This window comes from Dipodomys merriami, unplaced genomic scaffold, assembly GCF_024711535.1.
Source record: "Dipodomys merriami isolate MVZ:Mamm:240054 unplaced genomic scaffold, mDipMer1.0.p SCAF_175, whole genome shotgun sequence".
NCBI lineage: Eukaryota > Metazoa > Chordata > Mammalia > Rodentia > Heteromyidae > Dipodomys > Dipodomys merriami.
The window spans coordinates 1,707,490-1,761,514 of record NW_027203104.1 but is presented as its reverse complement, the minus strand read 5'-3'; the positions used below and the strand labels follow the sequence as shown (position 1 = coordinate 1,761,514).

Here is a 54,025-nt window from a genome sequence, read left to right as displayed (position 1 = left end):
CTTGTTCCTGAGTTAAGAGGAAATGGCTTTAGTTTTTCACCATTGAGTATAATGCTGGCTGTTGGTTTGTCATATACAGCCTTTATTGTATTGAGGAATGTCTCATGGATTCCTAATTTTTCCAAAACCTTCATCATAAAGGGGTGTTGGATCTTGTCGAATGCTTTTTCTGCATCTATTGAGATAACCATGTGGTTCTTATTCTTGCTCCTTTTGATGTACTGAATAATATTAATTGATTTGCGTATATTGAACCAGTTTTGCATCCCTGAAATGAATCCTGTTTGATTGTGGTGTGTGACTTTTTTGGATTATTTTTTTGTTGATGTCGATTGGCCAAAATTTTGTTGAGAAGTTTTGCAACAATATTCATCAAAGAAATCAGTCTCTAGTTCTCTTTCTTTGAAGAGTCCCTGCCTGGTTTTGGGATGAGGGTTATGATGGCTTCATAGAATGTGTTGGGTAGTGAGCTTTCTCTTTCAATTTCATTGAAGAGTTGGAGGAGTATTGGTGTGAGCTCTGCTTTGAAGGCCTTGTAAAATTTGTGGAATGATATTTTTGTGTGTGCTTGGCTTACAGTGCTTGGACGCTGTCCTTGAGCTTTTTGTTTTTTGGTCAAGACTAGTGCTCTACTCGTTAAGTCATAGCTCAACATTCACCTTTTTTGATTGTTTTGTATCCTTTCATAATCAACTGGAGATATAAGTGTTCTAGGCTTTTCTAATAGGGATAATTTGGAACTATTATCCTCAGATCCTAGCCTCCGGAGTAGTTAGGATGACTGGCATGAGTCACCAGCAACTGGCTGACTGAACATTTGTAAAAAATATCTTGGATATGTTATTTTACACACACACACACACACACACACACACACACACACACACACACACAAACAGACACAGGTACATATGATAGTGTCCTGAAGGATTGCAGTTACATGAGCAAGGTAATGAGTCCATTTCTTAATGAGCATTTGTTACCCCCTCATTTGTTTTTCCCCTACCATCCCTTTACTCCTCACCTCCCCAAGGCTTCCTGCCCACCAAAATTGTAAAGTTCCTTTTCAACATAGTTCCTTGTACATGAGATTGTTACAATGTGTCATCCTGTATCCTTATTTCAGCATTTTGTTACTTCCCTTCCCCTCCTCAATTAGAAAAAGCTATATACAAGTTGCAAGAAACCGGAATCCAAGAGAGTGACAACAAGGTTTATGCTATGGCAGAAGAACATACAAAGAAACAAAAAATATCATATAATACATTATAAGCCCATCAAAAACAACAGCAAGAAAAATAAAATTTCTTCTTTCCCTTCTTGGGCTTCATTTTGCTTAGCATCAGCTTATATGGTCATATGTACATAGCTTTTGACCTCTTCTCCTTGTCCTAGACATGGACTAGTTATTGCAGATAAGGGAAACTACTTTTTCCCTTACATTTAATTAGTGTATATTTGTTGAACAAAGGAGGTTCATTGTGTATTTCCATTATGTATGTGAATGGACACTCATTCTATTCCTTTAACAACCAGTGGGGTGGGAAGGCCACACCCCCTGGTGATGCCATTGCCCAAGGGTCTGGGCCACTGAAAGGGGCAGGGTGTCCATCATGGTTGTGAGTGGGTGGTTTGGGGGAGGAGGGTGAGTGGCAGATGAAAATGTTGGAGGCCGGAAGGGGACAGTGCCTATATATAGCCTGCATATTCCCATGAGGAGGGGTGGAGATTGAGATGGCATAGAAAAGGACAGTAAGAGGAGCCTATTGCAGCAGATCAGGGCCTGATCAGGCAGCAGATCTGAGGCTCCAGGCCTCTGGAGAGGCCAGTGGCAAGGCATAAGACCTGCAAAGAGGCCTGAGTTGAGTGGAGAGGCCTGCAGAGAAGGAAGAAGGAAGCAAAAGGAAAAGCCTTCCCCTTTAGAGCTTGGCAGCTTTGGAGCATTGGAGCTTTGGAGATTTTCAGACTGACTAATAGGAGGTTTGCAGTCCAACTAGTAAAGGTAGGACCTGCCCATTGGAGGCTTGGAGGTTGAGGCTGCTCTTGGTTCTGGGTACCCAGCCATGCACAAGATAGTCGCAGGCCTCCTTTCTGGTGTAAGTAGTGTAAATAACGTTCCTTTGTCACCTTTAACTGTGCTTTGATAGATTGTCATGACATTCCCTTCCTCATCCCCTTTCTGAAAACAATATGAACACATTCCATTGTTACATTTGCACAAACATATATAAGGATTGTTTCATCATTCGGGCCTCTTTATCCTATCTTCCCTGCTCCTACTGCTACTCCTATCCTCATCAGAAACTATTATGTTAGTGTTACTTGTTTATTCTTTTTAATTTTTACTATAATGGTGATGTACAAACGCATCACAGTTCAATAGTCATGCATTGAGAACATTACTTTTTGAACTGTGTAATTTTTTGTTTTTTATGTTTTTGTTAGTTGCGCAAATTTGTTTCACCTAGGGACAGAGCCCACCCCAACAAAGTTGTTAATAAAGAAGCAACATGATTGAGAATATTCCTACACTGACCAGTCAGGGCCGCAGCACAGTCTTGTGAGCTGAAACTGGGACCTGGAGCAGCCAGATTCTTTGTTTTTAAAGGCAAAATCCATGAGGTCGAACCTGGTCACTTGCAGGTGACCAATGGGATTGTAACACACGAAGGATTGTACAGTCCTACCAGACCACAAACAGGTGGCCAACAGCCGGAGTTTACCATAAGCATGTGCAAAACACAGGGTTACCTTAAGCACCTGGTGTCAGTAGTTGGAGCCAGATTACAATGTATCTGTGTCAAGGGTGAGTCTTTAAGTCAACATTCAATGGTCGGTGAGGTTGTTAAAGGGAGGGGTACCAGATGCATTTTTTTAATTCTGGGAATTAGGTCCATCAAGGCTAAAATCCCTAAAACAAAGGCAAAGCTCAAAATGGAATCATACCAGCAGGGGCCTCATCTCAGGGTCCACTTCAATATTACAATGTTGGTTTAAGAATGTGATTGTACAATATGCATATGCATATCCCTTAGGACCCCATTCCATTCCTTTATAGAAGACAAAAAACATAATATTTACCTGTATTAACCTAATTTATTTCGAATAACAAGTCGCTATATAGTTACATTCTTTTAGCAGTAAATGCTGTATTTTGTCGTTTGTAGCTGAATAAGGGCCCAATGAATATGCATATTACATTTTCTTTTTATTTATCCTGAAGGTGTTTATGTTGCTGTTTATCCAGCGATAACTAGGAATACAAATCTGGTAGGCAGAAAGAGGGCTACACCATGTGGGCATACACAAAGCTTATTGAAATAGCACATGCTTGTATACAGTATACAGGCAGGAAAGTAAATCTTCACACAAGGGCAAGAAAGTCAATCTTAAACAGTTTAAGCAGAATACAGATGATGAGAATTTACTTTAAGTCAGTTAGCAGAAAGAATTAATCCTTGACAACAAAGGTGAGGTAACTCTAGTGATCAAAGATTACTGAGAGTAAGCAAGGCACAGATGACCTACGTTAGACACACAAAGGGAGTCTAGAGGCCTTGTTCTATGGGATGAATAGGCGGGGCAAAACCTTCACTTTAGACTTGATGCTTGGCGTGGGACTTTTGCCCTGACTTGGAAGGGGCGTTCCCCTTTTCTGTGCCCAAGGGAATGCATGGGGGCATATTGCATCCTCATGGCACCCAGGACCTCAGATGGGGGTCACAAACGTTCATGCTTTCAAGAGTTGTTAATACAATATCTCTTGATCAATGTCACTCAGGTCGACATACTCATTCATCCCTCCCCTACTTATCCTTTGGCTTTTCTTAATTTTGTAAGGTATACATTGGATTTCAGACTGCATTTTCCTCTTCTTTTCTTGTCTTTCTCTTTAACCCAACTGCATGTTTTTCAAGTACCCACCTCCTGGTACAAATTTTGCAAATCTGATTCCCACCAACTTTTGTACCTACTCTACTTAATTTTTGTCAGTTAGTCCTTCTGCCTACTAAGAGGAGAAGTATCATAATACCCTAATACAAAGATGGAAGTTGAGTTGTAGTTCTTTGCATTATAGTGATTGATACAAGCTGAGATATCTTTTTTTTTTTTTTTGGGTCCGGTCATGGGGCCTGAACTCTGGGCCTGGGCACTGTCCCTCAGCTCTTCAGCTCAAGGCTAGCGCTCTACCACTTGAGCCACAGCACCACTTCCAGCTTTTTTCTTTTTGCTTATGTGGTGCTGAGGAATCGAACCCAGGGCCTCAGGCATGCAAGGCAAGCGCTCTACCACTGAGCCACCTTCCCAGCCCTAAGCTGAGATATCTTAATCCTTAATTATGTAATTTTTTAAACTGTGGTACAGAGGTCAGGCACATATTCCTGAATTCAAGAAATAAGAACCCACTCATTTAATCATGGAAAAAACAGACCCCTTTTACTTGGGATTTCATTAAATATTCCAGAGTTTCAATCATTTCCACATTCTTTAACATCTTCACAGACTACCCTGTCTTTAGCTGACCGTGTAGATTACGGTATACTGAGGCAAGTTGACTGTTTTTGTAATTCACTAACACTGAGACTCAGGCATAGTTAAAAAACCCTTTGGACCTCTCATATCCCTTCTATACAATGGCAGAAATAAATCCCTGCCTCTGTAATGTGGAGATTGATAGTTCTGACATGATAGCATTGTTAGCAGAAGGGAAGGATATCATATAGAAACTGCCTAGATCTTGGTATATGTAAGCCACATTTTCTTTGTCTATTCATCAACGGTAGTTCTTCCAGACTGCTTCCAGTTTGGCTCTTGGGTAAAGGGGTACAATTAAGATGGGTGTAAATATAACCCTGTTCTCTCCTGACAAATTCCTTCAGTGTTCCAGAAGGATGGTGGAGAAGCTGGAGGCTAATAAAGCTCTCCTATAGAAAGCAGTTTCAATGTTCCAGTGAACAGTCCTAAGTCAGAGAATCACACCAAGTGTGCCATGACATTACAGAGAGTTAGTCCAGAGAGGGAAAATACAGGCAAGGAGACAGATCTGAGAACTGGCAAGCATCCGTGGCTGTGGCTGTGTTGGCGGCAGCAGTGGTGGTCGTAGCCGCCATACTTGCAACATAGAGAGTCTGGGACAAAGGTGTCAGACCCTGCAGATGAGCCGATTCTACTCAACACCAGCAAGAACTGACAAGGAGCACACATCTACATCCTGCAATTTGCAGACCAGAGATGACCCAGGAACCAAGACTCCAGTGTGAGTAGAAGCCTGACATTCTCACTCCTTTTCAGGGAGCAGAGGAGGGAAGGCCACCCCTCCCCATCCACTACTGAAGATCTCCATCTTTGATACTGACAAAGGCCTGGCTGAGCATCTAGCTCCAACTCAGGCCTTGGAAGAAAACTAGAATCATTTAGCAGGTCACTGGAGCATAAAATGACCTGCCAGCCCATTTTAGGAAATGTCACCGAGCCTGGGCTGGCTGCTATCTCCAGGAGTGGCTTTCTTCACTGGGTAAACAGAGAAAGAGGCTGCCCCTCCCTACAGCAGCCTTGACAATCAATTGAAATTCAGTAACCATAAACCCTGACAATGGCTCTAGCTTGGGCTCTGTGAGTGTCTCAGAAGCTAGCCCCTGAAGGAAACGTTACTGTTTGCTGAAAGGCCTCAACTCTACCCAGAACCTAGCCTCATCACAGCTTCTCCAAACTAGAGGCAACAGCCATCTCCTTCTTTTGTGATACTCAAAGCAGATCCCCCTCCCATTGAAATAGCCTGGGAGGAGGATCACAACTCTTGGGTAAAGCAGAGCATTTTTCTGCCTGCTCAGACAAACCAACGAATCCACAGCAAAATCAAACACCACGAGCAGGCCAGAGACTCTAATAAGAGCCTGGTTACAGACACAAGGGAGACACAGGATGTTCCCATCCCCTCTAAAAATATCAAAGAAGTCTTTTTCTGTACCTTGAATAAAATTTTTTTCTAAAATATTTTTTAATTTTTCATTTTTAACTTTAGAAAAATTGTTTTCTATTAACTATTTTTCTTCCCCTTATAATTTTTATTTTAGGGGTACGTGTGTGAGCTTTTATCTTTTTTGTTTTTTTCAGTTTTTTTGTTTAGCTTTAGTAAACTTTTGATCTTTTTTTGTCTTTCTCATTCATTTCACCTTTTCTTTTCTTTTGTTCTTCTTTGCGTGACTTAATTGCTGTTCTGCTCGTCCTCACATACACCCAGAGTCCATTATTAGATCTTATTCCCCATTGTGTACACACTTAATCCAGAAATTTATTACTCAATTCAAAACTTCTAAGACTTAAATTCCTGAATAGCAGTACTACCTCTTTATACCTATATAACATTTTAAGCATTTTTATTTTTATGTTTTTCACGTCTCCTTTATATCCCTCCCCTTCTCTCATTCTATCCACATTCTTCTCTGAATATTTCGTTTTCAAATTTGCATAACTTTTAAGTGTTGCAGTTTTTAATTTCTAATTTTTGCTTTTCTATTTTTTCTTGTCTTTTTTTCTTTCCCTTTCTTTTTTCTCTGTCTACTTTCATTCTATTCAACCTATTTCCTGCTTTGAGATTAGGAGTTAGTTAACTCTCCCTCTGCCTTTCCACATCCCTCAATTCCTATTTTATCCACAGCTCTCCTTAAACCTAATAATTTCTGATTTGCCAAATTCTTTTTTCGGGTTTGTAGCCCACTAATACATAATTGTTTAATGTTGAATAGATATATCTGATGAACTAGATTGTATCTGCAGACTATTGACTGTGCAACTACAGTCTTTGGTTGATGCTTGCCTTAAGATAGTGTTCTAGCATAAAACGTGTTACTTTCATCCCTAATGGGCAGAGCAAGCTGGAAAAAAAGAAGAATAATGGCAAGTCCAGGTACCTCAACTCCCACTCATGATAATCAAGGAACAGATCAGATAATGAATAATCCAGAGGAGAGTTCCCCAATAGCTCTACAAACACCTCTGGTAAACATGGAAATAAAAAGATTGAAAACTTGCAAAGGACTCTCTATGATCATGATAGGAAGAGAGAGGAGGCAAACCAAAGTTTCATATAGGAAAAATTTTGATACAGGATTTGCGTGAGCAGCTTCAGAGCACTCAAAGAGAAAGAAAGAAATTCGGTGAGAAAGCTGATCAGTCAAAGAGAAAGTCAGTAATGGAGTGAGCAGACTGAGAACACTCAAAGAGAGCTACAGGAATTGCATGAACATGAGGAAACTAATCAAAGAGAAATAGAGGAATTGAGAGAGCAGGATGAGAATACACAAAGATCACTAAAGGCATTCATGGAATCCATTAACAGAGAGCTGAAAGAAGTCAGGGACACCACAAAGGGAATGCTGAATGTAACCCAACAGTAGGATTGGGAGTCCAAGGAAACCATAACCAATCAACTAAGTGACTTGAGAATAAACACTGAACACCTAATTAAGGAAGTAAAGAAGTTCATACAACATTTAAAACAAAGCTCCAACAAAGAATTTGAAGCCAGCCATCAAAGCTGACCAATTAGAAGGAAAATAAATAAAAAACAAAGTAGAAAGTCTTGACAGTAGGTTACACCATGCAGAAGTTTGAATCTAGGGGATTGAAGACAGCCTAGATATTATAGAGAAAGAACATACAACAATCCAAGACAAATCCAAGAAATAAGATAGATCTATTCAACACTTGGAAGACACCATCAGAAGGCCTAATCTGAGGATAATGGGTGTAGAAGAGCACCTAGAAACAGAAGTTAATGGTCTAGGAAAATTGTTTCACAGGATCCTAGGAGAGGACTTCTCAAACACGCAAAAATATGGGCCTATTCAGATACAAGAAGCTTTTACAAGTTAAAATAGACCAGATCAGGATAGAACATCCCACCATCACTTTATATTTCTCACAGAATCAATTCAGACCAAGGAAAAGATCCTTAAAGCTATCAAGGAGAAAAGATCAATCACCTATAAAGGGAAACAAATTAGAATCACCTCAGATTTCTCAACAGAGACAATTAAGCAAGAAGAGCCTGGAATGATGAATGCCATGCCCTAAAGACAAACAACTATCAGCCAAGAATACTGTACCCAGCTAAGTTCTCCTCATCACCGAAGGTCAAATTAAAACCTTCCATTAAATATGTATTTTAATGTTTTCGTTTCTTTCATGCATGTGTTTCTAATGCATTTATAAGATTATTTCTTTGTTGCTTTGTATGTCCCTCCCCCACAGTGTAACCCCCGCTTTCACTATATTTGATGTCAGTATAACATGTGGAGGAGATGGGGACAAACAAGTCGTTTAAGGATTCAGGTGGACCTTTTGCAACAATGAGAAGTACAAAATGTCATGTCAAAACCAGCTTTACAATTTTGGTGTGGGGGGGGGAGGGGGGTATAATTGGGGGGATGGAGGGGGGTAAAATTGGGTGGGGGGAGGGGGGAGGCGGGGAAGGGAAGTGAAGGGTAAACAAAGGAGGAGGCTGCAATGCTTGGTAAGAAATGTATGCATTATCCTGCCCATGTAATTGTAGCCCCTCTGTACAGTATGTTCTCAAATAAAATAAAATACAATTAAAAACAAAAAACAAAAAAAAAACTTCCATACGAAAGAAAAATTGAAACAATATAACTTCACCAAATGAGCCCTACAAAAGATTCTTAAAGATGTCCTACACATAGAAAACCAACAAGAACACAATAAAGGACACGAAACCGCATACAAAATGACAATCCAAGAACCATAGGAAGAATCCAGTTGCTGCAGCCTCCAACAAGGTGGATTAAATGGCAGGAACTCCCAAATACCTCTCAGTCCTCTCTCTCTACATAAACGGACTTAACTCTCCAATTAAGGGACATAGACTGTCTAGGTGGATTAAAAAGTCGGATCCTTCTATCTGCTTCCTTCAGGAGTCATATCTTGCCCATAAAAACAAACACATTTTCGATGTGAAAGGCTTGAACAAAATCTACCAAACACATGTCCCCCATAAACAGGTGGAGTTGTAATCCTAATATGAGATAAAATAGACTTCAAATTAAAAGTTGTGACATGAGATAAAGAAAGTCGCTACATACTAATTAAGGGATCTCTCCTTCAGGAGGATATTACAATTCCAAATATCTATTTGTCAAACAACGATGCACCCAAATTTATCCAAGATACACTACTATCCCTCAAATCCCACATAGATACAAAGGCATTAATTGTTGTGAACTTTAACACAACACTTTCCCCACTAGACAGATCAACTCAGCAAAACTCAACAGAAATCACAGATCGAAACAACTGCCTAGATCAACTAGATTTAACAGACATCTACCGAATATTTCACTCAGCAGCATCAGAATAACGCTTTTCTCAGCAGCACATGGTTCATTTTCCAAAATAGACCACATTTTAGGCCAGAAAGCAAACTTGTCCAAATTCAGAAACATTGAATTTATACCTTGCATTCTCTCAGACCACAAGGGAATAAAATTAGAACTCAACACCAAAAGCCACCAAAGAAAGTCCTGTAACACATGGAGGCTGAACAACACACTGCTGAATCACCAGCGGGTCATGGAAGATATTAGAAAGAAATTCAAATGTTCATAATATTCAACAAAAAGGAACAAACAAATTACCAGCTCCTCTAGGACAGAGCAAAGGCAGTACTCAGATGCAAGATTATAGATCTGAGTTCCTACATCAACAAATTGGAGAGATCTGAAACCAGCAATTTAATGAGACATCTGATCCTACTTGAAAAAGAGCAGAAAGATAAACCCCGATGAAGGAGATATAAAGAAATAATTAAAATTAGATCCGAATTAAATGAATTAGAATCCAAAAAGAAGTATAGAACGAATCAACAAAACAAAGAGTTGGTTCTTCGAAAAAATTAACAAAATTGATAGACCCTTAGCAAATCTTCTCAGAAAAAGAAGAGAACACACCCAAATAAATCAACTCAGAGATGATAATAGGAACATCACCAAAGAATAAACCAAGATTCAGAACATTATAAGGGAATACTCCTGATAAATACCTACATGCTGAAACTAAACCAAGATGAGTTATACCATCTTAACAGGCCCATATCAAGCATTGAAAAAGAAATAGAAATAAGTGTCCTCCCATCTAAGAAAAGGCCAGGACCAGATGGTTTTACAGCAGAATTCTACAAGGTCTTTAAAGGAGATCTCACACCAATACTCCTCCAACTCTTCAATGAAATTGAAAGAGAAAGTTCACTACCGAACTCATTCTATGAAGCCATCATAACCCTCATCCCCAAACCAGGCAGGGACTCATCAAAGAAAGAGAACTATAGACCCTTTTCTTTGATGAACATTGATGGAAAATATCTCAAAAAATTTTGGCCAATCGACTTCAAAAATTCATCCAAAAAATCATACAACACTTGAAAAAGGAAATCAAAACACAGCTTAGAAAGTGGCAAAAACTCCCATGTTCTTGGATTGGAAAGACCAAGATTGGGAAAATGGCAATACTTCCTAAGGCTATCTACAAATTCAATGCGATACCTATCAAAATTCCAGCCTCATTCTTCAAGGAAATAGGAGAGGGAATCCTGAAATTCATATGGAACAATAAAAGACTCTGAATAGCAAAAATGATCCTCAACAGAAAGAACAGTGCTGGAGGAATTTGGTATTGACCAAATTTCAACCACTACAATAAAGCCATAGTAATCACAACAGCTTGTTCCTAGCACAAGAACAGACCTCAGGACCAATGGAATAGAATTGAAAACCCAGAAATGAACTACAGACTTATGGCCATCTAATCTTTAATAAGGGAGTGACAAAATTAGAACTGAAGAAAGACAGCCTCTTCAGTAAATAGTGCTGGCAAAATTGGTTAACTAGTTGTAAAAAACTAATGCTAGATCCTTATATATCACCCTGCACCAGAATCAACTCCAAATGGATCAAAGACCTCGGCGTCAAAGCAGACAATGTGAAAATATTACAGGATGGAATAGGGGAAACCCTAGGTCTCCTTGGCACAAGCCCAAATTTTATTGAGACCCAGAAACACAACAAATCAAAGAAAGATTAGACAAATGGGATTGCATGCAATTGCAGCATTTGTGCATGGCAAAGGACATAGCTAGCAAGATCAATAGAAAGCCTAAAGATTGGGAGAAGACCTTCACTAGCCAAACAATGCACAAGGGTCTCTTATGTAATATATACCTGGAACTCAAAAAATTAAATCCCCCAACAACAAATCTTCAAAGAAACAACTGCCCAATAAATAAGTGGGCTGAAGATTTAAAGAGAAACTTCTCTCAAGAGGAAAGAAGGATGGCCAATAGACACATGACGAAATGCTGGGAAGGTGGCTCAGTGGTAGGATGCTTGCCTTGCAAGGCTGAGGCCCTGGGTTCAATTCCTCAGCACCACATAAGCAAAAAGAATGAACCCTTAGATATGTATTTTAATGTTTTTTTCTTTCATGCATGTTTTTCTAACGCATTTATAAGATTATCTCTTTGTTGCTTTGTATGTCCCTGCCCCACAGTATAACCCCTGCTTTCATTATATTTGATGTCAGTATAACTTGTGGAGGAGATGGGGAAAAACCAGTTGTTTAAGGATACAGGTGGACCTGTTGCAACAATGAGAAGTACAAGTTGTCATGTCCAAAACGAGCTTTACAACGTCGGTGGAGGGGGGGGGGAAGAGGGGGAAAGAGACGGATTGGGATTGGGGGGAAGGGGGCGGCTGGGAAGGGATGTGAAGGGTAAACAAAGGAGGAGGCTGCAATGCTTGGTAAGAAATGTACGCATTATCCTGCCCATGTAATTGTAACCCCTCTGTATAGTATGTTCACAAATAAAATTAAATTAAATTTTAAAAAAACTAAAGTACTTTATGTTTATATGTATGCACGTATTTTTTTATATGAATATATAAACATATATACAAACATGCATATATATATACACACTTGCACACTCATGTATATATTATATGGTATATATTAATATATTATATATTGCATGTATTCAAATGAGGCAGAGCCTTACTATTTAGGCTATGTTGCTCTCAAGGAAGAAAACCCTTTCTTCCTTTATTTGGTTTTGAATTATAAGCCTACCGAAACACACCTAGCTTACTAACTTTATTTCAGATGAATACACTGCTGTGCTCAAATCAAATGAGTTTCTCATTATTAAGGATGGATAATCTTTAGAGGAACTAATAATGAACTAACTTCACAGCCTTATCATATTAACTTATTCTTCTCTTTCTAAGAGGATTCTTTAAAAGTGTGCATAATTACAAAATGAAGTTCCATTACCACAATGGTATTGATTTCTGTACATCAGTCAAACATGCAAATGTTAGCATTTGATCTCATTGCCTAGGTGCTTTTCCTGAGTTTCTTTGTTTAAGGCTAGTCCTCTAGCACTTGAGCCACATATCTATTACTTATGACCTTTATGGTGGTTAATTGGAGATACGACTCTGCTGTTCATTTTGCCCAGGCAAGCCTCAAAGTTTGGTCTTCATATTTCAGAATTGCAGGTATGAGTGGCCTGAGCCCAGCATCTTTACATATTGTTATTTACATGCCTTCACTTATTTCTGATGCTGAATAAGGTTTGTTTGCTTTTTCTGCTGGTCCTGGGGTTTGAACTCAGGGCCGAGGTGCTGTCCCTGAACTTTTTTGCTCGACTAGTATCACTTGAGCCACATGTTCACTTCAGGCCTTTGGGTGGTGAATTGGAAATAGGAATTTCAATGACTTCTGTAGCTGGGCTGCTTTTGAAATATGATCCTAAGATCTCAGCCTCCTCAGTAGACAGGAGTACAAATGTGAACCACATGTGTCCAGCTGCTTCATAAGTGTTCTGAATCAGTGTTTCTGAATACTTTACACTGATCAACAGTTTTCATGAGGTGGGTTTCAGACACTCTTCAGGGTGAAAGGGAGAACAAAGCTGTGAGGAGGAACTAAGAATATTGCTCAGGTGCTAATGTAGCAGAGAAACTATTCTTGGTGAGATGAATTGTGCTTTTATTTACAATCAATGAAATTCCTTGACTTTTAGTCTCCTTCTTTGTAAGAATCTTCACCTCTTGGGTTTTCAATTCCAAATAATTTGAATAAGCTTACTGCTATCACTTCTTTGTGGACTTGATCATACAATAAATGAGTTTCCTCTTTTATGTGCCTGTATTTAAGGGTCTGATATGGGTCTGTGCTCTGTTGCACCATGTCTGCTCCTGAGATGAGCTGCTTAGTAGAGCCAATGATTGTGGAAAAGGTCTGATAAATTGCAAGGTGCTATGGAGGATTATGGGTGACTGGATGAAGTTTACAAACAAGACCACACTAAAGCTACCAGCACAACTATGTTTATTGCAGCATTATTGACCATAGCTAAGATATGGAACCAACCCAGATACCCCTCAGTAGATGAATGGATCAAGAAAATGTGGTATATATACACAATGGAATTCTATGCCTCCATCAGAAAGAATGACATTGCCCCATTTGTTAGGAAATGGAAACACTTGGAAACAAATTTCTTTATATGTATGCACCTATGTTTGTATATAAATATATAAACATATACACACATGCATATATATACACACTTGCACACTCATGTATATATTATATGGTATATATTAACATATATTTTATATATACAAATGAAGCAGAGCCTCACTATGTAGCCTATGTTGCTCTCAAAGAGGTGAAAATCCTGTCTTCCTTCACTATGTTTTGAATTATAAACCTGCTAAAACATACCTAGCTTACTCTATTTATTTCAGAGGAATACACTACTGTGCTCAAATCAAATGAGTTCCTAATTATTAAGGAAGGAAAATGTTTCGAGGAACTACTAAATGAACTCGCTTCACAACCGTATCAAAGAAACTTATCTTTCTGTTTTAAGAGGATTCCTTAAAAGTGTGCATTATTACAAAATGAAGTTCAATTACTACAATGGTATTGATTCCTGTATATCAGTCAAACATGCAAATGTTAGTACTTGATCTCATTTCCTAGGTGCTGCTCTTGATCTTCTTTGCTTAAGGCTAGTCCTGTACCACTTCAGCCACGTATCTTTTACTTATGAACTTTATGGTGGTTAATTGGGGAGAAGAGTCCCCTGTTCATTTTGCCCAGGCAAGCTTCAAAGATTGATCTTCAGCTTTCAGAATTGCAAGCATGAGTGGCCTAAGCCCAGCAGCTTTACATATTGGTATTTACATGCCTTGAGTTATTTCTGGTACTGAATAAGGCTTCGATGTTTGTTTGCTTTTTTGCTGGTCCTGGGGCTTGAACTCAGGGCCGAGGTGCTGTCCCTACACTTGATTGCTCATGACTAGTACTGTATCACTTGAGCCATATGTTCCCTTCAAGCCTTTGGGTGAATTGGAAATAGTAATTTCAGTGACTTCTGCAGCTGGGCTGGTTTTGAAATATGATCCTCAGATCTCAGCCTTCTGAGTAGATAGGAGTACATGTGTGAACCACAGGTGCCCAGCTGCTTCATAAGTGTTCTGAGACCTCTTAAAATCAGCCAAATACTTTACACTGACCCAACAATTTTCCTCAGGTGAGTTTCAGACACTCCTCAGGGTGAAAGGGAGAAAAAAGCTGAGTTGGGAACTAGGAATATTCTCAGGTGCTAATGTGTCAGAAACTATTCATGGGGAGATGAATGTGTTTTTCTTTTATTAAGGAGGTACCATGGACTGGCTCTGTCGGGACGACGGGGGACACCTAGTGGAGGTAACTGGAATAGGTGGGGAGATGGCCAACAGACAATTCACACAAGAGCAGTGACTGGTGAATGCGATTTACTGCAGAGGATAACAAGCTTTTATAGAAAAAGTCTCCATGAGAAAGGGCAAAAGGTTACACAATCTTGCTTCAAGGCTTCGTTCTTGGGTGGTCACCAGCTGCTTGCCTGATCTTGTTTTTTGCATGATGAGCTATGACGATAGGCACTTGTTTTCGGCTTAACTCTATTTTTAAGAAATACAATTGTTTTGAGATGTTTATCACCTATTAACCATTAACCAGAGCATATGGGCAAGGTGCTGGACAGAAAGGCATGAACTCTAGTACTTTATTGTTACTTTTCTTTAGTTTTGTACTTTATGCGTTTCAAATCTTTTCTAAGGAATTGTACTTCTTTGCCATTCTTTAGAGGGTCCCCAATTTGTGGCCCAAAATCATGATATTCAGTATACTTAGTTAAATCTGGCCATATATCTAATTCAAGCTCATAGTGTCTTCTCTGTAACCCTTTCACATAATCGTTTCCTCTTCTCCATAGAGGCCTTAACTGTCTCATAAGATCTTTCTTGTTCCTTTTTTGATAGTAAGCACCAAGGAGGCCTAGATCTAGCAAGTCTCTCAGTAAATGCAAGAGAGTAATAGGAAGTTCTTTCTCCTAAGTAGTTTTCCCAACCGTTGCCATCCTTATCATACACACCTGTAAAAGGCTATGGATCTGGGGGAAGTCTCTGGGGTCCTCTAGATAATGGAGGATTCCACTATTTTCCTCTGATAACCCATTGCCACCTTCCATCTACCAACCTTTTAGGAATCTTATTTAGCTTTTGGTCTAAATATTCCTCTACTTCTTTCTTATCTACAGGATATCTATATGAGTCTATTGTCTATGCTCCAGGATTAAAGGGAAGTCTCCAATAGCCATACACTCTTTCTGCTCTAGCCATGCCTACAGCTTCTTGTAAATTTCTTACAAACAATTCCTTTTGCTGAAGTGACGTCCTGAAACCTCCCAATACTTTTATATTTACTTATGACTTGTCTAATAGTCTCCATAAGAGGGGCTTTCAGGGTAGCACTTAACTCTGGTGAGTTAGTCATGTTCTCAGGACACTCATCAGATGTTGGAGTCGTCAACACTTCCAAGAAAGAGCCCTGAATGAGGGAAAGTTGAGCATGAGTAAGTAGAACAAGCAACAGGAGCAGTAAAAGATTAATAGGCACTCCTATACAGGGAAAAATAAGAAAAACAGGAACACATCTTTCCCAGGGGCTTGCCAGCCTTTTTAGGAGATAGGCCTCTTTGAAGCCCCATTCTCTGAGGTTAGACTCCTGTGAAGTCCCATTCTCTGAGGTAGGCTCCTGTGAAGTCCTATTCTCAGAGGTAGGCTTCTGTGAAGCCCATTGTCTGAAGTAGCCTTTTGTGAAATCCCAATCTCAGAGGTAGGCTTCTGCTTAGTAGCGCCAATGATTGTGGAAAAGATCTACCAAAATGAATGGTGATATGGAGGGTTATGGATGGATTCAAGTGACTGGTTGAATTTGTACTGATATATATGTATATTTACATACATAGATATGCACACACACACACACACAATGTAATCACACCGGTGACCTGCTGATGCATGCCTTTCCTTGTAATTTATCGCTCAAAGCCAAGAGGTTCACATTCATGAACCATTGGGACATTCTCAAGTGTGTCTCTAAAGTCCTCATAAGCTGTTGCTATGGAGACATGTTCATGTGGGGCTTCAGAATGCTGTTTTTACACATGGGATTGTGGAATGTTAAGTGTATATTATGTTTTGTATTTTTTAGCTCCAGGACTGGGACTCAAAGCCAGTACATGATACTTTTGCTCACTTGCTAATGCTCTAACAACTAAGCCATACCCATATTCCTTAAAGTATGTATTTTGTCTATTCTGTTGTGAAAGACAATATGAATATATGACAAATTCTACCAGCTCTATAAAAATTATAGAACTGTTCATTTCCGGGGGGGCGGGGAGACACTGTTATAGAAGGTATTCTAGGTTTACAGAAAAATTTGAAAATTGCTTTCCACATAAAATCTGAATGGACTCTATGTCACTTTAATTGAATTTCACCACATAAAATAAGTATTTACTAAATCAACTTTATTACTCACCTTTAATCCTCAAATATTTCTCATTTTTAAGTGTTACAAAATTCCATTAAATCAATTTCTTTATAGATTCTATAAACTACTTATTTTCCTAATTTATAACATTTCAGTTTTACTTTCGTAAGTTTTGTAAACACCTTTGAAGAAAGTGGACTGCTTCCCAATGATAGGACTCATGATACTAAATACAACAACCTCAAAATTAGAGATGTGGCACAAAGGGTAGAGTGCTAAGCTTGAGAATAAAAGCCAAAGGGAAGTAAAGGGCCATGAGTTCAAATGAAACTAACAGCAAAATAAAAGGAAAAAGGTAAATATCATCCTAGAATTTCATGATACAGGAAATAAGACATAATCATCTTCTTGTAGATCTCCCAATAGAGAATGTTAGAAATGGAACTTGAGATATTTTAGAAGATGGACATTCAGGGAAGAATGACTGAGAATTTACTTAGAACTTTTTTGAAAAATTTTCTACATGTTTTACATTGCCATGATTTCTCTTGTGTGTGTGTGTGTGTGTGTGTGTGTGTTCAATGATGAACCCTGAGCTGTGCCTACTGGTTGAAGAACTCCACATTTGCTACCTTGAGAAGGTTTGTATCCTGTGTTGGTTCTCTATTGCAAACTGACTTTTCTTCTAGATGAAAGACTTTCCCTACTTGTTACATTCTAGAGATTTCTCATTTGGGTGAATTTTCTTATATGCTAGGCTGTGGCCTCCTGTTGACGGTTCTTTCCACATTTGTTGCATTCATAAGGCTTCTCTCCTGTGTTGTGCTCTCTGATGAAAAATAAGGGTTGATTTCTGTGTGAAACTCTTTCCATAGCTGTTACATTCCTAAAGTTTTACTCCTGTGTGTTCTCCAATGGACAGTAAGGTTTCCCCTGTGGCTGAATGACTTTCCACACAGATTACATTCATAAGGTTTCTCTCCTGTGTGTTTTGTCAGATGGACAGTAAGGTGTGTCTTCTGGCTGAAAGACTTTCCACACACATTACATTCATAAGGTTTCTCTCCTGTGTGTGTTAGCTGATGGACAGTAAGCTGTGCCTTCTGAGTGAAAGACTTTCCACACAGGTTACATTCAAAAGGTTTCTCTCCTATGTGTGTTGTCTGATGGACATTAAGGGTTGTCTTCTGGGTGAAAGACTTCCCACATTTGTTACATTCATAAGGTTTCTCTCCTGTGTGTGTTCTCTGATGGACAGGAAGATATGCCTTCACGTGAAAAGATTTTCCACACTTGTTACATTCATAAAGGGTCTTTCTTGTGTGAATATTCTGATGAAAAGTAAGGTTTCCCTTCCGGGTGAAAGACTTTCCACACACGTTACATTCATAAGGTTTCTCTCCTGTGTGTGTTTTCTGATGGACAGTAAGGTGTGCCTTCTGGATGAAAGACTTTCCACACACATTACATTCATAAGGTTGCTCTCCTATGTGTATCCTGTGGTGATATGTAAGTTTTGATTTCCGCATGAAAGACTTTCCACACAGGTTACATTCATAAGGTTTCTCACCTGTGTGTGTTCTCTCGTGGGCAGTAAGGATTGCCTTCTGGGTGAAAGACTTCCCACACTGGATACATTCATAAGGCTTCTCTCCTGTGTGTGTTCTCTGATGGACAGTGAGGTATGACTTCTTGCTGAAAGACTTTCCACAAAGCTTACATTCATAAGGTTTCTCTCCTGTGTGTGTTGTCAGATGGACAGTGAGGTGTGCCTTCTGGCTGAAAGACTTTCCACACACATTACATTCATAAGGTTTCTCTCCTGTGTGTGTTAGCTGATGGACAGTAAGGTGTGCCTTCTGGCTGAAAGACTTTCCACACAGGTTACATTCATAAGGTTTCTCTCCTGTGTGTGTTGTCAGATGGACAGTAAGGTGTGACTTCTGGCTGAAAGACTTTCCACACACATTACATTCATGAGGTTTCTCTCCTGTGTGTGTTAGCTGATGGACAGTAAGATTTGTCGTCAAGTGAAAAGATTTTCCACATTTGTTACATTCATAAAGTGTCTTTCTTGTGTGAATTTTCTGATGAAAAGTAAGGTTTCCTTGCCGGATGAAAGACTTTCCACACACGTTACATTCATAAGGTTTCTCTCCTGTGTGTGTTGTGTGATGGACATTAAGGGTTGTCTTCTGGGTGAAAGACTTCCCACATTTGTTACATTCATAAGGTTTCTCTCCTGTGTGTATTCTCTGATGGACAGTAAGATTTGCCTTCAAGTGAAAAGATTTTCCACATTTGTTACATTCATAAAGTGTCTTTCTTGTTTGAATTTTCTGATGAAAAGTAAGGTTTCCCTTCCGGATGAAAGACTTTCCACACACGTTACATTCATAGGGTTTCTCTCTTGTGTGTGTTGTCTGATGGACAGTAAGGTGTGCCTTCTGGCTGAAAGACTTTCCACACACATTACATTCATAAGGTTCCTCTCCTGTGTGTGTTCTCTGATGGACAGTAAGGTGTGTCTTCCGGGTGAAAGACTGTCCACATTGGTTAGATTCTTTAACTACAGGAGATACTCCAGGACTATAAGCAGCACACATCCCATTAGACTCGCCATGGAGAAGCATGTTCTGACACTGCCTGAACTCCTCTGTCCTTATCCCTAAGGAGTTCCTATTATTCCTAATCAGCTCTGACTTAGGTTTGGATCTCAAATTAAAAGTTGTTATTAATTTCACATTTTTCTCCCCTGTGTTAGTATTCATGACTCCGACTTCAGACAGACAATCATAGGGACTCTTCTGACAGGTCTTAGTCGTGTACTCCTTTTCTTGGACATCTACAATGAGATATAGAAAGACAGATAAAAACAGAAATGAGACCTCAAGATTCCTTAATGTAACAGTAAAGGCATTTCCGTACATCCTAACTGTTACCAGATTTTAAAAGATCAAAGCAGGAACTCTTTGATGCAGAATATAAGCTTTTCTCTGTAATGTATTAGTTAACAAAGTAGTACTGACATTTTACAATGGTAAATAATGTTTTTCTGTTTGTTTTTTTTCAGTTTTTCTCAAGGAATTAATTACGCAAATGATTCAGCTACACACTATTAGTTATAAACTGAGTACTAAACATTTGCCTTTAATACCCTCGAGGTTTGGTCCTAAGGGAATAGCTATTATTTTTCTTTTAATTTGTGGAAATAATTTATCCATTTTGCTGCTTTGCTTCTCAACCACTAGGTGAGGAACAGAAATACTGTCTAGATTTAGGGACCATTAGGGTGTTTGATACATCCCTTGGCCTTTCCGCTAAGCATGGAAGGTTCCTGAGAGTAAGGATTTATACCTCCATCTCTTCAGTTCTAACTTCTCACTAAGAATTACTTTAGGGATTGGTGGCATTTTTAAAATTGGTTTCCCTCACCCTTAGTCAAATTCTCATCAAATTTCCTTTTCTAACACTCCTGCTCCTTCACAACCATTAAAGACCAAAGATACTGCAGCTCACCACCCAGGTAGTCATCCCCTATGAACCAAAAGCTTTGCTTATGAATCTCACTCACTTCCACCATCACCAAGAAGCAATTTTCCTCTTCACAGGATAGCAGTCCTGGCATACTCCTTATTTCCTCATACCTGCATAGCCCTTGTTTCAATGAAAATGAGACCTCATTTTCTACATTTCTCATTTTCTTTTTCTGTTTAAGAATGACTTCTACAAAGTAAAAGAAAATTGCTCACTTTAACTATACTGGGACAGCCAAATCAGTTTGTTTCCATGTAAATTCTTGATTGTCATGTCCTTAAGACAAAGGATCACCTAGTTCTCTGCCACACATGACTCAGGGAACTAGGAACATTATTGCTCAGTACAGCTCATTAAACTTACCAAGTGGACTCTGGCTACAAAACCACCATGCAAGATGCTTTATCTCACCTGTGAGATTCTTGTCTGAGGCTTCTCTTATCCATGGTTCTGCACCTTGCTCCAGCTTGGCAATCAATTTAGGTTTAGGAACACAGTGTCCTGTTATTAACAAGTAGAGAAGAACTATTGGTAGGCTGGGTCATCATTACTGTAAGGTCTTAGACATCATGTTCACAAACTTGCTCCTAAACCTTGTTTCTCATTTCTTACCAACTTCCTGGTTGATATTCCCCAGCTTTCAACTTATTTTGCCAATTGGGTGGCTTGAACTCAGCTCTTTTGCTCAAAGCTAGCATTCTGCTAGTTTTAGTCCCAGCTACATTTGTAGATTGTGAGGGGATTTGGAGATAAAAGCCTCATGGTCACTTTTCTGTAGTTGCTGGCTTAAAACCAAAATCCTCACATTTCTGCCTCCAGAGAAGCTAAGATTACAGGTGTTAGCCACTGCACCCAGGATCAGGGTTGATTACAAATAACCACTTTCAACTAGTGATTTTCAGATCATACTTCAAATAGTGATGTACTTTCTCTTCTAGAGTATATTTGCACCTACAAAAATCACCCCAAGTTTAGGAAGACAGTCTTCTTTCTATTAGTGGAATGCAGTTTAGATTTTGGGTCCAAGTGCTGATTGGGTTTCTTGATGAATGGGAATAAAATTGTCTCCAATTACATAATGAAGTGGAAAAAATGGACAGGAATTTTATATTCCCACGGACTGGAATCGTCTACCGAAACAACATAAATATTTATATATCTACTTAAAAAAGAAAACAGCCTTTGATCTCGCATGTTCAAATGACTTTTGCTCACCTAAAGACAAGAGGTTGCTGTAGGTCTCCAGCATTACATCTTTATGCAGGGTCCTCTGAGCATGATCCAGGTCTTGCCACTCCTCCCAGCTGAAGTCCACAGCCACATCATCAAATGACACTAGCTTCTGTAATGGCACATTTGAATCAAGTAATTAGCCCAAGTCAGGAAGGTCTGTGGGACTCATCCCCAATTAGTCACCAGGAGAAAAGCAGAACTGGTGCTATGGCTCATGTGGTAGAGCACTAGCCTTGAGGTGAAGAATTCAGGTACAGTGCTCAGGTCCAGAAATCAAACCTCACAACCAACCAATACACACACACACACACACACACACACACACACACAAGGTATCTCATAAGCAATCACAACACATTTAGGACATCACATGGAATAGATAGCACATTACTGATTCATGAAAAGTAAGTGTCCACATAAATGTTAAAGGCAGTAACAGTACTTAAGAATGTAGCTAATGATGGATTGGCCCTTATAAGATCTGATTTACTTCCCATATATAAATATCCTATGTTAACTATATTGTAGTTTAAGTGCTAAATACTGAAATATGGTCATAGATACCCTGATATTTCTTTCCTATGTATAAAAGAACTGCTAGAAGGAAGTTTTGTGAACTTGGCCTATCTTCTACAATCCACAATATAGTTGTGAGGGGCATACCATGTTCCCTGAATACATTTTCATTTAAATATGCCTTCATGGAAGGATGGAGGATGGATAGAGGCTCAAGGAACATTCAAGATGACAAAAAATGAAAAATAGGACCACGACAAGCAAGACAGAGAAAAATTAGAAGAGGGATGTAATCTAAAGATACAGAATACAAATTTACAAGTTGGAAGGAAATAAGAGTGCTAATTTGCCTGCAGAGGCTAAGAGGAGAGGTTTTGGACTCCCACACTGAACCCTATTGCAAATGATGAATGACCCAGCCAGCCATGCTTGGCAATAGCAGAGGTGAATGCTGACTAAGACACCAAAGGGAAATATATATGTGAAGAATTGAAAGAAAATAACATTCAATTCACAATCCATTGGGCAGAGGAAGTCTACTAAAAATGTAGATTGAAGATATGGTCAGGGAAAGAGAGTTGATTAATTACACATCTGCATTTTACGAGTGTTACAAGAGAAGTGCTTCAAGAGAAGAGCAAAATGAGTGCACATACATATACACGTAGGACAGAGAAACTAAAATGGTAAATGTGTAGGTAAGTATAAAGGTATATATTGGTCATATATTTTATGTAATATTTCTGTAATAGTTTGTTGAAGTAAAACTTATAGCACCATATGATTCACAATGCATGAAGATCCAATATATAAACTCATCACTTTTTTAAAAGAAATGTATGTAGAATACTCATATGCATAAATAAATATTGCAATTACAAGGCAAATCGGAAGGCCTCAGTTCAAAGAATTAATTGTACCAAAAAACAGGGTACTAGATTTAGGGCTGGGAATGTGGCTTACTCCAGAGCGCTAGTCTAGAGTGCACGGGTTCAATTATTCAATGCCATGTGAACAGAAAAACTAGAAATGGGGAAAACGATTGAAGACACTTTAAGAAAAATCTACAAATAATTCCTTGAAATATACAAAGCTCAGTATCAATAGTCAGGAGAAGAATTCTAATCAAAATTCTATAGAAATAACTACTTTATATATGTTACTATGGACAGTTTTAAATAAAAACAACAAATATCCTTCCAAAGTCTAACAAAGGCTGGGAAGGATGTGAATTCAATTTGAACCTTGCTGCATGTCTGGCAGGAATGTGAAACAATCAAAGATGGTATGGACAGAGCTAAAAAGAACTAAATAGAGAATTACATAGGAATATGGTCCAGCACTTCTATTTCTAGATTTGTACCCAGCAGAAGAGAAAGCAGGGACGAGAAGTAGTATTAGAGAATCACTTCAGAGCAAATACTGACAAGAACCAAAAGACAGACACAGGTAAAATAATAGATAAAGACATTGAAAAGGAAGACAAGTTTGCTACATTTTATAGCAGGGTTGATCTTTGAATACATTAAGCTAAGTAAAATACAGCAGTCATAAAAGCACAGCCATGGTATGATTTCCCTGACTGAGCTTTCAAGGATCAACAAAGTCATAGAGCCAAAAAGTAAGATGGTTCCAGAGACTGGGGTAGAGAGGAAAAGGAGCTGCCTATTAATGATTATACAGCTTCATACATGGAAAATGAAACATGCTGTACATGGATGGAAGAGATGGCTGCAGAACAGCCATATGAACTATCAGTGAACTCTGAATTGAAAATGGGTAATGTAGCCACACAGGATGGAACATACCTAAACACCCTGACCTTGGGAAATTCAAAAAGGATGACCAGCCAGGCTAGCTTCCATAACAATTTCAAGAGCATGCTGGACTACATATCAAGACCTGTCTTCAAAAGTAATAGGGAATGATTTGTATTGACAAAGCTCATAAAATTCACAAACTTTATAGACCATGACAATGACAATTTGCCTTGAAGGTGAAAATGTGTTTTTGACTTCAACTAAGCATCTCTGTTCCACAATACTGTGACATATGTGAAATTTAAATAATCACTTTCTCTCAATGTAAACAACAAAAAAAGAAAATTCAGAGAAGGGGTGGTTTAGGAGCAATGGGTGACAGACATCTTCTATTCACATATTGTTTTGTAGAATGGCAACTTCTTTGTACAACTACTTAAACCTAATAATAAAATAAATTGTTTGAAAAAAGGAATATGGAAAAATCAAATTTTAGACTCTCTGAATAGGATCAGAGATATAGGTGCCATGTGTGTCTATTTTCCAGTTAAAATAACAAATTAAAATTTAAGAACAAACGTTAAGCCACATTTTAGCTGGAAACATACAGCTACAAATAGCATTAGTAACAAACACACATAGACCAAAAATGCAAAGTATTCCTTTTTTTTTTTTTTTTTAATCGGTTGTGTGGTTTGAACTCTAGGCTTGGGCACTCTCCCTCAGGTCTTCAACTAAAGCCTAATGCTCCACCACTTGATCCACTGTGCCACTTCCGGTGTTCTGAGTGATTTATTGGAGATAAGTGTCTCATGGACTTTCCTGTCCAGGCTGGCTTTGAACCAGGATCCTCAGCTCTCAACCTCCTGAGTAGCTAGGATGACAGGTGTGGGCCACCGGAACCTGAAGAAAAATGCAAATTACTCTAATCTGTGCATCTTAATTTTAGTTTTTGTATATCTTTTCACTGACTATTTTTCAAGTGTATCTCATATTGCTGAATCAGTTCTCTAGGAAGCTTCCCAAGGATATTTCTTGCTGTTCTTTTTGATGGGCTTATAATGTACTATATGATTTTTTTTTTTTGTTTCTTTGTATGTTCTTCTGCCATGGCATAAACCTTGTTATCACTCTCTTTGATTCTGGTGTCTTGCATCTTGTATATACATTTTTTTAATTGAGGAGGGGAACAGAAATTATAAAATGCTAAAATAAGAATACAGGATGGCCCATTGTAACAATGACTTGTACAAGGAACTATGTTGAAAAGGAACCTAACCTGACCTGCTAGGCTCAGCTCCACACAAAGGGAAGTCTCCCAGCCAGGGCTCCAGCCCCAGGAGTGGCTTTCTTCACTGGGTAAACAGAGAAAGAGGCTGCCCCTCCCTATAACAGCCTTGACAATCAATTGAAATTCAGTAAACATAAACCCTGAGAATGGCTTCAGGCTGGGCTCTGAGAGTCTCTCAGAAGCTAGTCCCTCAGGGAAAAGCTACTGTTTGCTGAAAGGCCTCAACTCTATCCAGAACCTAGCCTCTTCACAGCATCTCCACACTAGAGGAAACAGCCAACTCCATCTTTTGTGATACTCAGAACAGATCTCCCTCCCATTAAATTGCCCTGGGAGAAGGATCACAAACTCCTGTGTAAAGCAGAGCAGTTTTCTGCCTGCTCAAACAAATTGACCTAAGAAACCAACCAAGCCACAGGAAAATCAAATACTGCAAGCGGATCAGAGACTGTAACAAGAGACTGGTTAAGGACACAAGGGATCTTCCCATAACCTTCCCCCACAAAAAAATCAAATAGTCTTTTATTGTACCTTTCATAAAAGTTTTTTCTAAAACTTTAATTTCATGTTTTTATTGTGAAAATACTGCACAGATGGGTTACAATTACATGGGCAAGATAATGAATACATTTCTTATCAAGCATTGTAGCCTCCTCCTTTGTTTCCCCTTCCCATCCCTTCCCAGCCTCCCCTGGCGCCCCCACACAATCCTCCCCTGCACCAAATTTGAAAAGTTTGTCTAAAACTTTCTTTAATTTTTAACTTAAAAAATTGTTTTGTATTAACTTTTTTTTCCCCTCCTCTTATAATTTTTATTTTATGGGTATAAGTTTGTGTGCTTTTTTTTCTTTAAAAAAATTTTTTTTGTTTAGCTCTACTGACCTTTTGATCCTTTTTTTCTTTCATTCCCATTCTTTTCACCTTTTCTTCTCTTTCATTTTTTTTGCGTGACAATTGCTCTTCTGCTTATCCTGATATACCCTTAGTCGATTACTAGACCTAATACCCCATTGTGTACAACTTAATCCAGAAATTTATTACTGAATTCAAAACCTCTTAGACTTGAATTCCTTAATAGCAGTACTCTTTATACCTATATAATATTTTAAGCATTTTAAAAACATTTTTTCTTGTCTCTTTAGCCCTCCACTTCTATCATTCTATCCACCTTCTTCTTGGAAATTATGTTTTTAAATTTGAAGTCAGTGTTTCACTGTTTAATTTTTAATTTTTATTTTCCTGTTTTTTCTTGTCTCTTTGTTTCTTTCTCTTTCTCCTTTTTTAAGCTCTTTCTACTTTCATTCTATCCAATCTATTTCCCACTTTGAGATTAGGACTTAGTTAATTCTCCCTCTGCCTTTTCACATCCCTCTATTCCTATTTTTACCCACATCTCTCAATAAACCTAATAATTTCTGGTTTGTCAAATTCTTCTTTGCGCTTCTTAGCCCATGAATACACAGTTGTTTGATGTTGAATAGTATATCTGTTGAACTAGATTGTATCTGCAGACTTTTGACTGTGCAACTACAGACTTTGGATGATGCTGGCCTTAAGATAGTGTTCTAGCATAAAACTGGTGTTACTTTCATCTCTAATGGGCAGAGCAAGCCGGAAAAACACAAGAAAAATGGCAAGTCCAGGCATCTCAACTCCCACTAAGGATAATCAGCTGACAGACCAGATAATGAATAATCCAGAGGGGAGTTCCCAAATAGCTCTACAAACACTGCTTGTAAACATTGTAAATGAAAAGACTGAAAACCTGCAAAGGACTCTGTGAGCATGGTACTGAGAGAGAGGAGACAAACCAAAGGTTAATACAGGAATATCATGAACGTGAGGAAGCTACTCAAAAATTGATACAGGAATTGCTTGAACACCTTGAGAACCCTCAAAGAGAAATCAAGGAATCCATGAGCTGGCAGAGATCAGTCAAAGGGAAAGAGGAATGGCGTGAGCAGGCTGAGAACACTCAAGGAGAACTACAGGAATTGGATGAACTTGAGGAAGCTAAGCAAAGAGTAACACAGGAATTGAGAGATAAGGATGAGCATACACAAAGATCACTAAATGCATTCATGGAATCCATTAACAGAGAACTGAAAGAAGTAAAGGAGACCACAACGGGAATGCTGAATGCAACCCAACAGAAGGAATGATAGCCCACAGAAACCATAACCAATCACCTAAGTGATTTGTGAATAAACAATACCAAATTAAGGAAGTCCAGTGCTTCATACACGATCTAAAACAAAGTTCCAACAAAGAATTTGAAGCCATCAAAGCTGACCAATTAGAAGGAAAAGAAATAAAAAAACAAAGTAGAAAAATCTTGACAGTAGGTTAGACCATTCAGAAGATCAAATCTTAGGGACTGAAGACAACCTAGATATTACAGAGAAAGAACATATAACTATCCAAGACAAATCTAAGAAATATGATAGATCTATTCAACACTTGGAAGACACCATCAGAAGGCCCAATTGGAGGAGAATAGGTGTAGAGGAGCATGTAGAGACAGTAGTTAATGGTCTAGAAAATTTGTTTAACAGGATCCTAGCACAGAACTCCCAAACATGCAAAAAGATAGGCCTATTCAGATACAAGAAGCAAACGGCCCCCATAAACAGGCAGGAGTTGCAATCCTAATAGCAGGTAAAATAGTCTTCAAAGTAAAATTTCTGAGAAGAGATAACGAAGGTTGCTACATACTAATTAAGGGATCTGTCCTTCAGGAGGATATTACAATTCTAAATATCTATTCACCAAACAACGGAGCACCCAAATTTATCCAAGAAACACTACTTTCCCTCAAATCCCACATAGATTCAAAGACAGTAATTGTTGGGCACTTTAACACACCACTCTCCCCACTGGATAGATCAACTCGGCAAAAACTCAACAGGGAAACCTAATAGATCCTAACAACTGCATAGATCAACTAGATTTAACAGACATCTACCAAATATTTCATGCAACAGCATCAGAATACCCGTTTTCCTCAGAAGCACATAGAACATTTTCCAAAATAGACCACATTTTAGACCACAAAGCAAACTTGTCCAAATTCAGAAACATTGAAGTAATACCTTGCATTCTCTTAGACCAGAAGGGAATAAAATCAGAACTCCACACCAAAAGCCACCAAAGAAAGTCCTGTAATACATGGAGGCTGAACAACACACTGCTGAATCACGAGTGGGTCACGGAAGAGATTAGAAAGAACATTCAAATATTCATGATATTCAACCAAAATGAACACACAAATTACCAGCTCCTCTGGGACACAGCAAAGGCAGTACGCAGGGGCAAGTTTAGAGATCTGAGTTCCTACATCAACAAATTGCAGAGATCTGAAATCAACAATTTAATGAGACATCTGAGTCTCCTTGTAAAAGAGCAGCAAGATAAACCCCAATCCAGTAGACAGAAAGAAATAATTAAAATTAAATCAGAATTACATGAATTACAATCCAAATAAAGTATAGAAAGAATCAACAAAACAAAGAGTTGGTTCTTCGAAAAAATTAACAATATTAACAGACCCTTAGCAAATCTTCTTAGAAAAAGAAGAGAACACACCCAAATAAATAAACTCAGAGATGAGAATGGAAACATCACCACAGAAACAACCAAGATTCAGAACATTACAAAGGAATACTTCTTAAACATTTATGATAAGTTTGAGAACTTGGCAGAAATGGACCTTTTCCTAGCAAATATTGACTTGTCGAAACTAAACCAAGATGAGTTAAACCATCTAAACAGGCCCATAACAAGCATTAAAATAGAAACATCTAAGAAAAGTCCAGGACCAGATGGTTTTACAGCGGAATTCTACAAGGCCTTCTAAGCAGAGCTCACACCAATACTCCTCCAACTCTTCAATGAAATTCAAAGAGAAAGTTCACTACCGAACTCATCCAATGAAGCCCTCATAACCCTCATCTCAAAACGAGGCAGGGACTCATCAAAGAAAGAGAACTTATAGACCCATTTCTTTGATGAACATTGATTCAAAACTTCTGAACAAAATTTTGGCCAATCCACTTCAACAATTCATCCAAAAAATCATACAACACAATGAAATAGGATTCCTTTCAGGGTTGCAAAGCTGGTTCAATATATGCAAATCAACTAATATAATTCATCACATCAACAGGAGCAAGAATAAGAACCACATGGTTATCTAAATAGATGCAGAAAAAGCATTGGACAAGATCAAACACCCCTTTATGATGAAGGTTGTGTAAAAATTAGGAATGCATGGAACATTCCTCAATACAATAAGGCTGTATATGACAAACCTACAGCCAGCATTATACTCAATGGTGAAAAACGAAAGCCATTTCCTCAACTCAGGAACGAGACAAGGATGTCCACTATTTGCACTTATCTTCAATCTAGTATTAGAATGCCTAGCTACTGCAATAAGACAAGATGCAAACATAAAGGTGATTCAAATAGGGAAAGAAGAATTAAAACTCTCCCTCTTTGCAGATGACATGATCTTATATTTAAAGAATCCCACAAACTGCACTGCCAAATTACTCAAGTTGATTCAAAAGTTAGGTGAAGTATCAGGGTATAAAATTAACCCTCAAAAACCAATGGCTTTTTTGTATGCCAACAATGAGAAAAGTGTGGCTGAATTTAGGAAAGCAACTCTATTCGTAATAGCCCCCCAAAAATAAAATACCTAGGAATTAACTTAACCAAAGAAGTGAAGGGCCTCTATGATGAAAACTGAAAAACTTGAAAAAGGAAATCAAAACAGAACTTAGAAAGTGGCGAAAACTCCCATGCTCCTGGATTGGAAAGATCAACATGGTGAAAATGGCAATACTTCCCAAGGCGATCTACAAATTCAATGCGATACCAATAAGTATTTCAACTTCCTTCTTCAAGGAAATAGAAGAGGCAATCCAAAAATCCGTATGCAACAATAAAAGACCCCGATAGCAAAAATGATCCTCAATGGAAAGAACACAGCTGGAGGAATAACAATACCAAATTTCAAACTCTTCTACAATGCTATAGTAATCACAACATCTTCTTACTGGCACAAGAACAGACTTCAGGACCAATGGAATAGATTGAAAATCCAGAAATGAACCTACAGACCTATAGCCATTTAATCTTGGATAAGGGAGCAAAAAAAGAAAAAAAAAGAATGGAAGAAAGACAGCCTCTTCAGTAAATGGTGCTGGCAAAATTGGTTAACTACTTGTAGAAAACTAAAGCTGGATCCTTATATATCACCCTGCACCAGAAGCAATTCCAAATGAATCAAAGCCCGCAGTGTCAAGGCAGACACTCTATAAACCATACAGGATGGAATAGGAGAAACCATAAGTCTCCATGGCATAGGCCAAAATTTAAAAATAGAAATCCAGAAACAAAAAAATCATAGAAAGGTTGGATAAATGGGATTGCATGAAATTGCAGCACTTCTGCATGGCAAAGGCCATAGCTAGCAAGATCAATATAAAGCACAGGGATAGGAAGAAGATCTTCACTAGCCATACAATGGATAAGAATCTCATATCTAAAATATACCTGGCGCTCAAAAAATTAAATCCTCCAACAACAAATCTTCATAGAAACAACTGCCCAATAAATAAGTGGGCTAAAACTTAAAGAGAAACTTCTCTGAAGAGGAAAGAAGGATGGCCAATAGACACATGAAGAAATGCTCAACTTCTCTAGACATAAAAGAAATGCAAATCAGGGGCTGGCAACATAGCTCAGTGGTAAAGCGCTTGCCTTGCATGCCTGATGACCTGGGTTCAATTCTTCAGCACCACATAAGCAAAAGAAAAAAGTCAGAAGTGGTGCTGTGGCCCAAGTGGTAGAACGCTAGCCTTAAGCTGAAGAGCTGAGGGACAGTTCAGGCCCCACAACCTGACCGCAGAAAAAAAAAAAAAAAGAAATGTAAATGAAAACAACATTGAGATACTACCTCACCCCAGTTAGAATGGCAAAAATCAAGAACTCTAATTAAACAACATATGCTGGAGGGGATGGGGACAGAAGGGAACATTACTGCATTAGTGGTGGGAGTGTAAAGTTGTTCAACCACTTTGGAAAGCAGTATGGAGGTTCCTGAAAGAACTCCACATAGAGCTCCCCTATGACCCAACAATCCCACTTTGGGGCATTTACCCAAATGTTCACAAACAAGACCACACTAAAACTACCCTCACGACTATGTTTCTTGCAGCCTTATTTACCATAGCTAGGATATGGAACCAACCCAGATGCCCCTCAGTAGATTATGGATCAAGAAAATGTGGTAAACATGGGTGAGGAGAGGATGGAAAGGGATGAGAAGGAGAAACAAAGGAGAAGGCTATAATGCTTGATAAGAAATGTACCCATTATAATGCCCATGTAATTGTAACCCCTCTGTACAGTATTTTCACACACACCAAAAAAGAATAACATAGGAAAGGTCTCTCACAAACTCTGTTTGGCTCTAAATGTAATATTAATCGAGATTTTTAATTTTTTTTTTTTGATGTACTCATGGTAACATTCCTTGTGTGAACCCAAATGAAGATGCTTAGTTGAAGGAATTCGGGGCACAACTGGCAGTGAGCTTTAGGACCCCTACTTCCTCCCTATCTCTCTGTCTGTGCTTTTGTGTTTTTCTAATTTTCTTTAGCTCTGGACTCTTCATAGAAGTACCTCGGCTTACATTTAGCAACATGTTTCCTTCATAATGGGTAAAAACATGTTAATTCTAAGAGTCATGTCAATAAAGGAAAAGTGATCAGTAAGAAAAACTAGTTCTAGTTGGGCACTGGTGACTCATGCCTGGAATCCTAGCTACTGAGGAGGCTTAGATCTGAGGATCACGCTTCAAAGCCGGCTCGGACAGAGAAGTCCCTTAGACGCATAGCTCTAATAAACAACCAAAAACTGGACGAGGGACTGTGACTCAAGTGGTAGAGTACTCGCCTTGAGCTGAAGAAGTGAGAGACAGTACCCAGGTCCAAGAATTCAAGCCCTACAATGGACAAAAAAACAAAGAAAACAGAAATACTAGCTCCCAGATACAGCATTTGAAGCAAAGAAAAAAGCAAGAGACAGAGGGAGGGAGGAGGGTCTGAGAGAAACAATGAGAAAGAGAGAGAGAAAAACAGATGAAATCAAAGAGAAGAGAGAAAGAAAGCTAGAGAGCAAGAAACAGAGAATGAATAGACAAAATACAGACAAAAATCTAGTCAGGAGTTCTTTGAGAAACATGGAGGGATTTCTAGAAAGGATATACACTATATAATGAAATATAGCCTAAGTTTCAAGTAGAAAAAGCCTATGAAGCAGTCGAAGAACTAGTAATTTAAGTACACATATGTTACTCAGTACACTTCAATAGTTGAAGGTATATGTGACTACAGTTTTCAGAAAGTATAGTAAAAATTTCATTAGGACAGTTTAATGTTATTCATGGGGATGTGATCTCTGACCAGTTGCTTCCATGAGCAGTCACCTCCTCGGTGTCAGTGAATCCCTTAACAATTTTGACTACTTCTACCAACATCAGAACAACTAGAAACAAACTGAAGTAATCTACTCATTTTAGCCAGAATGTCAGATTAATAATGTGCAAAACCTACAAGCCATCTTTATCTGATTTAGGAGCATGTTCCTCAAGTTGAATCTGTTTTTCTGTTTTTCAATCTTGTCCACTATTAGGTTCAAAAAATGGAATGTAAAACAGAGAAATCAAAAGCAACTTACCACAGATCCTTTCATTCTTTCTTGCTGTTGACAATGGACAGAAGATTCTGGAAGCATGGCTGGGAGAAAAGGCAAATGAGGTAGTCAGGAAAGAATCTGTGTGATTTTGCCCCAGGTTTTCCTGCTTATAACATTACCCATGGGCCGGAAAAGCATAAAGCCTTCTTATGGGAGAACAAGTATGGTTTATGTCTGAAGTAGTGCATTAATCAAACATTCCAGTAAAGATGAAGCCATAGTCGATTAATTGGTAGATAGATAGAATAAAAGCAATTCATTTCTAGGTGAAGATATATTCGGTATTCCTAAAAACTAATATCCCACAAAAATAATTGAAAAATAAAAACATACCACATTTCATTAAAACTAGTTTTTACTGAAATATACTTAGGGATGCAAGAACTATTTTTTCCTTTAACCCAAAGGGATCCTAGCACTCCACTGGGCATTTGTACTCCACCTCATTCATTTCCAGATTCTCACACCAGGGAAATCATGTATAGCATAGTTCAGCATTTTTCACAAAGGTTATACAGGAAGGACATATGCAATGCATGTTTCTAGTGCTATAATGTTGGAAATGGCACATTTCCTTATATCCAAATACTCAGAGCACCCTTATGCAAGGACTTTCAATTTGCCATTTAAGCTACTTTGGCCAAATGGACATCACTAAAGATCTTATGTCAGTAATGCTCACTTTCCTGAACAGTCATATGAAGAACATTGGCCATAATGCTGAAGGTACAGGGCCTAATAAGATGAACATAAAATACTGGGTCATAGGAGAGACACAATTCCAATCAACCATCCTCAGGGAAGGATTTAGAAGATTAAAGTCTTATCTGAGATTTAAACAATATTAACACAAAATAGCAAGTTAAGGGCTCCCCAAAATGTAGATCCATAAAAATTAAATAGCTATTTGATTTGGCTGGTACTTGTGGTTGGTTTCTTACACAGGAAATGCTGTTATCCACAGATCATTTGTTTCTTTGCACAATTATGTAGAATTGCGTTTAAATTATATTATTAGATTATATATTAACTTAATTTTCTATATTATTAAATGATCTATCAAGTGTTTGGGAATGCATGTTTAGGCAATCTCTCTCATTTTAAGTAATGTAAAATAGCCTCATTAGCATATGGAGAAGTTGCTGTTTCTCAGAAACAAATATAGTGCAGAATATCCCTAACATTTTAAAGTTGCAGAAGCCATAGGATATGAAGAGGATAAAAATAGGTTCAATATGTATCTATACGATATTTTAAAGGACTGTTTATGATTCACTGACTTCAAATACCAAAAAGAATTTTCTATGTAAAATAATACTTCTTTGAGCAGATTTTAACACAACGGATAACACAAGCTAAATCTTCAGGACAGGTTATATCTATGCATCATATATCCTTGAGCAATATACATTACCTCCAACTTTTTTCTATATATTTTTCATAGAAGTCCAAGTTTCTAGATCAACACTTCCTGAACGGCCAGGAAAAACTTAACATGTTACAAGTAGCTTCAGGAAATCCACTGATGAGACATCTGGATTAAGTCTGAGGGATCCCATACTAGAAATGAGAGTGGGAAGAGGTTGAATCAATCAGTGGGAATAGGCTTAGGGATCTAGTACATAGAGAGACACTTTCAGATGTGACATTTATCCCTCCAGCCCAAACCACAGTCTCATGCCCCCTCTGATTACTAGGCTTCGGCTTAATCCTCAGGCCAGATGCGTCCCTCCTGAAAGAGGGTCTAAACCTTCCAACAGAACCAAGTGATTTGAGAAGAGTTGGCGGGAAGAGTATCACCTCAATCTTGTGCTCTGGGAAGGAGATTCCACAAGCTGGATCCAAACCCGTGTGAACTCCAGCCCAGAGTGCTAAGAAGGCTGCCAAGCAGGGGCAGAGCAGAGACACCTCTAACAGAAACAACACAGAAGCCCAAAAGGCAACTGCCATGGAAGGAGACTCAACCCTGGCACACACACTTCACAAGGTCACGACAACCGTTTCCGTGCTCAGCTTACAGCTGGGCAAAGTGAATCAGGTGGCGTGGGTGCCGGCAGCATCTCTCAGTCGTGGCGTTCACACGCACAGCTCCCGGCTCTCCTAGTCTGGAGAGCCGCCCAGCTTGCTCTTCGGGTTCCGGGAGCCAGTGTCCGGCTTCTGGAGGCTCGCGGGCCAATGGCAGCACAAGCACTTGAACCCCAAACAAATCACCAAGCCCAGACAGGAGGCACACGTGGGGCTGACTCCGGTCCTGCACCCAGCTTGCCGTTCATACCTGACATCGGATCCGCAGCCTGAGATTCCTTCAAGTTACAGCTCCCAAGGTCCCTGAAGAGCGGCTGGGCGCCTGCCTCGGGGCTTGGACCTCGGAAAGCAATACCGAACTTCCCAGAACTTCTAGCAGAGGGGGAAAAGGAAAGAACCCGGAATTACCGGAAAGAAAAAAATCAACAGTGGGCAGGGAGACGCATGCGCAGAAAGAACTTCCCGCCCCCTGCCCCAAACCATCTGGTTCCAAGGTCTGTGCCTCAACTAAGACTACAATTCCCACAATGCACGGCGCACGGCGCCACCTGGACCAGGTTGGGCTTGGCCCTGGGATTCTGACGAGTGCCACACCTCAGGTCCCAGAATTGCATGGAGGTCTGCAGATCTTGCTCTCTTGGCAGTGGGAGCAAAGGCGAGTTTCTTCCTGAAAATTATTGTGTGGCTCCTGAAATATTCAACGACTAACCCGAAGATGGAAATGTTAGGAGCATTGCATAAGTTGGCTTTTTAATTCTTAGTTCTAATCATGCAATTGAGGTGATGAGACTGGGTTGTTATTTTCAGTTTTGTTCAGCTCTTATGTTCTCCTGAATTAAGTTACATCTCCGTTTTGCCTTCAGTTTTTGAATATCTCCCCTCTCACTTTAAAACGGTATTCGCAGCCCCTAACATTTTCCACTGCTGTAATGTAGATGTTGAAATAAAATAGGTTGATAGGCAGCATAATCCTTTTCTCCATTTAGATTTCTCAAAATCGATTTCCCTGAAACTCCCAAATTCCACTTATGAAAGCTTAAGGAGTTTTTGGTTGTTTGTTTCTGAATTTTGTCTTTCCCCTTAGACATTTTTATTTTCTTTTCCTTTTTTTGCTGTTGGTCCTGTGGCTTGAACTCAGACCTTGGGCACCATCTGTGAGTTTTTTCTGTGCTCCATTTGCCAGTTCTGTAATAATTTCTTCAGCCAATTTGTGACACGTTCCCTCACAGGGCTTTCTGAGACCATGGATCATCACCTCCCGTGCTCTTCAAAGAGATGGTGGTTTGGAGGATCAGGAAGAGTGTGGGTTTGGGTACAGGAGTGAAGTTTAGGGTAGGTCTGTGTTGATGTGAAGTTTTATCATTTCCCCCATCCAGTCTGTTTTTGTGTTTCAATCTTTGTTTTGAATTCCTATCTCTTCTGTGATCCTAAATGTTCCTTCCTCTCGGTACCTCAAGGCTGCATACCTAGGAAACCTCAGACTGGTCTTCCCAGACCTTATCCATTAGACTGTGGAATACATCTGTTGTCTCCTTCCCTCATATCTGAGATCCTATTCGTGTCTCTTAAAGGTTTACTGTGATATTTGCTGTACCTGTTCATTGGTTCCGGCAAGGTTTAGGGAGGGAAACTTTCGTGCCTACTATTCAGTCCTCCAGTGTGTGGGTTCTCCAGGACTCTTCAGTGGACCTCAGTTATTCCTCATGAAAGTACAGATCATAGAACATAGATGGGTATATAGACTTCAACGAAGCGCACATATAAAAATATAAAGAAAAACCCAATAAATATATTCTGTAAAAGTCAATAGGTTCAGAGGCAAGGAGATAAGGATCAAGTAAAAACTGGAGTGATTCCAAGACTAGCTTTGTCATGTACTTTTCATTGTTCAAGATTATATTTCTCATCAATTTCTCTTTTATTCTCTTTCTTTTTTCCTTTATTTTCCTTTACCATGCCTGGGACTTCAACTCAGGGCCTAGGCACTGTCTGTGAGCTGCTTTAGTTCAAGACTAGCACCTTACTATTTTAAGTCATAGCAGTGCTTTCTGCTTTTTCTGTGGATGTGGTACTGAGGAATTGAACCCAGGGCTTCATGCATGCTAAGCAAGCACCCTAACTCTAGCCACAGTCCCAACCCATATATGTATTTTTCATTTCTTTAAAGCAGTATAAATAGTCTTGACTTCCTACATTAAATTAAAATTGTTCATTGCTCACATACATGTCCAATTATTTTTATACAAAAATTATATCCTGTTAGTGCATTGTACTCCACTAGTGACTCTAATAACTTTCAGTGTATACTTGTGATTTTCTAATTAAAAATAATGTCAGCTTTGGGAGTCAGTGGCTGCTACCTGTCATCCTAGCTACTCAGCAGTCTGACTTCAGAGCCTTGGTCTTGGAAGCCAGCCTGGGCATGGAATTATATGGGAACCTTATTGCCAGTTAACCATCAGAAAGCCAGAAGTAGAGCTGCAGCTCTAGTGGTAGAGTTCTAGCATTGAGTGAAAAGGCACAGAGACAGCACACAGTCCCTGAGTTAAAGCCCCAGGATGGCACAAATAGAAAGTTAATGTTACCTGCACATAAAGATAATAACACCCCTTCTATGTGAAGTCTTTTGAGGAACCTCCATACTGCTTTCCAAAGTGGTTGAACAAGTTTACATTCCCACCAACAATGAAGTAAGGTTCCTTTCTGTCCACATCCCCTCCAGCATCTGTTGTTGTTAGAGTTCTTGATTTTTGCCGTTCTAATTGGAGTGAGGTGATATCTCAATGTTGTTTTGATTTGCATTTCTTTTATGGCTAGGGATGTTGAACATTTCTTCATGTGTCTATTGGCCATCCTTCTTTCTTCTTCAGAGAAGTTTCTCTTTAAGTCTTTTGCCCACTTATTTATTGGGCAGTTGTTTCTTTGTGGATTTGTTGTTGCGGGGTTTAATTTTTTGAGTTCCAAGTATATTTTAGATATGAGACCCTTGTCCGTTGCATGGCTAGTAAAGATATTCTCCCAATCGGTGGACTTTCTATTGATCTTGCTAGCTATGTCATTTGCCCTGCAGAAGCTCTGCAACTTTATGCAATCCAATTTGTCCAACCTTTCTTTGATTTGTTGTGTTTCCGGGTCTCTATTCAGAAAATTTCGGCCTGAGCCAAGGAGACCTAGGGTTTCTCCTATTCTATCCTGTAATGTTTTCAGAGTTTCTGCTTTGAGTTCAAGGTCTTTGATCCATTTGGAGTTGATTCTGGTGCAGGGTGATATATAAGGATCTAGCTTAAGTTTTCTACATGTAGTTAACCAATTTTGCCAGCACCATTTACTGAAGAGGTTGTCTTTCTTCCATTCTATTGTTTTAGCTCCCTTATCGAAGATTAGATGGCTATAGGTCTGTACGTTCATTTCTGGGTTTTCAATTCTATTCCATTGGTCCTGAGGTCTGTTCTTATGCCAATACCAAGCTGTTTTGATTACTATGGCTTTATAGTAGAGTTTGAAATTTGATATTAATATTCCTCCAGCAGTGTTTTTTCCATTGAGGAGCGTTTTTGCTATTTGGGGTCTTTTATTGTTCCATATGAATTTTTGGATTGCCTCTTCTATTTCCTTGAAGAATGAGGTTGGAATTTTGATAGGTATTGCATTGAATTTGTAGATAGCCTTGGGAAGTATTGCCATTTTCACAATGTTAATCTTTCCAATCCAGGAGCATGGGAGTTTTTGCCATTTTTTAAGTTCTGTGTTGACTTCCTTTTTTAAGATTTTAACGTTTTCATCATAGAGGTCCTTCACTTCTTTAGTTAAGTTAATTCCTAGGTATTTTATTTTTTGTGGGGCTATTACAAATGGAGTTGCTTTCCTAATTTCAGCCACACTTTTCTCATTGTTGGCATATAGAAAAGCCATTGATTTTTGGGGGTTAATTTTATAACCTGCTACTTTGCCAAAGTTTTGAATCAGCTTGAGTAATTTGGGAGTGAAGTCTATGGGATTCTTTAAATACAAGATCATGTCATCTGCAAAGAGGGAGAGTTTTATTTCTTCTTTCCCTATTTGGATCCCCTTTATGTCTGCATCTTGTCTTATTGCTGTAGCTAGGCATTCTAATACTAGATTGAAGAGAAGTGGAGAGAGTGGGTATCCTTGTCTTGTTCCTGAGTTAAGAGGAAATGGCTTTAGTTTTTCACCATTGAGTATAATGCTGGCTGTAGGTTTGTCATATACAGCCTTTATTGTATTGAGGAATGTCCCATGGATTCCTAATTTTTCCAAAACCTTCATCATAAAGGGGTGTTGGATCTTGTCGAATGCTTTTTCTGCATCTATTGAGATAACCATGTGGTTCTTATTCTTGCTCCTTTTGATGTACTGAATAATATTAATTGATTTGCGTATATTGAACCAGTTTTGCATCCCTGAAATGAATCCTGTTTGATTGTGGTGTGTGATTTTTTTGGATGATTTTTTTGTTGATGTCGATTGGCCAAAATTTTGTTGAGAAGTTTTGCAACAATATTCATCAAAGAAATCAGTCTCTAGTTCTCTTTCTTTGAAGAGTCCCTGCCTGGTTTTGGGATGAGGGTTATGATGGCTTCATAGAATGTGTTGGGTAGTGAGCTTTCTCTTTCAATTTCATTGAAGAGTTGGAGGAGTATTGGTGTGAGCTCTGCTTTGAAGGCCTTGTAAAATTTGTGGAATGATATTTTAGTGTGTGCTTGGCTTACAGTGCTTGGACGCTGTCCTTGAGGTTTTTTTTTGGTCAAGACTAGTGCTCTACTCGTTAAGTCATAGCTCAACATTCACCTTTTTTGATTGTTTTGTATCCTTTCATAATCAACTGGAGATATAAGTGTTCTAGGCTTTTCTAATAGGGATAATTTGGAACTATTATCCTCAGATCCCAGCCTCCGGAGTAGTTAGGATTACCGGCATGAGTCACCAGCACCTGGCTGACTGAACATTTGTAAAAAATATCTTGGATATATTATTTTACACACACACACACACACACACACACACACACACACACACACACACACACACACACACACACAAACAGACACAGGTACATATGATAGTGTCCTGAAGGATTGCAGTTACATGAGCAAGGTAATGAGTCCATTTCTTAATGAGCATTTGTTACCCCCTCATTTGTTTTTCCCCTACCATCCCTTTACTCCTCACCTCCCCAAGGCTTCCTGCCCACCAAAATTGTAAAGTTCCTTTTCAACATAGTTCCTTGTACATGAGATTGTTACAATGTGTCATCCTGTATCCTTATTTCAGCATTTTGTTACTTCCCTTCCCCTCCTCAATTAGAAAAAGCTATATACAAGTTGCAAGAAACCGGAATCCAAGAGAGTGACAACAAGGTTTATGCCATGGCAGAAGAACATACAAAGAAACAAAAAATATCATATAATACATTATAAGCCTATCAAAAACAACAGCAAGAAAAATAAAATCTCTTCTTTCCCTTCTTGGGCTTCATTTCGCTTAGCATCAGCTTATATGGTCATATGTACACAGCTTTTGGCCACTTCTGCTTGTCCTAGACATGGACTAGTTATTGCAGATAAGGGAAACTACATTTTCCCTTACATTTAATTAGTGTATATTTGTTGAACAAAGGAGGTTCATTGTGTATTTCCATTATGTATGTGAATGGACACTCATTCTATTCCTTTAATAACCAGTGGGGTGGGAAGGACACACCCCGTGGTGCTGTCATTGCCCAAGGGTCTGGGCCACTGAAAGGGGCACAGGGTGTCCATCATGGTTGTGAGTGGGTGGTTTGGGGGAGGAGGGTGAGTGGCAGATGAAAGTGTTGGAGGCGGGAAGGGGACACTGCCTATATATAGCCTGCATATTCCCATGAGGAGGGTTGGAGATTGAGATGGCATAGAAAACGACAGTAAGAGGAGCCTATTGCAGCAGATCAGGGCCTGATCAGGCAGCAGATCTGAGGCTCCAGGCCTCTGGAGAGGCCAGTGGCAAGGCATAAGACCTGCAAAGAGGCCTGAGTTGAGTGGAGAGGCCTGCAGAGAAGGAAGAAGGAAGCAAAAGGAAAAGCCTTCCCCTTTGGAGCTTGGCAGCTTTGGAGCATTGGAGCTTTGGAGATTTTCAGACTGACTAATAGGAGGTTTGCAGTCCAACTAGTAAAGGTAGGAGCTGCCCATTGGAGGCTTGGAGGTTGAGGCTGCTCTTGGTTCTGGGTACCCAGCCATGCACAAGGTAGTCGCAGGCCCTCTTTCTGGTGTAAGTAGTGTAAATAACGTTCCTTTGTCACCTTTAACTGTGCTTTGATAGATTGTCATGACATTCCCTTCCTCATCCCCTTTCTGAAAACAATATGAACACATTCCACTGTTACATTTGCACAAATATATATAAGGTTTGTTTCATCATTCAGGCCTCTTTATCCTATCTTCCCTGCTCCTACTGGTACTCCTATCCTCATCAGAAACTATTAGTGTTACTTATTTATTCTTTTTAATTTTTACTATAATGGTGATGTACAAACAGATCACAGTTCAATAGTCATGCATTGAGAACATTACTTTTTGAACTGTGTTATTTTTTGTTTTTTATATTTTTGTTAGTTGCGCAAATTTGTTTCACCTAGGGACAGAGCCCACCCCAACAAAGTTGTTAATAAAGAAGCAACATGATTGAGAATATTCCTACACTGACCAGTCAGAGCCGTAGCACAGTCTTGTGAGCTGAAACTGGGACCTGGAGCAGCCAGATTCTTTGTTTTTAAAGGCAAAATCCATGAGGTCGAACCTGGTCACTGGCAGGTGACCAATGGGATAGTAACACACGAAGGATTGTACAGTCCTACCAGACCACAAACAGGTGGCCAACAGCCGGAGTTTACCATAAGCATGTGCAAAACACAGGGTTACCTTAAGCACCTGGTGTCAGTAGTTGGAGCCAGATTACAATGTATCTGTCTCAAGGGTGAGACTTTAAGTCAACAATCAATGGTCGGTTAGGTTGTTAAAGGGAGGGGTACCAGATGCATTTTTTTAATTCTGGGAATTAGGTCCATCAAGGCTAAAATCCCTAAAACAAAGGCAAAGCTCAAAATGGAATCATACCAGCAGGGGCCTCATCTCAGGGTCCACTTCAATATTACAATTTTGGTTTAAGAATGTGATTGTACAATATGCATATGCATATCCCTTAGGACCCCATTCCATTCCTTTATAGAAGACAAAAAACATAATATTTACCTGTAATAACCTAATTTATTTCGAATAACAAGTCGCTATATAGTTACATTCTTTTAGCAGTAAATGCTGTATTATCTCGTTTGTAGCTGAATAAGGGCCCAATGAATATGCATATTACATTTTCTTTTTATTTATCCTGAAGGTGTTTATGTTGCTGTTTATCCAGCGATAACTAGGAATACAAATCTGGTAGGCAGAAAGAGGGCTACACCATGTGGGCATACACAAAGCTTATTGAAATAGCACATGCTTGCATACAGTATACAGGCAAGAAAGTAAATCTTCACACAAGGGCAAGAAAGTCAATCTTAAACAGTTTAAGCAGAATACAGATGATGAGAATTTACTTTAAGTCAGTTAGCAGAAAGAATTAATCCTTGACAACAAAGGTGAGGTAACTCTAGTGATCAAAGATTACTGAGAGTAAGCAAGGCACAGATGACCTACGTTAGACACACAAAGGGAGTCTAGAGGCCTTGTTCTATGGGATGAATAGGCGGGGCAAAACCTTCACTTTAGACTTGATGCTTGGCGTGGGACTTTTGCCCTGACTTGGAAGGGGCGTTCCCCTTTTCTGTGCCCAAGGGAATGCATGCGGGCATATTGCATCCTCATGGCACCCAGGACCTCAGATGGGGTCACAAACGTTCATGCTTTCAAGAGTTGTTAATACAATATCTCTTGATCAATGTCACTCAGGTCGACGTACTCATTCATCCCTCCCCTACTTATCCTTTGGCTTTTCTTAATTTTGTAAGGTATACATTGGATTTCAGACTGCATTTTCCTCTTCTTTTCTTGTCTTTCTCTTTAACCCAACTGCATGCTTTTCAAGTACCCACCTCCTGGTACAAATTTTGCAAATCTGATTCCCACCAACTTTTGTACCTACTCTACTTAATTTTTGTCAGTTAGTCCTTCTGCCTACTAAGAGGAGAAGTATCATAATACCCTAATACAAAGATGGAAGTTGAGTTGTAGTTCTTTGCATTATAGTGATTGATACAAGCTGAGATATCTTTTTTTTTTTTTTAGGTCTGGTCATGGGGCCTGAACTCTGGGCCTGGGCGCTGTCCCTCAGCTCTTCAGCTCAAGGCTAGCGCTCTACCACTTGAGCCACAGCACCACTTCCAGCTTTTTTCTTTTTGCTTATGTGGTGCTGAGGAATCGAACCCAGGGCCTCAGGCATGCAAGGCAAGCGCTCTACCACTGAGCCACCTTCCCAGCCCTAAGCTGAGATATCTTAATCCTTAATTATGTAATTTTTTAAACTGTGGTACAGAGGTCAGGCACATATTCCTGAATTCAAGAAATAAGAACCCACTCATTTAATCATGGAAAAAACAGACCCCTTTTACTTGGGATTTCATTAAATATTCCAGAGTTTCAATCATTTCCACATTCTTTAACATCTTCACAGACTACCCTGTCTTTAGCTGACCGTGTAGATTACGGTATACTGAGGCAAGTTGACTGTTTTTGTAATTCACTAACACTGAGACTCAGGCATAGTTAAAAAACCCTTTGGACCTCTCATATCCCTTCTATACAATGGCAGAAATAAATCCATGCCTCTGTAATGTGGAGATTGATAGTTCTGACATGATAGCATTGTTAGCAGAAGGGAAGGATATCATATAGAAACTGCCTAGATCTTGGTATATATAAGCCACATTTTCTTTGTCTATTCATCAATGGTAGTTCTTCCAGACTGCTTCCAGTTTGGCTCTTGGGTAAAGGGGTACAATTAAGATGGGTGTAATATAACCCTGTGCTCTCCTGACAAATTCCTTCAGAGTTCCAGAAGGATGGTGGAGAAGCTGGAGGCTAATCAAGCTCTCCTATAGAAAGCAGTTTCAATGTTCCAGCGAACAGTCCTAAGTCAGAGAATCACACCAAGTGTGCCATGACATTACAGAGAGTTAGTCCAGAGAAGGAAAATACAGGCAAGGAGACAGATCTGAGAACTGGCAAGCATCCGTGGCTGTGGCTGTGGTGGCGGCAGCAGTGGTGGTCGTAGCCGCCATACTTGCAACATAGAGAGTCTGGGACAAAGGTGTCAGACCCGGCAGATGAGCGGATTCTACTCAACACCAGCAAGAACTGACAAGGAGCACACATCTACATCCTGCAGTTTGCAGACCAGAGATGACCCAGGAACCAAGACTCCAGTGTGAGTAGAAGCCTGACATTCTCACTCCTTTTCAGGGAGCAGAGGAGGGAAGGCCACCCCTCCCCATCCACTACTGAAGATCTCCATCTTTGATACTGACAAAGGCCTGGCTGAGCATCTAGCTCCAACTCAGGCCTTGGAAGAAAACTAGAGTCATTTAGCAGGTCACTGGAGCATAAAATGACCTGCCAGCCCATTTTAGGAAATGTCACCGAGCCTGGGCTGGCTGCCATCTCCAGGAGTGGCTTTCTTCACTGGGTAAACAGAGAAAGAGGCTGCCCCTCCCTACAGCAGCCTTGACAATCAATTGAAATTCAGTAACCATAAACCCTGACAATGGCTCTAGGCTGGGCTCTGTGAGTGTCTCAGAAGCTAGCCCCTCAAGGAAACGTTACTGTTTGCTGAAAGGCCTCAACTCTACCCAGAACCTAGCCTCATCACAGCATCTCCAAACTAGAGGCAACAGCCATCTCCTTCTTTTGTGATACTCAAAGCAGATCCCCCTCCCATTGAAATAGCCTGGAGGAGGATCACAACTCTTGGGTAAAGCAGAGCATTTTTCTGCCTGCTCAGACAAACTGACTTAAGAAACCAACGAATCCACAGCAAAATCAAACACCACGAGCAGGCCAGAGACTCTAATAAGAGCCTGGTTACAGACACAAGGGAGACACAGGATGTTCCCATCCCCTCTAAAAATATCAAAGAAGTCTTTTTTTGTACCTTGAATAAAATTTTTTTCTAAAATATTTTTTAATTTTTCATTTTTAACTGTAGAAAAATTGTTTTCTATTAACTTTTTTTCTTCCCCTTATAATTTTTATTTTAGGGGTACATGTGTGTGAGCTTTTATCTTTTTTGTTTTTTTCAGTTTTTTTGTTTAGCTCTAGTGAACTTTTGATCTTTTTTTGTCTTTCTCATTCATTTCACCTTTTCTTTTCTTTTGTTCTTCTTTGCGTGACTTAATTGCTGTTCTGCTCGTCCTCACATACACCCAGAGTCCATTATTAGATCTTATTCCCCATTGTGTACACACTTAATCCAGAAATTTATTACTCAATTCAAAACTTCTAAGACTTAAATTCCTGAATAGCAGTACTACCTCTTTATACCTATATAACATTTTAAGCATTTTTATTTTTATGTTTTTCACGTCTCCTTTATATCCCTCCCCTTCTCTCATTCTATCCACATTATTCTCTGAATATTTCGTTTTCAAATTTGCATAACTTTTAAGTGTTGCAATTTTTAATTTCTAATTTTTGCTTTTCTATTTTTTCTTGTCTTTTTTTCTTTCCCTTTCTTTTTTTCTCTGTCTTCTTTCATTCTATTCAACCTATTTCCTGCTTTGAGATTAGGAGTTAGTTAACTCTCCCTCTGCCTTTCCACATCCCTCAATTCCTATTTTATCCACAGCTCTCCTTAAACCTAATAATTTCTGATTTGCCAAATTCTTTTTTCGGGTTTGTAGCCCACTAATACATAATTGTTTAATGTTGAATAGATATATCTGATGAACTAGATTGTATCTGCAGACTATTGACTGTGCAACTACAGTCTTTGGTTGATGATTGCCTTAAGATAGTGTTCTAGCATAAAACGTGTTACTTTCATCCCTAATGGGCAGAGCAAGCTGGAAAAAAAGAAGAATAATGGCAAGTCCAGGTACCTCAACTCCCACTCATGATAATCAAGGGACAGATCAGATAATGAATAATCCAGAGGAGAGTTCCCAAATAGCTCTACAAACAGTGCTGGTAAACATGGAAATAAAAAGATTGAAAACTTGCAAAGGACTCTCTATGATCATGATAGGAAGAGAGAGGAGGCAAACCAAAGTTTCATATAGGAAAAAATTTGATACAGGATTTGCGTGAGCAGCTTCAGAGCACTCAAAGAGAAAGAAAGAAATTCGGTGAGAAAGCTGATCAGTCAAAGAGAAAGTCAGTAATGGCATGAGCAGACTGAGAACACTCAAAGAGAGCTACAGGAATTGCATGAACATGAGGAAGCTAATCAAAGAGAAATAGAGGAATTGAGAGAGCAGGATGAGAATACACAAAGATCACTAAAGGCATTCATGGAATCCATTAACAGAGAGCTGAAAGAAGTCAGGGACACCACAAAGGGAATGCTGAATGTAACCCAACAGTAGGAATGGGAGTCCAAGGAAACCATAACCAATCAACTAAGTGATTTGAGAATAAACACTGAACACCAAATTAAGGAAGTAAAGAAGTTCATACAACATTTAAAACAAAGCTCCAACAAAGAATTTGAAGCCAGCCATCAAAGCTGACCAATTAGAAGGAAAATAAATAAAAAAACAAAGTAGAAAGTCTTGACAGTAGGTTACACCATGCAGAAGTTCGAATCTCGGGGATTGAAGACAGCCTAGATATTATAGAGAAAGAACATACAACCATCCAAGACAAATCCAAGAAATATGATAGATCTATTCAACACTTGGAAGACACCATCAGAAGGCCTAATCTGAGGATAATGGGTGTAGAAGAGCACCTAGAAACAGAAGTTAATGGTCTAGGAAAATTGTTTCACAGGATCCTAGGAGAGGACTTCTCAAACACGCAAAAATATGGGCCTATTCAGATACAAGAAGCTTTTACAAGTTAAAATAGACCAGATCAGGATAGAACATCCCACCATCACTTTATATTTCTCACAGAATCAATTCAGACCAAGGAAAAGATCCTTAAAGCTATCAAGGAGAAAAGATCAATCACCTATAAAGGGAAACAAATTAGAATCACCTCAGATTTCTCAACAGAGACAATTAAGCAAGAAGAGCCTGGAATGATGAATGCCATGCCCTAAAGACAAACAACTATCAGCCAAGAATACTGTACCCAGCTAAGTTCTCCTCATAACCGAAGGTCAAATTAAAACCTTCCATACGAAAGAAAAATTGAAACAATATATCTTCACCAAATGAGCCCTACAAAAGATTCTTAAAGATGTCCTACACATAGAAAACCAACAAGAACACAATAAAGGCCACGAAACCGCATACAAACTGACAATCCAAGAACCATAGGAAGAATCCAGTTGCTGCAGCCTCCAACAAGGTGGATTAAATGGCAGGAACTCCCAAATACCTCTCAGTCCTCTCTCTCTACATAAACGGACTTAACTCTCCAATTAAGGGACATAGACTGTCTAGTTGGATTAAAAAGTCGGATCCTTCTATCTGCTTCCTTCAGGAGTCATATCTTGCCCATTAAAACAAACACATTTTCGATGTGAAAGGCTTGAACAAAATCTACCAAACACATGTCCCCCATAAACAGGTGGAGTTGTAATCCTAATATGAGATAAAATAGACTTCAAATTAAAAGTTGTGACATGAGATAAAGAAAGTCGCTACATACTAATTAAGGGATCTCTCCTTCAGGAGGATATTACAATTCCAAATATCTATTTGTCAAACAACGATGCACCCAAATTTATCCAAGATACACTACTATCCCTCAAATCCCACATAGATACAAAGGCATTAATTGTTGTGAACTTTAACACAACACTTTCCCCACTAGACAGATCAACTCAGCAACAACTCAACAGAAATCACAGATCTAAACAACTGCCTCGATCAACTAGATTTAACAGACATCTACCGAATATTTCACTCAGCAGCATCAGAATAACGCTTTTCTCAGCAGCACATGGTTCATTTTCCAAAATAGACCACATGTTAGGCCAGAAAGCAGACTTGTCCAAATTCAGAAACATTGAATTTATACCTTGCATTCTCTCAGACCACAAGGGAATAAAATTAGAACTCAACACCAAAAGCCACCAAAGAAAGTCCTGTAACACATGGAGGCTGAACAACACACTGCTGAGTCACCAGCGGGTCATGGAAGTGATTAGAAAGAAATTCAAATGTTCATAATATTCAACAAAAAGGATCAAACAAATTACCAGCTCCTCTAGGACAGAGCAAAGGCAGTACTCAGATGCAAGATTATAGATCTGAGTTCCTACATCAACAAATTGTAGAGATCTGAAACCAGCAATTTAATGAGACATCTGATCCTACTTGAAAAAGAGCAGAAAGATAAACCCCGATGAAGGAGATATAAAGAAATAATTAAAATTAGATCCGAATTAAATGAATTAGAATCCAAAAAGAAGTATAGAACGAATCAACAAAACAAAAAGTTGGTTCTTCGAAAAAATTAACAAAATTGATAGACCCTTAGCAAATCTTCTCAGAAAAAGAAGAGAACACACCCAAATAAATCAACTCAGACATGATAATAGGAACATCACCACAGAATAAACCAAGATTCAGAACATTATAAGGGAATACTCCTCGCAAATACCTACATGCTGAAACTAAACCAAGATGAGTTATACCATCTTAACAGGCCCATATCAAGCATTGAAAAAGAAATAGAAATAAGTGTCCTCCCATCTAAGAAAAGGCCAGGACCAGATGGTTTTACAGCAGAATTCTACAAGGTCTTTAAAGGAGATCTCACACCAATACTCCTCCAACTCTTCAATGAAATTGAAAGAGAAAGTTCACTACCGAACTCATTCTATGAAGCCATCATAACCCTCATCCCCAAACCAGGCAGGGACTCATCAAAGAAAGAGAACTATAGACCCTTTTCTTTGATGAACATTGATGGAAAATATCTCAAAAAATTTTGGCCAATCGACTTCAAAAATTCATCCAAAAAATCATACAACACTTGAAAAAGGAAATCAAAACACAGCTTAGAAAGTGGCAAAAACTCCCATGTTCTTGGATTGGAAAGACCAAGATTGGGAAAATGGCAATACTTCCTAAGGCTATCTACAAATTCAATGTGATACCTATCAAAATTCCAGCCTCATTCTTCAAGGAAATAGGAGAGGGAATCCTGAAATTCATATGGAACAATAAAAGACTCTGAATAGCAAAAATGATCCTCAACAGAAAGAACAGTGCTGGAGGAATTTGGTATTGACCAAATTTCAACCACTACAATAAAGCCGTAGTAATCACAACAGCTTGTTACTAGCACAAGAACAGACCTCAGGACCAATGGAATAGAATTGAAAACCCAGAAATGAACTACAGACTTATGGCCATCTAATCTTTAATAAGGGAGTGACAAAATTAGAACTGAAGAAAGACAGCCTCTTCAGTAAATAGTGCTGGCAAAATTGGTTAACTAGTTGTAGAAAACTAATGCTAGAACCTTATATATCACCCTGCAGCAGAATCAACTCCAAATGGATCAAAGACCTCGGCGTCAAAGCAGACACTGTGAAAACATTACAGGATGGAATAGGGGAAACACTAGGTCTCCTTGGCACAGGCCCAAATTTTATTGAGACCCAGAAACACAACAAATCAAAGAAAGATTAGACAAATGGGATTGCATGCAATTGCAGCATTTGTGCCTGGCAAAGGACATAGCTAGCAAGATCAATAGAAAGCCTAAAGATTGTGAGAAGACCTTCACTAGCCAAACAATGCACAAGGGTCTCTTATGTAATATATACCTGGAACTCAAAAAATTAAATCCCCCAACAACAAATCTTCAAAGAAACAACTGCCCAATAAATAAGTGGGCTGAAGATTTAAAGAGAAACTTCTCTGAAGAGGAAAGAAGGATGGCCAATAGACACATGACGAAATGCTGGGAAGGTGGCTCAGTGGTAGGATGCTTGCCTTGCAAGGGTGAGGCCCTGGGTTCAATTCCTCAGCACCACATAAGCAAAAAGAATGAACCCTTAGATATGTATTTTAATGTTTTTTTCTTTCATGCATGTTTTTTTAACGCATTTATAAGATTATCTCTTTGTTGCTTTGTATGTCCCTCACCCACAGTATAACCCCTGCTTTCACTATATTTGATGTCAGTATAACTTGTGGAGGAGATGGGGAAAAACCAGTTGTTTAAGGATACAGGTGGACCTGTTGCAACAATGAGAAGTACAAGTTGTCATGTCCAAAACGAGCTTTACAACGTCGGTGCAGGGGGGGGAAGGGGGGGAAGAGACGGATTGGGATTGGGGGGAGGGGGGAGGCTGGGAAGGGATGTGAAGGGTAAACAAAGGAGGAGGCTGCAATGCTTGGTAAGAAATGTACGCATTATCCTGCCCATGTAATTGTAACCCCTCTGTATAGTATGTTCACAAATAAAATTAAATTAAATTTAAAAAAAACTAAAGTACTTTATGTTTATATGTATGCACGTATTTTTGTATATGAATATATAAACATATATACACACATGCATATATATATACACACTTACACACTCATGTATATATTATATGGTATATATTGATATATTATATATTGCATGTATTCAAATGAGGCAGAGCCTTACTATTTAGGCTATGATGCTCTCAAGGAAGAAAACCCTTTCTTCCTTTATTTGGTTTTGAATTATAAGCCTACCGAAACACACCTAGCTTACTAACTTTATTTCAGATGAATACACTGCTGTGCTCAAATCAAATGAGTTTCTCATTATTAAGGATGGATAAACTTTAGAGGAACTAATAATGAACTAACTTCACAGCCTTATCATATTAACTTATTCTTCTCTTTCTAAGAGGATTCCTTAAAAGTGTGCATAATTACAAAATGAAGTTCCATTACCACAATGGTATTGATTTCTGTACATCAGTCAAACATGCAAATGTTAGCATTTGATCTCATTGCCTAGGTGCTTTTCCTGAGTTTCTTTGTTTAAGGCTAGTCCTCTATCACTTGAGCCACATATCTATTACTTATGACCTTTATGGTGGTTCATTGGAGATACGACTCTGCTGTTCATTTTGCCCAGGCAAGCCTCAAAGTTTGGTCTTCATATTTCAGAATTGCAGGTATGAGTGGCGTGAGCCCAGCATCTTTACATATTGTTATTTACATGCCTTCACTTATTTCTGGTGCTGAATAAGGTTTGTTTGCTTTTTCTGCTGGTCCTGGGGCTTGAACTCAGGGCCGAGGTGCTGTCCCTGAACTTTTTTGCTCGACTAGTATCACTTGAGCCACATGTTCACTTCAGGCCTTTGGGTGGTGAATTGGAAATAGGAATTTCAATGACTTCTTTAGCTGGGCTGCTTTTGAACTATGATCCTAAGATCTCAGCCTCCTCAGTAGACAGGAGTACAAATGTGAACCACATGTGCCCAGCTGCTTCGTAAGTGTTCTGAATCAGTGTTTCTGAATACTTTACACTGATCAACAGTTTTCATCAGATGGGTTTCAGACACTCTTCAGGGTGAAAGGGAGAAAAAAGCTGTGAGGGGGAACTAAGAATATTGCTCAGGTGCTAATGTAGCAGAGAAACTATTCTTGGTGAGATGAATTGTGCTTTTATTTACAATCAATGAAATTCCTTGACTTTTAGTCTCCTTCTTTGTAAGAATCTTCACCTCTTGGGTTTTCAATTCCAAATAATTTGAATAAGCTTACTGCTATCACTTCTTTGTGGACTTGATCATACAATAAATGAGTTTCCTCTTTTATGTGCCTGTATTTAAGGGTCTGATATGGGTCTGTGCTCTGTTGCACCATGTCTGCTCCTGAGATGAGCTGCTTAGTAGGGCCAATGATTGTGGAAAAGGTCTGCTAAATTGCAAGGTGCTATGGAGGATTATGGGTGACTGGATGAAGTTTACACACAAGACCACACTAAAGCTACCAGCACAACTATGTTTATTGCAGCATTATTGACCATAGCTAAGATATGGAACCAACCCAGATGCCCCTCAGTAGATGAATGGATCAAGAAAATGTGGTATATATACACAATGGAATTCTATGCCTCCATCAGAAAGAATGACATTGCCCCATTTGTTAGGAAATGGAAACACTTGGAAACAAATTTCTTTATATGTATGCACCTATGTTTGTATATAAATATATAAACATATACACACATGCATATATATACACACTTGCACACTCATGTATATATTATATGGTATATATTAACATATATTTTATATATACAAATGAAGCAGAGCCTTGCTATGTAGCCTATGTTGCTCTCAAAGAGGTGAAAATCCTGTCTTCCTTCACTATGTTTTGAATTATAAACCTGCTAAAACATACCTAGCTTACTCTATTTATTTCAGAGGAATACACTACTGTGCTCAAATCAAATGAGTTCCTAATTATTAAGGAAGGAAAATGTTTCGAGGAACTACTAAATGAACTAGCTTCACAACCCTATCAAAGAAACTTATCTTTCTGTTTTAAGAGGATTCCTTAAAAGTGTGCATTATTACAAAATGAAGTTCAATTACTACAATGGTATTGATTCCTGTACATCAGTCAAACATGCAAATGTTAGTACTTGATCTCATTTCCTAGGTGCTGTTCTTGATCTTCTTTGCTTAAGGCTAGTCCTGTACCACTTGAGCCACATATCTTTTACTTATGACCTTTATAGTGGTTAATTGGGGAGAAGAGTCCCCCGTTCATTTTGCCCAGGCAAGCTTCAAAGATTGATCTTCAGCTTTCAGAATTGCAAGCATGAGTGGCCTAAGCCCAGCAGCTTTACATATTGGTATTTACATGCCTTGAGTTATTTCTGGTACTGAATAAGGGCTTCGATGTTTGTTTGCTTTTTTGCTGGTCCTGGGGCTTGAACTCAGGGCCTAGGTGCTGTCCCTACACTTGTTTGCTCATGACTAGTACAGTATCACTTGAGCCATATGTTCCCTTCAAGCCTTTGGGTGAATTGGAAATAGTAATTTCAATGACTTCTGCAGCTGGGCTGGTTTTGAAATATGATCCTCAGATCTCAGCCTTCTGAGTGGATAGGAGTACATGTGTGAACCACAGGTGCCCAGCTGCTTCATAAGTGTTCTGAGACCTCTTAAAATGAGCCAAATACTTTACACTGACCCAACAGTTTTCCTCAGGTGAGTTTCAGACACTCCTCAGGGTGAAAGGGAGAAAAAAGCTGAGTTGGGAACTAGGAATATTCTCAGGTGCTAATGTGTCAGAGAAACTATTCATGGGGAGATGAATGTGTTTTTCTTTTATTAAGGAGGTGCCATGGACTGGCTCTGTCGGGACGACGGAGGACACCTAGTGGAGGTAACTGGAATAGGTGGGGAGATGGCAACAGACAACTCACTCAAGAGGAGTGAATGCTGAATGCGATTTATTGCAGAGGATAACAAGCTTTTATAGAAAAAGTCTCCATTAGAAAGGGCAAAAGGTTACACAATCTTGCTGCAAGGCTTCGTTCTTGGGTGGTCACCAGCTGCTCGCCTGATCTTGTTTTTTGCATGATGAGCTATGATGATAGGCACTTGTTTTCGGCTTTTCCTCTATTTTTAAGAAATACAATTGTTTCGAGATGTTTATCACCTATTAACCATTAACCAGAGCATATGGGCAAGGTGCTGGACAGAAAGGCTTGAACTCTAGTACTTTATTGTTACTTTTGTTTAGTTTTGTACTTTATGCGTTTCAAATCTTTTCGAAGCAATTGTACTTCTTTGCCATTCTTTAGAGGGTCCCCAATTTGTGGCCCAAAATCATGATATTCAGTATACTTAGTTAAATCTGGCCATATATCTA

General features: G+C 39.0%; 1 protein-coding gene across 1 annotated transcript; it reads right to left on the bottom strand.

Annotated features, from left to right (window-relative positions):
• Positions 1–14,756: 14,756 nt before the first annotated feature.
• Positions 14,757–26,837, bottom strand: LOC138829690 (zinc finger protein 717-like). Its single transcript, XM_070026164.1, has 6 exons — positions 26,832–26,837; positions 21,661–21,787; positions 20,857–20,946; positions 18,479–19,753; positions 15,887–15,957; positions 14,757–15,029 (listed from the first exon to the last, which is right to left on the bottom strand). Exons 1-5 carry the CDS (start codon positions 26,835–26,837, stop codon positions 15,920–15,922), a joined length of 1,536 nt encoding a protein of 511 aa, XP_069882265.1. The 3' UTR covers positions 14,757–15,029; positions 15,887–15,919.
• Between the last annotated feature and the right edge of the window lie 27,188 nt (positions 26,838–54,025).

Bases quoted from the DNA above. Each gene is read 5' to 3' on its own strand.
- LOC138829690 (XM_070026164.1), bottom strand. The intron at 19,754-20,856 runs GTGAGATAAAGC...ATCTCATTGTAG, and splicing joins CTCAGACAAGAATCTCACAG to ATGTCCAAGAAAAGGAGTAC. The intron at 15,958-18,478 runs GTGAGAAACCTT...TCCCTCATTCAG, and splicing joins CCACGAGAGAACACACACAG to GGCTCTTTCTTGGAAGTGTT.